Raw genomic sequence first — 72,089 nt, 5'->3', positions numbered from 1 at the left:
AGCGGAGAAATTGCTCCAGGGCTTGGTTGGAACGCTCAGCGGCACCATTAGATTGCGGATAGTAGGCTGAGGAGAAGGAGAGGTGAACACCCAACTGACCACAAAAGGCATGCCAGAATCTAAAGACAAACTGGCTCCCGCGGTCTGAGACAATCTCGTTAGGCAAACCGTGTAAATGGAAGACCTCCCTGGAAAACACCGAGGCCTTCTGAGGGTCCATGAAGAACCCTTCAGCAGAAATGATATAGCCTAAGAAAGCAACCTGAGACAAGTGAAATTTACATTTCTCAAGCTTACAGAAAAGCCCATTCCTACGTAACCGTTGAAGCGCCTGTCTGACATCCAGGTAGTGTGATTCAATGGAGTCCGAATAAACCAAGATGTCATCCAAATAGACCACCACACATTGCTGCAACATATCATGAAATACATCATTAATGAACTCCTGGAAGACAGCGGGTGCATTGCACAAGCCAAAAGGCATGACCAGATATTCATAATGACCGGTTCTGGTGTTAAACGAGGTCTTCCACTCGTCACTCTCCTTGATCCTTACGAGGTTATATGCTGCCCTTAGGTCAAGCTTGGTAAAGATCGTTGCTCCCTTGAGGCGGTAATCAACGGAATCGGGTATGCATTCTTGACAGTGATGCGATTGAGACCCTTATAGTCAATGCAAGGTCTTAACTCGGCTCCCTTTTTCTTTAAGAAGAAAAAGCCAGCACCCGCTGGAGAAGTGGACTTGCGAATGTGTCCCTGGAAAAGCGCGTCCGCAACGTACTCCTCCATCACCTTATTTTCTGCAATGGAAAGAGGATAAACCCTGCCACGAGGGGGAATGGTATTAGGTTGCAGATCTACAGCACAATCATAGGGACGATGAGGATGAAGGGCACCAGCGCGCATCTTGTCAATAACATCCAGATATTCAAGATATTCAGGAGGCAACACAGAATCCAAGGAAGTACAAAGTACCTTAACATGCCCCTTTATGAAAACAGCACCACACTGTGGAGACCAAGAGAGGATCTCAGCTGACTGCCAAAGGTTGGATTGTGCCGCTGAAGCCAAGGGAACCCCAAAACAAGGGAACCCCAAAACCATGGAGTAGCGCTGGGACAAAATAACCTGAAAACAGGCAGATTCCCTGTGAACAGCGCCAATTGCCATATCGACTGGAACAGTCTCGTGGGTAACCTGCGCCGGTCGCAGAGGTCTCCCATCAACGGCCTCGATGGCCAGTGAAGTAACACGAGGATGCAGGGGTATGGAATTTGCAGCAACAAATGTACTGTCAATAAAATAACCGCCAGCACCAGGGTCCACCAATGCTTGAGTAACCGCTGTGCCCCCTGTCCAGGAGAGGACAACTGTGATCAACGGTTTATCTTTACTGGAAGCCGGGGACAAGGAAATTCCACCCAAGATCTGCCCCCGACAGGACATTAGGTGCGAGCGTTTCCCAGACGGGTCGGGCATGACTTCAGGAAATGCCCACTGAAACCTCAATACAGGCACCGGCCCTCCCTCCTCCTAAAGGCCCGCTCAGCCTCAGAAAGGCGAGTAAATCCCAGCTACATAGGTTCACTGCCAAACGCACAATCCTCAGGAGCCGTCGGAGATGAGGGAGAAATGGGTGGGAAAAAAACGTAGGAGCCAATCTGGTAGGAGGCCTCCACAAGCGCTCCTTAAACGAAGTCCCCTCCATGAGCCTGGCATCGATCAAAATCAGGAAGGAAACGAGAGCCTCAAGCTCATCAGGGAGATCCTTAGCCGCAACCTCGTCCTTCAAAGCATCAGAGAGACCATGCGTGAAGACCACCAGTGCCTCATTGTTCCAACCCACCTCTGCAGCCAGGGTACGGAAATCAATGGCAAATTCAGCTATGGTTTGTATGCGCTGTTGAATGGACAAGAGCTGCTTTGCAGCAGAGGCAGAACGAGCAGGTACATCGAATACCCTGCGAAAGGAGGCAACAAAACTCGGGTAATCGCGTAACACAGGTTTATCGTTCTCCCATAAGGGATTCGCCAAGGCCTTGTCCGAGAGCAACAAAATCAGGAAGCTCACTTTGGACCGGTCAGAAAGAAACGCCTGAGGGACCATCTCAAAATATATGCACACTTGGTTTAGGAAGCCACAACACTGACTCGGTTCACACCCATATCGCTGCGGCAGGTGGGCTGAACCAGTCATCACTCTGGAAACAGGGACCTCAGCTGCAACTGCAGGAGCAGGAGGGCCAATGGGAGCAGCAGCAGATAGTCGTCCAAGCCGGAATCAGGACCAAAGCGGGTAGTCGTCCAAGTCGGGGTCAGGTCCAAAGCGGGTACGTCTGCCAGTGCGGGGTCGAGAGCCAAAGGAAACGCCAGGCTGGATCATACACAGGAACTGACAAGGAGCTCAGACTGCCAGAGATGCACCTTGGAGAACAAACGCTATGGCAATGAACTTATCACCGCCACTTCTGTGAGAAGGTCTGACAGACGTCCTTCTCTACCTCTTGCATGATGTTCTTTGTTTTGGTTTCACTTTCTCATCTCATTTCCTTCTCCCAGGTGTCACCTATTTAGACTAATCCTCTTTCCTTTATATTCCCTCCCAAACTGCCTCACTTTGCGGTTTATACTACTTCCTGGATTGAAGTGTTCACTGCTGGAGGCTTCTGCTGCTGCTTGTTCAGATAAGTCCTTTTATGTATTGTGTTTCCTTGCTGGCTTGATTCTAGGTGACCCTGACTCCCTCCGTATGAAGTGCAGGGAGCCGGTGGTCGTGTCACCTCACTATTTTCAGGTGTCACACAGTCTTAGGTACGGGGGCATACAATTGTCTACCTTTGAGACCCTTGTATGCGCTTAGCAGTCAGGGTGAGTTCTTAGGGTTTTATAGGGGTCACCTATATGCTCCTTAGTTTGGGATTAAGCCAGTCGGACATTTATTCATAACTTCCAGCTATCTGCAATCTCATCCGTGACAGAACCTGAAGCCTGAGCAGACTGATGAAGTCAGGTGTTGCTACGTAATCACTGTGCGACGCCCAGGCAGCAGGCAAGTGATGATGCACTCAGAGGTTATAAGAGACTGCAGTCTGCACATGTCCAAAATGGTGCCGCCATTTTTTTTGTTTCATAAATGCTGTTATTGTGTAAAACTTAAATTAATAAACAAAAGTATACATACTAGGTATCGGGGCGTCCGTGAGAACCTGCTGTATAAAAATATCACATGATCTAATCCCTCGGATGAACACCGTAAAAAAAATTAAATAAAAACTGTGCCAAAAAAGCCATTTTGTCACCTTACATCACAAAAAGTGTAATACCAAGTGATCAAAAAGGCATATGCATTCTAAAATAGTACCAATCAAACTGTCATCTCATATGGAAAAAAATGAGCCCCTACATAAGACAGTCACCCAAAAAATTAAAATAAACTATGGCTTTCAGAATATGGAAACACTAAAAAAATATTTTTTTTCAAAAATGCTTTTGTCACGGCTGTTTGTGAGCAACAAGAGCAAACACAGTAAAAAGAGCTACTGACCGGACCCAAACTAGGGAAGATAAAGGGTGACCCCTGTCAGACCCTCAAAGCTCTCCCTATGCTGCTAAAGCACATGCCTGGATCCAAATGGTGGAATGAGGCATGCCCGCGTACCTGAGACTGATGACCACTGTAACCCCTACAATAGTGGAAGGGGCACGGCCACCGATGCCCTGCTCAGAATATGGAGGGAACCGTGGCCACCTCAGATCCAGTCAGGAAATCACCAGGTACACAACAAAGTCTGCACACTTAGCTGATGGAGCTGTAGCCGCAGAGAAGACGGATCCAAGGGCCGCTGGCAATATCCGGAGTGCTTGCAGCAACAGAACACAGGTCCAGAGAACTAATAGCTTAAGAAGTGAAGATACTCAAGGCAGAGCTACAACTGAAAAGAGAAGTATAATCCACGCCCTGCAATAGGAGGAGGGGTGATTTAAAGGCAGGGAAATCAAACGCAGGAGGAACAGCTGGGAGTAAAGACCTCATCACAGGGGCGGAGAAACAGAGCAGTGAGAACTCCTCTAAGCTCTAAGTGACATCATCACAGGGGTGGAGCCACAGAGCTGTGAGAACGTCTCAAAGCTCTGGTAGTGACAGTACCCCCCCTCTACGGGTGGACTCCGGACACCCAGGACCCACCTTCTCAGGATGAGCCCTATGAAATGCCCGGATGAGGCGAGTGGCTTTAATGTCCGACACCGGAACCCACATCCTCTCCTCAGGACCATAACCCTTCCAATGAACGAGGTACTGAAGAGAACCGCGGACAATGCGAGAGTCCACAATTCTGCAAACCTCAAACTCCAGATTGCCATCAACCAAAATCGGAGGAGGAGGCAAAGAGGAGGGTACCGTGGGCTGGACATATGGTTTTAAGAGAGATCTGTGAAATACATTATGTATCTTCCAAATCCGTGGAAGATCAAGACGGAAGGCAACAGGATTGATGACTGACAAAATTTTATAAGGCCCAATAAACTTGGGACCCAATTTCCAGGAGGGAACCTTCAGTTTAATATTTCTTGTAGACAACCACACCAGATCACCCACATTCAGGTCCGGACCAGGCACACGTCTCTTATCAGCCACACGCTTATACTTCTCACTCATCTTTCTAAGATTACTCTGAATCTTTTGCCAAATGGTAGACAAAGACGAGGAAAATCTCTCCTCCTCAGGTAAACCAGAAAGAGCCCCTCCCGAGAATGTCCCAAACTGCGGATGGAACCCATATGCACCAAAGAATGGTGACTTATCAGAAGATTCCTGACGACGGTTGTTCAAAGCAAACTCAGCAAGAGGGAGAAATGAACACCAATCCTCCTGGTTCTCTGTCACAAAACAGCGCAAATATGTCTCCAGATTCTGATTGAGGCGCTCAGTCTGACCATTCGACTGCGGGTGAAAAGCAGAAGAGAAGGACAGCCGAACCCCCAGGCGAGAACAGAAAGCCTTACAGAACCTGGACACAAACTGCGTGCCTCTATCGGAAACAATATCAGAGGGAATGCCGTGCAATTTAACAATATGGTCGACAAAAGCTTGCGCCAACGTTTTAGCATTGGGTAAACCAGGGAAAGGTACGAAATGAGCCATCTTGCTAAAACGGTCCACGACCACCAGGATCACCGACTTCCCCGAGGAACGAGGAAGATCCGTGATAAAGTCCATGGACAGGTGTGTCCAAGGACGGGAAGGTATGGGTAACGGGAGAAGGGAACCTGAAGGTCGTGAACGAGGGACCTTAGCGCGAGCACACGTCTCACAAGCAGCCACAAAACCCTCCACCGACTTACGAAGAGCCGGCCACCAAAATCTCTGAGCAATGAGATTTACCGTGGCTCTACTCCCGGGGTGACCAGCAAGAACCGTATCATGATGTTCCTTGAAGAGTTTGTGACGTAGCTCAGGAGGCACGAACAACTTCCCAGAAGGACAACGGGCCGGTGCCTCAGTCTGGGCAGCCTGGACCTCGGCCTCCAAATCGGAATATAGAACAGAAACAACTACCCCCTCCGCCAAAATGGGACCCGGGTCCTCGGAGTTTCCTCCTCCCGGAAAACAGCGAGAGAGAGCATCAGCCTTCACATTTTTGATCCCAGGGCGGAATGTAACGACAAAATTGAATCTGGAGAAGAACAGAGACCATCTGGCCTGTCTCGGATTCATACGCCTGGCCGACTCCAAGTATGCCAGATTCTTATGGTCGGTAAAAACGGTGATAGGGTGCCTGGCCCCCTCCAACCAATGGCGCCATTCCTCGAAAGCCAACTTGATGGCCAACAACTCCCTATCTCCCACGTCATAGTTTCTCTCTGCCGGGGAGAGTTTTTTAGCGAAAAAGGCACAGGGTCGCCATTTGGCAGGAGAAGGGCCCTGGGACAAAACTGCACCCACACCCACCTCGGAAGCATACACCTCAACAATAAAAGGTAAGGAAACATCGGGATGCACCAAGACGGGAGCAGACGCAAAACTCTCTTTAATCTTAGAAAAGGCTGCAAGCGCCTCCTCCGACCAAGAGGAAAAATCCGCCCCCTTTTTTGTCATGTCAGTAAGGGGTTTGACAACAGAGGAATAATTCAAAATGAACTTTCTGTAGTAGTTCGCAAAACCCAGAAAGCGCATCAATGCCTTCTGATTCTCAGGAAGCTCCCACTCCAGCACAGCACGGACCTTCTCCGGATCCATGCGAAAACCAGAAGCAGAGAGGAGAAAACCCAGAAATTGAATCTCCGATACCATAAAAAGACATTTCTCCAGCTTGGCGTACAATTTATTTTCCCGCAGAATCTGCAGAACCTGAAAAAGATGATCCTGATGGGTCTGAACATCAGGGGAAAAAATCAAAATATCATCAAGATACACCAATACAAATTTCCCCATTAAATGGTAGAAAATACTGTTAACAAAATGCTGAAAGACAGCCGGAGCATTCATCAGGCCGAAAGGCATAACAAGATTCTCGAAATGCCCGTTAGGGGTATTAAAGGCCGTTTTTCATTCATCCCCCTCTCTGACCCTGACCAGGTTGTACGCGCCTCTCAAATCCAATTTGGAAAATACCTTGGCCCCAACAATTTGGTTGAAGAGGTCCGGGATCAGAGGAAGGGGATAGGGATCGCGAATCGTTATACGGTTCAGCTCCCTAAAATCTAGGCAAGGTCTCAGAGAGCCATCTTTTTTTTTAACAAAAAAAAAACCCGCGGCAACAGGTGACTTTGAGGGACGAATATGCCCCTTATCGAGACTCTCGGAGATATAGGTTCGCATTGCGATTCTTTCCGGTTGTGAGAGATTGTAGAGGCGTGCTTTTGGCAGCTTGGCGCCGGAAATGAGGTTAATGGGACAGTCAAACTCCCGGTGAGGAGGTAGCTCCTGAACACCGCTCTCGGAAAACACGTCCGAGAAATCAGAGAGAAATGATGGCACAGTTTTAGTAGACACCTCTGCAAAAGTTGCTGTGAGACAATTCTCTCTACAAAAGTCACTCCACTCATTTATTTGCCTTCCTTGCCAATCAATAGTGGGGTTATGTCTAGTGAGCCAGGGTAACCCCAAAACTAGAGGAGAAGGCAATCCGTTAAGGACAAAACAAGATATATCCTCCACATGAGTGTCACCTACAGCTAGCCGGATATTGTGAACAATGCCCTTCAGAGATCTCTGCGAGAGTGGAGCAGAGTCAATAGCAAAAACAGGTATATCCTTTTCCAATGTGCAAACCTGAAAACCATGCATGGCTACAAATTGAGTGTCAATAAGATTGACGGCCGCTCCACTATCGACAAAAATCTCACAAGAAATGACTTTGCTCTCTAGCGCCACCCTGGCAGACAGGAGAAAACGGGAACTGCAGGTCAGAGGAAAAGCATCAATTCCTACATCAACTTTGCCCAAAGTAGCAGGTGAAGCAGAACTTGATGATTTACCTTTTTAGGTTTTTCTCTTATTATCTCTTAGTACAGTTCAAGAATCTCCTAGACGGACAAACATTAGCCAAATGACCTATGCCCCCACAACAAAAACACACCATTCTCTGAGGACTAAATCCTCCTTTATCTGGGGCTAGTCGACCTAGCTGCATGGGCTCCTCTTCAGAGGGGAGCGAGACAGGATGAGGCCCCTGCACACTGAATGAGTCTGCACCATTGCCCCTAGACTGACAATGGCTGGACAGAGAGGTCTCGTTTCTTTCTCTTAGACGTCTGTCAAGGCGTACGGCCAATGACATGGCAGACTCTAAGGACGTTGGTCTCTCATGGAAAGCAAACGCATCTTTCAATCTCTCTGAGAGACCATGACAGAACTGACTCCGGAGTGCAGCATCATTCCAACCTGAATCAGCTGCCCATCTCCGAAATTCAGAACAATAAAGCTCTGCAGACAGTTTGCTCTGGCATAAAACACGTAAGTTAGATTCGGCCAGAGCAACACGATCCGGGTCATCATATATCTGCCCCAGGGCCACAAAAAATCTTTCCACGGATCGAAGGGAGGGATCCCCTGCTGGCAGCGAAAAAGCCCAAGTCTGTGCATTACCCCTGAGCAGGGAGATGACAATCCTCACCCTCTGTTCCTCATTACCAGAGCAATGGGGACACAAGCAAAAATGGAGTTTGCATGCCTCTCTGAAGCGAACAAAATTCTCACTGCCCCCGGAGAACGTTTCCGGAAGTGAGACCTTTGGCTCGCAACAGACTCCATGGGCCGGAGCAGAGCCCAATGCTTGAAGCTGAGTCATAGATTGACGGAGATCCGCTACTTCCAAAGAAAGACCCTGCATGCGGTCAACCAGGCCAGAAAGCGGATCCATGTCAAAAAGGACGGTTTTGGTGGATTATAATGTCACGGCTGTTTGTGAGCAACAAGAGCAAACACAGTAAAAAGAGCTACTGACCGGACCCAAACTAGGGAAGATAAAGGGTGACCCCTGTCAGGCCCTCAAAGCTCTCCCTATGCTGCTAAAGCACATGCCCGGATCCAAATGGTGGAACGAGGCATGCCCGCGTACCTGAGACTGATGACCACTGTAACCCCTACAATAGTGGAAGGGGCACGGCCACCGGTGCCCTGCTCAGTATATGGAGGGAACTGTGGCCACCTCAGATCCAGTCAGAAAATAACCCGGTACACAACAATGTCTGCACACTTAGCTGAAGGAACTGCAGCCGCAGAGAAGACGGATCCAAGGACAGCTGGCAATATCCGGAGAGCTTGCTGCAGCAGAACACAGGTCCAGTACACTGATAGCTTACAAGTGAAGATACTCAAGCAAGAGCTACAACTGAAATGAGAAATATAATCCACGCCCTACAATAAGAGGAGGGGTGATTTAAAGGCAAGGAAATCAAACGCAGGAGGAACAGCTGGGAGTAAAGACCTCATCACAGGGGCGGAGAAACAGAGCAGTGAGAACTCCTCCAAGCTCTAAGTGACATCATCACAGGGGTGGAGCCACAGAGCTGTGAGAACGTCTCAAAGCTCTGGTAGTGACAGCTTTATTATGTAAAACTGAAACAAACAACCAAGAAAGTAGTCATATTTTATAATGTTGCGTCCGTAACAACCTGCTCTGTAAAAATACCACATGATCTAACCTGTCTTGCCTCACAAAAAGTGTAATATAGAGCAACCAAAAATCATATGTACCCCAAAATAGTACCAATAAAACTGCCACCATATCCCGTAGTTTCCAAAATGGGGTCATTTTTTGGGAGTTTCTACACTAGCGGTGCATCAGGGGGTCTTCAAATGGGACATGGCAAGTTAAAATCATATGGCGTTCCTTTCCTTTGCGCCCTGCTGTGTGCCCGTATGGGGTGTTTCTGTAAACTACAGAATCAGGGTAATATATATTAAGTTGTGTTTTGCTGTTAACCCTTTCTTTATTAAAATGAAAAATCTGCCAAAAAAGTGAAATTCTGAAATTTCATCTCCATTTACCTTTAATTCTTGTGGCACACCTAAAGGGTAAACACAGTTTGTAAAGTCAGTTTTAAATACCGTGAGGGGTGTAGTTTCTAAAATGGGGCATTTCATGGGTGGTTTCTATTATGTAAGCCCCGCAAAGTGACTTCACATCTAAACTGTTCCTTAAAAATTGGGTTTTGGAAATTTTCTTTAAAATTTTAAAATTTGCTTCTAAACTTCTAAGCCTTCTAACGTCCAAAAAAAAAGAAAATCTCATTTTCTCATTTACAAAATGATTCAAACATGAAGTAGACATATGGGAAATGTAAAGTAATAACTATTTTAGGAGGTATCACTATCTGTTTTAAAAGCAGAGAAATGTAAATTTAGAAAATTGAGAATTTTTCTAAATTTTTGGTAAATTTGGTATTTTTTTAAGTACAATACGTGACGAGATAACAGTCTCAGAATGACTTGAATAAGTAAAAGCGTTTTATAGTTATCACCACATAAAGTGACACATGTCAGATTTGCATAAAAATGGCCTGGTCCTTAAGGTGAAAAATGGCAGGGTCCTGTGTTTAGGCAGCAATTGCGCATCTCACTAGTGCACCACCAATCTACATGTAACCCCCCAATCAACACATCCTGAGTACGCAGAACAGTGTATGTGCCAGCCAAATAATAAACTCTGTACTGTACAAAAAGTCCTGGGAACAAAAGTTAGCCTTATGCTAAATTTTCCTCTGAAGGTTTTGATCTGTGCAGTGTAGGGAGCATTTTCACTCAGAGCAAATTGCAGATTTACAGGCTGAACAACATGAAGAAGATAGGAGTCATCCACAGAATCACTGAATAAAGCTTACAAATTACTGTATATCCATGTGTAAGATACACCTATACCCATAGAAGCTGCCAACTATTGTAACTAAGCGTAGCAGTCTGCAGGGTTGGCGTGAGGTGGAGAGGATGGGAGTTATGGTGGAGACAGGATGGTGGTAGTAGTTCTCGCTATGGCAATCCCTCTGCAGCTTTTCCTGTACCATTGCACAGTGAAGGGAGGGCGCACCCTTGTTCCCTCAGGGCACACTTGGATTTGGGGGACTCTCCTGTATGATGGTGGTTTGGGGTGCCATGATGCTGGTGGGTGTTGGGGTGCAAGGAAGGGTCCTCCTAAAATGCAATACAATGTAATACTGTGGCAATGCAGACTCTGTCCCCTAAGGCTAGTTTCACATTAGCAGCAGGGGAGTCCGGCAGGCTGTTCCAGCGGGTGAACAGCCTGTCGGATCCGTCCTGCCGCTAGTTCACGTGTGCCCCCGGACCGCCACTCCATCCCCATTGAGTTCCGACGGCAGCACGGCAGCGCACGGCGAGAGGAAGACGGACTAAAAGTAATGCATGTCATTGTTTTAATCCGGCTGCCTCTTGCTGTGCGCTGCCGTGCTGCCGCCGGAACTCTGCCCCCGCCCTATTATAGTCAATGGGGACGGATCCAACAGGCTGTTCACCCACCGGAACAGCCTGCCGGACTCCCCTGCCACTAATGTGAAAGTGCCCTAAGTAGTCGGGAAAATTTCCCCAGGGGTGCTTTCTGCTACTTCCTCTCTCCTTACTGTCTCAGCTCCAACTAATTATATCAGCTAATCTAAGCCACCCCTTATGGAGAGAGTGATGAAGCCCCACCTAGCTACTATTTGTCCCAGGGACAGTTTGACCCTTTTGTGTTCTATAGACAGGAAAAATACAATACTATAATTCCCACACATTTTTAACCCCATTAGCAGTGGAAAGTTAATTTGAATCACTTACTAATGTATTGTGATTGCCCATATTGCTTCCTTTGCTGGCTTGATTCATTTTTCCACCACATACCCTGCTCATTTCCAGGAGTTATGACCACCCTGTAATCCAGAAGTGGTGGCCGTGCTTACACACTATAGGAAAAGACACCAACCTCTCTGGTGGGTAGGACTGCGGGAGTGCACTTAGAGCGTTGCTTTTTCCTACAGTGTACAAGTATGGCCACTGCTGCTGGACTGCAGGTGGTACAAGCAGTGTATAATGTTATGGTAAAATGAATCAAGCTGGCAAAGCAGGCAATATAGACAATAACAATACAATAGTAAGTGCCTTGTATCAACTTTGTATATATGATGAATGCCATTTGCTAAAGTTAGACAAATTCTTTCACAGAAGCCATCCACGGCACCTCTTGCCACAAAGATTTTTCAATGATCTAAAAAACAGAGACCGCATGCATGTACACATCACATGACGATTCTTCCTTAACCTGTAAATAAAGTGGTAGCATATCCACAAAATGCAAGACAATAATAGCATAAGGGACAATTGACAAGGGCTGGTAGTGAAATTTCCAGGTGACATGGGGGCAACGGTCTCATAAGGGCTCAGTCCATGACATAGTCCATCATAAAGTCCATAAAAGTGTAATAGATATAGCAGTGCAACAGCTGGGCCTGAAGCAGCACAGTCCTGGATCTACAGTTCAACTTGGAATGCAGAACATAATTTTCTTAATGGCCCAAAGTCGCACAGGAAACAATCACACGGGGGCTTAAGGATAAGTCCATCCAAGGGCATGATTTGTTTGTGTTGCAAAACATTCTCAGAGCTTCAACACATGAGAGTCTCTCTCTGGGCAAACATTTTAAACATTACAAAAAATATAGTCACAGAGGGCTTTCTTGGGTGAAAGTCTTCCTCTGGATACATGCTTGTAACGTTGCAATTCTCAGGCCAGTGATAACCTGAGAAGGAGGGGAAACTGGGCACAACTGGGGAGACTCAAGGTGGTATGGGGAACTGCCCCCCACAGACATAAATATACAGTGAATCTCTCACCCTTAGGCCTCATGCACACGACCGTATTTTGTTTCCGTGTCCGTTCCGTTTTTTTTGCGGATAGGATGCGGACCCATTCATTTCAATGGGTCCGCAAAAAACGCGGACAGCACACCGTGTGCTGTCCGCATCAGTATGTCCGCTCCGTTGCTCCGCAAAAAAAATAGTGCATGTCCTATTTTTTTCTAGTTTGCGGACAAGGAAAGGCATTATTAGAATTGATCCGCAAAAAAAAAAACGGATCCGCCAAAAAAAATGGAACGTCATCCGTTTTTTGGGGGGACCGCAAAACACATACGGTCGTGTGCATGAGGCCTTACAGTGTGGCTCCAAAGGGCTCCACTGCAAGCAGATAAGCAGCTAGCAGATGCTCAGAGTTGCACAATGTGCTGTCCACTGCAGCACCTCCTTTCAGGCTGTTCTCAGAAGATGCCAGGTGTAGGGCAGCAGAGGATGTTCCAGAATTCCCACTGCCTATATTAGCCGTGGGTGTGGGTGGAGACGCCGGGTCACAGGCTTCAGATGCTTCATCCAGGCTGCCATTCTTCTACTGCAGGTGATGACAAGCAGCTGAGGATGGGTGTGGGTCAGCAGCTCGCTGGGAGGGCTCTGTAGCAGCTTCTTTAGGTAGTGGTGTCTTAATATGGTCCATAGTGGTTATTGCAAAACCTCGGGCACCATGGGGGGTAGCGCTGTGTTGGTGTCAAAGAAAGTTTTAGCAACTAATGGTGGCTTGGTGGTGAGTCCTGTGGTAGCTGCCACAGGCAAGGACTCCACCTGCTCTGGGAGGAACATACCTTTAGACAGTTGATTGCTGCTTCCTCCTTGGCTACTGCAACCATGGTCAGCCGTGGCTATGCTTCTAAACAAAGCCTACTGCTTCCACGACAAGACATCAGTATTGCTTGGATCCATATATTTTATATGGCTGCTCGGATCAAGAGTTCCTGGAGATATGCAGTTACACTGCAGAGTCAGTGCCATAAGGGGGGGTGAAGACCTGCCCACTAGGTTCTCAGGGTGGCACTTACCTTCCCACTCTTGGCAGGGCAGTAGAAACATTGGGCAGCATAATGTAAAGTCTACAGTGGTGCAGCAATAATTCCTTTCCCTTATTTTAAAGGGGTGGTCATTTCTTTTTCCCGCTGTTAGTAGGGAGGTTCGCAGCAATAATGGTGCAGCTGAAAATTTTGCAGGTAATTTCTCATGGGCTGGTCAGCAGCAATATGGGACAGCAAGCAGGGTGGTGTAGCGTGCCTGCAGCAATCTTCAGCACTCTCAGCACAATAAAGTTTCTTTTCAGCCACACACATAATCAGTTCACAAGTAGGCACTGAGGAATGATCCTGTTCATGATGTCATAACGGTCTGCAGAGGATGGCATGAGGTGGAGAGGATGGGGGTGGTGGTGGAGGCCAGATGGTGGTAGTAGTCCCTCTCCAGATGTCCCCTGGGCTGATGCACAGGGAAGGAAAGGCACACCCTTGGTCCCATGGGGGCATATCCTGAATTTGATGGTGGTTCTGGGGGCCCTTAATGTTGGTGCATGCAACGATTAGGGAAAGTTCAGCAACAAACAACAGTTCTTTACTGACAAAGAAGTTCAATACAGCATAGCCTTTATCATGCATGGACTGGCTGATCTTACACAGGTTGCAGTTTCCACAGTTCTGTAGGCTGCAAAGATGATAGACAAGCCAAATACTCCCTGAGTCACTCTCAGCCTCTCTGTCTCTTGACAGACTAAGGTATGTTCCTTTGACAGGTTGCTCTACCTTTGGAATAAATCCTCATTGGCTTCCTCGGAGGCAGGTGGTATAAGGTTCTGTCTGCCAGGCCGGTTGAATAATTTCTCTGCTTCCTTTCTCATCATCACTGTCTCAGCTCCAACAGATTACATCAACCAATCTAGGCTAGCAATGGATTATCCAAGGCCAATTAACCCCTTTGCAGCCAGGAAACATACAATTGCATGAATCCCACAAATTATTAACCCTTTCAGCAGAACACCTCGTAAGTAGTGAGATCTTCTTACCATTTGAACTGACCACAAAGAAAAACATCTGACTAATAATTCATGTCTTGGTGGTTTAGCAATTTTTACAAAACTGCAACCGAAACTAACATGTTTTTCACATCACCAAAAGCAAAATAGATGAAGCATTAAAAATAAAACAAAAAAACAGAAGCTCAAAATGTATTCTCATGTTATATTTAATGTGTTTAAATGAAGAAAATGAACTTACCATGGAGATTACAACAATCCATCCCTTCATCCACTATAATTTACTGCACCGATTCCATGTTCATGTGTGTAATCAAGAGTAATTTCAAATGAAATGAGAAACAAGAAATATATCCTCATTTATTTACTGATCAAATGATCCTACATTAACCCCTTAATGACCTTGCCATTTTTCACCTTAAAGGGAACCTGTCACCTCCCAAAACCCTCCCAAGCCGCCAGCAGTACCTGTGTGTAGCCAGCAGCGTGTTTCTGATGATGCCTTTCTTCCTGAAGGCAGATGCAGCAAAAGTACTGAAAACGTTGTTTTATCCCCTGTCTGACGCGCTTCTCCACACAGCGGCCTCCTTGCTTCAAGTCACGGTAACTACGCCCCCTTCCCTGCCCGTTCGCTGTGACTGACAGAGCTTATGCAGAGAGTTTGGCTGCCTTTGCCGAACAGCCGGCTGTCAGTCACAGCGAAGAGGCAGGGAAGGAAACAAAAAATAGCTGTTTTGGCACCGTTTTATTTTTTGTTATTTACAACGTTCATCTGACAGGTTAGATCATGTGGTATTTTTATAGAGCAGGTTGTTACAGACGCGACAATACCAAAAATGACTACTTTTACACAATAACAGTATTTTTTTAACAAAAAAAATCTAGTTTTAGTGTCTCCATATTCTGAGAGCTATAGTTTTTTATTTTTTGGGCGACTATCTTAGGTAGGATCTCATTTTTTGCAGGATGAGATGACAGTTTTATTGGTATGATTTTGGGATGCGTATGACTTTTTGATCGCTTGGTATTACACTTCTTGTGGTGTAAGGCTTTTTTGACACGGTTTTTATTTTTAATTTTTACGGTATTCGCCTGAGGGGTTAGGTCATGTGGTATTTTTATAGATCAGGTTGTTACGGACGCGGCGATACCTAATATGTCTACTTTTTTTTTATTTTGTTTTACATTTAACACAATAGAGGCATTTTTGAAACCAAAAAAATCATGTTTTAGTGTCTCCATAGTCTGAGAACCATAGTTTTTTTTATTTTTTAGGAGATTGTCTTAGGTAGGGGCTCATTTTATGCGGGGAGAGATGACAATTTGATTGGTACTATTTTAGGGTATATACTACTTTTTGATCACTTGGTATTATACTTTTTGTGATGAAAGGTGACAGAAAATTGCTTTTTTTAGCCCAGTTTTTATAAAAAGAATTTTATGGTGTTGACCGGACGAGGTGGATCATGTGATTTTTTTTTTATAGAGCCGGTTGTTATGCAGGCGGTGATACCTAATATGTCTAATTTTATATGTCTCTTTTTCTGGAAAAGGGGCTTTTCTTTTTATTGAAACTTTAATTTTTTTTATTGTTAAAAACACTTTTATTTTACTTTTAATATTTTTTTATTTTTGTCCCACTCTGGGACTTCAACATTACAGGGTCTGATCCCTGTTTCAATGCAGCACAATACATCTTTATTGTACTGCATTGACTATCAGTGTATTACACAGTGTGATACACTGATAGTTTGCCTATGAGAGTCAGCCTGGGGGCTGGGCCTCATAGGCCTCCGTACATGCCAGGCCCCAAGGCCTTGGAATGGCTTGGGGCTGACCCGATGGCTAAGGAGAGGGAGCACGAATCTCCCATACGCCACAGTCAGCGCTGACTGCGGCATATGAGGGGTAAATCCACCGGCTTCGGCGTTATTACCAATGCTGGTGGATGCAGGGATCCATGCTGCTGATTGCCAGACCGCTCATGGGGGGGGGGGGAGGAAGGTCCGCAGGACGAGAATTATCGTCCTGGGGCACAAAGTACTGGCCATTTAGTACCGGCCACCTGGGTCCTTAAGGTGTTAAATGTCTACAAATGTTTCTGTTAAATCATTGAATGACTGAGGCTTTTCTTTAAAGAGCAGCCGTCCCCTCTCCTCACATGTCTGTTTTAGCAACTACTTGCACCCCCAATGTAATAACAATTCTGGAGCATCTACCATTATGGCTCTATGTTGTGCCTTTCCTTTATTATTCCTGCTAGAAGTTATGAATAAATTGCTAGCAGCTTGTAATGAAGGTCCAGCTGGGTGTTACAAGTTGAGGGTGTGTCCCTGCACAGTCTTACACTATCCAATCAGTGCTGCCAGTGTCAGACTGTGTAGGGACACACCCTCAACTGGTAATACTCAGCTGGACTGTCATTGCAACCTGCAATTCAATCATAAGTTCTAGCAGGAATAACAGAAGAAGACATTGACTTGCTGGGCGGATTTTGACATCTGCAGCATGCCAACTGTTGTGGCGTTTTTCTTGTACAGATTTCACCCTTTTCAATAGAAGGGTGAGGCTAGAAGCAGATCTGCTTGCAGGATTTTCAGCCAAAGCCAGAGGTAGATTTGAAAGGAATCAGAAATATAAAGGAAGGACTTATACTTCTCTTTCCTAGTGAATCCACTTCTGGCTTTGGCTGAAAATCCTGCAGAAAAGTCTGCCTCAAATCCTCGGCCAAAAAACTCCACATCAAATCCTCACCAAAGGTCGCATAAAAAATTAGATAGATAGATAGTATAGATTACACATTTAGGTCCCTTTCACATAGGCGAGTATTCCGCGCGGGTGCAATGCGTGAGGTGAACGCATTGAACCCGCACTGAATTCGGACCCATTCACTTCAATAGGGCTGTTCAGATGAGCGGTGATTTTCACGCATCACTTGTGCGTTGCGTGAAAATCGCAGCATCTTCTATATTCCCCATAGAAATGAATGGGGATGCGTGAAAATCGCAAGCATCCGCAGGCACGTGCGAATGCGGTGCGATTTTCACGCATGGTTGCTAGGAGATGATGTTAGTCAATTTACTGTATTATTTTCCCTTATAGCATGGTTATAATGGAAAATAATAGCATTCTTAATACAGAATGCTTACTAAAATGTGGCTTTAGGGGTTAAATTTTTTTTTTTAAATGTACTCACCTCATCCACTTGTTCGCGCAGTCGGCATCTTCTACTTTCTTCTTCTTTCAGGACCTGCCAATGGACCTTTGATGACGTAATCGCTCTCACCACGTGGTGAGCGCGATTACGTCATCAAAGGTCCTTTGGCAGGTCCTGAAAGAAGAAGATGCCGGCTGCGCGAACAGCAGGATGAGGTGAGTTAATTTTTTTTATTTTTTAACCCCTAAAGCCACATTTTAGTAAGCATTCTGTATTAAGAATGCTATTATTTTCCATTATAACCATGCTATAAGGGAAAATAATAAAATCTGCAGAAGACCTAACCCAAACCCGAACTTCAGTGAAGAAGTCCGGGTTCGGGTCTGGGTACCACAGTCAGTTTTTTATCACACGCGTGCTAAACGCATTGCCCCCCCCCCCCCCCCCCCCCCCGCGATAAAAACTGAACATCGGAACGCAATCACAGTCAAAACTGACTGCAATTGCATACCTACTCGCACGATTTTCTCTGATTGACCTAATCCGGACACACTCGTCTGCAAGGGGCCTTAAGGAGCACAAGATTCCGGTAGAAGCTACATTTTTATAAGATGAGGAGTGACCACTTATCTTGCCTATCGTTCCAGTTGAACGCTCACTAGTTCTGTCCTACTACTGGACTTCGCTGCTCTTCCCCCGCAGCGTCTGAGTCATTACCAGCCCTGTCGATTCTTACACTAGCCTCTCCTGTCATTGCATCAGAATTTATAAATAGCTAAGCATACTCATATGCATTTAACCTCCATTGCAACAGTGACATCATATATTTAATTTCAGAACTCGTGTAATAGGGACTTTACCTCTTCAATCAGTATTTCAGGGAGGCAGGGGGGGGGGGAGGAATTGTGCCGATTCTGATCTCCAGCACGTTGTGAACTGATCTGTGTATCTACAATAAAATAAAATAAAGGCATTCACATCAATAAAAGCAGTAATATAGATAGAATACATAATACATTCTCTGATTCACTCAGCTTTAATGATCCTAAAGCTGGGATCAGACTTTGCACTTTGTTGCAGCACAAAACCGGGTTGTGGTTCCAAGAAATGATCCTAAAACGGTGTCTGCACAAAACTACAATGCCAGTTCCAGCGCTGTACTTTTCCAGTTGAAATTATATTGGGAAAAGGTATAAAAATCATAACAAATAAATCAGGCTGCCAGAAAATACGTTTTCAAACGTAACATGTGAATGAGATTTCGGAAAACCACAGGCATCGATGCAATGTGTAGGTTCTGGGGTGCAAACAAAATCTTAGCCAAAGTACAAGGACTACATTTAGCCGGGGTGCCAACGATGAGATCTAGTGATAGTTTTTATAGTTTTTTTTAAGACGTAGCAAACTGCAGCGCAGGACAGCAGATGGACAAGCTCTGCTCACCTCTGTGCTATTCTTTTGACTTTTAATAGGGTTCCATTGAGAGTCATTTCATTGAGGGTCATTAGGTTTTCATTGAGGTTTCTGTTGTTTTGTTTTGATGGCAGGGATAGTGCAGAAGTAGAACAATGGTATAAATCCCTTTGTGAATTCCCCCTTTATCACAAAATCCTATTTCCATGCCCTAATAGAGCATCTAGCCATCATACAGTCAGAAGTGAACCAGCGCATACATTACAGGGATGGTGTTTATTCCAATAGTCGCATGTAATATGATGTTTCAGCTACTAGAATAATGCAGAAAAAGCCTGCGGTACAGATTTTACATCTGCAGCATGTCAATTTAGGCTGGGTTCACACGGGCGTTGCGGGTGACATGCGGGAAAAGAAGCGGGTATGTTGCAGGAAAATGCGCACTTTTTCCCCGCAATGGCAAAGCGTTCTAATGCGTTTTGCATGCGCGTGAGAAAAATTGGCATGTTTGTTACCCAGACCCGAACCCGGACTTCTTCACAGAAGTTCTGGTTTGGGTTAGGTGTTGTGTAGATTTTATTATTTTCCCTTATAGCATGGTTATAAAGGAAAATAATAGCATTCTGAATACAGAATGCTTAGTAAAATGTCCATTGAGGGGTTAAAAATAATAAACAAATTTAACTCATCCCATCCACTTGGTCGCGTAGCGGATCTCCTCTTCTTTCTTCTTCAGGACCTGGCAAAAGGACCTTTGATGATGTCACTGCGCTCATCACATGATCCAGCACCATGGTGATGGACCATGTGATGAGCGCAGTGACATCACCAAAGGTCTTTCTCCTCCCAGACCATCAAAGAAGAAGAAAGAAGACAAGCCGGGCTGCATGAACGAGTGGATGAGGTGAGTTTAATTTATTATTATTTTTTAACCCCTCCAGCGCTATTGTACTATGCAGTCTGTATTCAGAATGCTATCATTTTCCCTTATAACCATGTTATAAGAGAAAATAATAAAGATCGGGTCCCCATCCCGATCGTCTCCTAGCAACCGTGCGTGAAAATCGCATCGCATCCTCACTTGCTTGCGGATGCTTGCGATTTTCGCGCAGCCCCATTCACTTCTATGGGGCCTGCGTTGACGTGAAAAACGCACAATATAGAGCTTGCTGCGATTTTCACGCAACATGCAAGTGATGCGTGAAAATCACCGCTCATGTGCACAGCCCCATAGAAATGAATGGGTCCGGATTCAGTGCTGGTGCAATGCGTTCACCTCACACATTGCCCCCGCGCGGAATACTCGCCTGTGTGAAAGGGGCCTAAGGGTCACAACTTTTACTCTTTGCAATGCATAAAATGCAGCAAATCCACTGCAAAATGTGCAACAAACACTTGGGTAACACTGAGGGTCTGTTGCAGATTCGTCAAGGAAATTCTACTGTGGGAAATCAAACTGTACCTTTGTAAGGCAATCAGTCACTTAGAAATCAGCAACTTCATATCCCGCCCTGACATGTAGGCTGCCACTCTGTTTCTTTACACTATTTCACTGCAGTATGTAATAGGTTAAAGGGGTTATTCAGGAATTTGATATTAATGGCCTAGCTTTAAGATATGTCATAGATATCAGATGGACATGACTCCTACTCCCAGCCCCCCCCCCCCCCATCCGCTGTTTAAGGGGGCCACAGAGGCTTCAGTGAGTTCTGCCGTCTCTTCACAGATCACCAAGCACAGCGCCGTACATTGTATAGTGGCTGTGCTTGGTATTGCAGCTCTACCCCATTCACTTCAATGTGACTGAGCTGCGCCTAGGCCACGTGACTGATGTACAATGACGTTACTGGCCTACAATGTGGCCTAAGGATAGGTCTACACTACGACATTTGTCGCGAGACAAAAAGTCGCACGACAGATAGGGCGCAACAGTTGTCGCGCGACATTTTGTTGCACCAATGTCGCGCGACAATTTTTATAATGGCAGTCTATGGTGTCGCACTGCAACATGCGACATGTTGCGACTGCGACGCGACAGTCGCAGAAAAATCCATCTTGAATGGATTTTCTGCGACTGTTGCGTCGCAGTCGCAGCATGTCGCATGTTGCAGTGCGACACCATAGACTGCCATTATAAAAATTGTCACGCGACATTGGTGCAACAAAATGTCGCGCGACAAATGTCGTCGTGTAGACCTAGCCTAAGAGCTCACTGAGCGTTGTGGCCTCTTACAGCTGCACGGCAGGGGTGCTGAGAGTCGACCCCCCCCCTCAATCAACTATTTATGACCCATCCTAAGGAATCTGCTTAACGGGGTATGTCATCAATGTCAGGTAGGGTTGGGTCCCAGTGAATGGAGAGGTGGCCGTGCATGCACGGTGCACTCATCTTCACTTCGGAGAGCCCCATTCTGGAGATAGGCATGGGTCTCGGGGGTAGGACCCACACTTATCTGACATTGATTTCATATCCTAGCAATAATTTCCCCCTTAAGAAGCCCCCAGAAGTTGCAGAGGCTAAGTTAATGGACCTAGGGATTCCATATCACATCCAAGTGGCAGGTGAGTGCAGTTGTTACATGTAATGCTACTGTCTGTTGCTCCAGGGACCCCCACATAGCACATACTTTACACTAAGGCCTCATGCACACGACCGTTGTGTGCATCCGTGGCCGTTGTGCCGTTTTCCGTTTTTTTTCACGGACCCATTGCCTTTCAATGGGTCCGTGGAAAAATCGGAAAATGCACCGTTTGGCAGCCGCATCCGTGAGCCGTGTTTCCTGGCCGTGAAAAAAATATGACCTGTCCTATTTTTTTCACGGCCAACGGTTCACGGGCCCATTCAAGTCAATGGGTCCGTGAAAGAACACGGATGCACACAAGATTGGCATCCGTGTCCGTGATCCGTGGCACCCCCCTCCCTCCCTCCCTCTATTGTTTTAATACATTGGGGCCAGTGTGCGCGCGCCCCCCCAACCCCCCCCCCCTCCCTCCCTCTATTGTTTTAATACATTGGGGCCAGTGTGCGCACCCCCCCAACCCCCCCCCCTCCCTCCCTCTATTGTAATAATAGCATTGGGGCCAGTGTGCGCACACACACCCCCCCCCCCCCCTCCCGATCATCGGTGGCAGCGGAGTAGAAGATTTTCATACTTACCTGGCTGCTGGCTGCTGCGATGTCTGCGTCCGGCCGGGAGCTCCTCCTACTGGTAAGTGACAGCAATGCGCCGCACAGACCTGTCACTTACCAGTAGGAGGAGCTCCCGGCCGGACACAGAGATCGCAGCAGCCAGCAGCCACGTAAGTATGAATCTTCTACTCCGCTGCCACCGATGATCGGGGGGGGGGGGGGGCACACTGGCCCCAATGCTATTATTACAATAGAGGGAGGGAGGGAGGGGGGTGCGCACACTGGCCACTAACGAGTTAACAACAGGGGAGGGGGTCTGCCCCCTGCTGCCTGGCAGCACCTGCCAGGCAGCAGGGGACAGTCATGTACACAGTTTTTTTGTATATTCTAACCTGAAGCGTCTCCATCACCATGGGAACGCCTCTGTGTTAGAATATACTGTCGGAAATGAGTTTCACGATGTAGCTCATATCCGACAGTATATTCTAATAGAGGCGTTCCCATGGTGATGGGGACGCTACAAGTTAAAATATACCATCGGATTGGAGAAAACTCCAATCCGATGGTATAACAGAACTCCAGACTTTACATTGAAAGTCAATGGGGACGGATCCGTTTGAAATGGCACCATATTGTGTCAACATCAAACGGATCCGTCCCCATTGACTTGCATTGTAATTCAGGACGGATCCGTTTGGCTCCGCACGGCCAGGCGGACACCAAAATGACTTTTTTTTCATGTCCGTGGATCCTCCAAAAATCAAGGAAGACCCACGGACGGAAAAACGGTCACGGATCACGGACCCACGGACCCCGTTTTTGCGGGCCGTGAAAAAAAACTGTCGTGTGCATGAGGCCTTATTTTGTATCCATGTCCATTCTGTTTTATTTTGCGGATAGGATGCGGACCCATTCATTTCAATAGGTCCACAAAAAATGCGGACAACACACCTTGTGCTATCCGCATCCGTATGTCCGTTCCGTAGCCCCGCAAAAAATAAATAAATAGAACATGTCCTATTCTTGTCAGTTTTGCGGACAAGGATAGGCATAAATAGGCATAAAGAAGCTGCCTCCGACCCTCCTGGTGCATCCCTGCACCTCCTTTTATAAAAGAGGTATGGGGCCATTATTTGTGTGTGTATATATACAGTAGTGTGTATGTTTGTGTACCCTTATATGCCTGCATGGTAATCAATGTATGCCGTGTATGTGCATACGTGAGTATACCTGTATAGAGTCAGTGTGACTGTGTGTTCATGTATGTAGTACATGTATTTATGTTTATTATTTTGCAATGTTTTTTTTTTTCATTATCTTTATGACTGAGGAGCCAGATTATTGTGATATACCATATGTAGTTACTGTGGTATTTATCTCAGTATAAAAATGAATAAATAAAAAACTTAGTGTTAAGAAAAGTGTCCGCCAGTTAAATAGGTGATATTTAATCTCAGTGCCTAGTGTAGAATGAGATGTAAATATCTCCCTGCTCTCCCTATTCTTCAGAGCGGCTATTCTCAGCATTACAGCATTGCCCCATTCAAGTGAGTGGCCCCTTCAAACAAGTGACTCTCCAGACAGTCAGAGTCTGACCAATCTTATTGGAAAGCTGGATAACCCTTTTACTCCACGGCCATGTGAAAAGATACAGGGGATTTGTATGGATCTAGTGCCCTGTGAACGTATATTACGAAATGAATCTGCACTTCTCAATTCAGTTGAAATTGGGATAATAGGTGGACATTCGCTTTAAGCTACTTTTTGGCTAGTTTACTTAATATTTGAATCGGCCCCCTCCCATTCCTCAGCCAGCTGTACCTGTTGAGAAATCCATACTCACCTGCTGTTCGCCTCTCCACATGAACAGGGGTCTCATGTGCCTCTGCCACCCATGAATGGCCTCAGCAGTGACATGTCCCCAAGCGGTACTTGACCTAGCAGTGACAGGCTGCTTGGGGACATGTCATCACTGAGACCATTCATTGACTGCAGCAAGGAAGTTGAGCGGCAGGGACCATACGTCCAGTAAAGAGAGCCAGGGAGCCATAATGGATCAGCAAGGAGCAGGTAAATGTGGCTTTCTCCAAAGGTAAAGCTGGATGAGGTGGGGGCAAATTTAAAGGGCATCTGTCAGCAGTTTTGTACCTATGACACTGGCTGACCTGTTACATGTGCGCTTGGCAGCTGAAGGCGTCTGTGTTGGTCCCATGATCGTATGTGTCCACATTGCTGAGAAAAATTATGTTTTCATATATGCAAATGAGCCTCTAGGAGCAACGGGGGCGTTACCATTACACCTAGAAGCTCAGCTCTCTCTGCAACTGCTCTCCACTTTGATTGACTTTAGAAGAAGTCAGGGCCATGCGTGATCATGTTTACACTGCCTGGCCCTGTCAATCAAAGTGCAGAGGGAGAGGCATTTTTTGAGAAGGCTAAGCCTGTAGGAGTAAGGCCTCATGCGCAAGAACATATTTTCTTTCCGTGTCCGTTCAGGTTTTTTTTTCCGGGACCGTATATGGAACCATTCATTTCAATGTGTCCGCAAAAAAAACTGAAGTTACTCTGTGTGCATTCCATTTCCATATGTCCGTATTTCTGTTCCGCAAAAAAATAGAACATGTCCTATTATTGTCCGCATTACAGAAAAAGATAGTACTGTTCTCTCAGGGGCCAGCTGTTCCATTCCGCAAAATACGGAATGCACACAGACGTCATCCATATTTTTTGCGGATCTTTTTTCTGCGGACCGCAAAATACAGACGGTCGTGTGCATGAGGCCTAATGGTAACGCCCCTGCTACTCCTAGAAGCTAATTTGCATATATTAAAACATAATTTTTCTCAGCAATGCGGGCACATATGAACATGGGACCAACACAGTCTTCAACTGCTAATTGCACATGTAACAGGTCAGCCAGTTTCATAGGTACAAATCTGCTGACAGATGCCCTTTATGTTGGACAGCCCCTTTAAAGGGAACCTGTCATGTGGATATTTGATTATAATCGAACTAATTATATACAATCATTAACAACTAAAAAGTACCTTAGATGTATTCACTTACTGGTGTAACAGATGGTTACCTCATAATATGCACACAAAGATGCCGCATGCCACATGCGAGCTGATTTGAGTCCAGCGTGATGTCATTGAGTCCAGCGTTTATTTAATTAACAGCTATAGCCACTCCCCTGCCCACCTGCTGCTGATTCATATGGAAAATAACTGTCATTCAGCAGCAGGTGGGCGGGGAGAGTCAGGAGCTCATGAATATTCATGACTCATCATTATCAGCTGGAGCTTTTCAATACAAGATGTTGGCAGATTGACTGGGTCAATTAAAGAAAGTGACCCAGCATTGTGCTAAGCAAATCAGTCACTTATTTATGTTGTCCTTAGTTAGGACACCATAAAACTGGTGACAGGTTCCCTTTAAGCTAAAAAGTTGTTGTTTTTTTTTTTTTTGGCATATTGTCCTGTGTCTTAGTTGTCAACTCTATACATGAAAGCGTATTAAAAAATGGTCTAAATCTTGGCTGGGGCAGAAAAAAAAAAAAGCAGGACAACCCCCTTTGGAGAGAGCTCAGAGAAGAGCTACTAAATTAGTATATGGATAGCAAGATAAAACTTACCAGGAAAGATTAAAGGACCTTAACATGCATAGCTTGGAAGAAAGAAGAGACCGAGGGGATATGATAGAAACTGCTAAATACATAAAGGGAATCAACAAGGTAAAAGAGGAGAGCATATTTAAAAGAAGAAAAACTGCTACAAGAGGACATAGTTTTAAATTAAATGGGCAAAGGTTTAAAAGTAATATCAGGAAGTATTACTTTACTGAGAGAGTAGTGGATGCATGGAATAGCCTTCCTGCAGAAGTGGCAGCTGCAAATACAGTGAAGGAGTTTAAGCATGCATGGGATAGGCATAAGGCCATCCTTCATATAAGATAGGGCCAGGGACTATTCATAGTACTTAGTATATTGGGCAGACTAGATGGGCCAAATGGTTCTTATCTGCCGACACATTCTATGTTTCTATTGTTTCTAAGTGGGAAAAGGAACAAACATTGATTACTTGTATGAAAATAACTCAAGTACCATACCTCTAAGGTAAATAACCTAAAACAATATAGAAATAAAATAGATATATAAACAGACATATAGATATAACATATATTTATGTAGTAAAATATATGTACATCGTTTCCCTAAATGTAAATAGCATGTGCAATGTTTGTTATATGATATGGACAGGCAGATAGGTAGTGCCTAGTTTGCCTATTTGGTAAATGGCATCTACCTATGTAAATGTCAAGTGCCTTCTTTATAGATAGTTAAATAGGCAGATAAAAATATGTTTTAAATTGACATGCTGTACACAGATTTTCTCCAAAACTGATTATATCATCTTTGTTATGGACAAATAATAGTAAACAAATGATAATAAAAACTTTTCAGTTTATTTTTTGTCACTTTATTTTGGCTATAAAGGGCACACTTTTATACAGCTTGCATGTCATGTAGTAATACAGTAATTCATAATAGGATATTTATGTCCTTAATATACATAATACAATTAAATAGAATACATATAACACTCAGGTTTGTTATTATACCAGGAAGGAAGGCAGAAAATAAAAATAAAAAAATCAGCACACCTTTTCCTCTCACTATTTACTTGCTGCCTTTTGCAAGAGTGACTAATATTACCTCCTTAATTCAAAGCACTACACATTGGAAATAAATTGATTTATAGAATCCTTATACATTTGTATTGTATAATTTAATATTTAGCTAGTTAAAAATATAATAATTTTTTTTATTTTATTTTTTATAAATGTTTTAGGGACAAACCTTTATCGCCAAGAAAAATCAATAAAGAGAATATATTTCGATAAAGAGAATATCAACAAAGAGAAAAATCAGAAAAGAGAAAATATATATATCAATAAAGAGAATATCAACAAAGTGAAAAATCAATAAAGAGAATATATATATAAATCTGTATACATGCTTTATAAATTTTCAGGTCCATTTTATATATAGATATTAAAAATAATTCTGATAATTATGAAACAAAAGGGTTTAATTTGTGTTTCAAAATATTAGTATATTTCTTCATTTGTAATGGAGATTACAATACTGAATATTTAAACAAAACAGAAGTTAATGAACATTATATCAGTATAGTAAAGTATAATGGAAATAATGAATATAGTGTTTTTTAATGAATATTGAATGTTTTTGCTGCATTTTCTTACTGTTGATTTGAATTTGATTTTATTTAGAAGAATGTTTTATTGCTATTATCTGTCATTTTATATACTTATATGTTGAAAAAATATATTTTATTAAGTGAAAAGGTTAAAATTGTTCATTGAACTGTATCTTTCTGATATTGCAGACAAATAATAATTTAAAAAATATATTTTTAAATAAACACTAAATGTATGACTATTACAGCACTTTTAGAACAAAATGGATAAAATGTAGTAAGAATACATGAGCTTGTTAGCTGCACAATAGACCTGCATTTCTTTGCAGTCAGCACAAAGCTTTTTGTTGAGATGTCTGGTCACTTTGTCTTGTCTTGTCATTGCCACTTGTTAAACACAAATTGTATTAATGCCCAGAACACAGAAATCAATGCAGAAGCAGAGCACTTCACCTCTAGTATAAGAACAAATATGTTAGATACACAAATAATAGACAATGGAAATGTGATCATTAACCAATCCCTATACTTCATTTTATAAACTCAGAGAGCAAAATGAAAAACTTTCAATTATTATCTAAGTATATTTAGTTTATTTGATTCAGTTGTAATGCAACTTTTATTAGATACATTTTCCTGGGTAAAAATAAATCAGAGTAATTTATAATATCACATATTCTGGTACATTTGTAATTATAGCAAAGAATAAATATTTGCAATATTTTGGCAATTCAATTATTATCATTGTTATCACAACTATTCACATTAATAAGTGTGATAATTTTTCAGATGTATAGATAGATTAGATGGAAGATAGATAAATAGATAGAAAACATAATAACTTTATGAATAATATATAATTAAAACTACTGCTAATTACTGAATATATAAAAAATAAATACATAATAAAATACAAATGTTCTGTATTAATATATGGTGAACTATGTTATCTTATATTTTGACATTAATATTATTTTACACACTTAATTATTATTATACCTATTACACAGGCACATTATATTATGTGTTACATTATTTAATGACTTTTAGAATTTAGTAACAAATAATAAAAGCATTATAAAACAAGTAATATAACTAATTGGCATCAGCAAATAAATATATGAAAATGAGGATTTTAAAAGCTGGAATGCTTTGCCTTTTCTTCACTTTTCATAGAGATCTACCTTAAATAGGTGGAAGAGATCAAATAAAACAGACTAGCCTGATAATAAAATAATAAAACACGGTCATTTTATTCTATGTGTCACAGTACAATGTTATTCATTGTTTTTTCTAATTTTATTTATTTTTGAACATTAACATTTTGCAGATTCGCCCTGTAATTTAAGTGAAAGTTTTTGGGGGAGAAAAAACATATCCAAAACATTTTTCCTATCGATTTTTAAAATGTTTGTTCTTTTAGAATGATGATCCTAGGGAAACTTAAAGACAATTAACAGATATCTGCTTATATCCATCTCTCCACCTTAGGTTCTCCTCGTTATAATGGGGAATAAGCATTTAGATTTCACAGGTGCTACAAAATACTTTTTCTTTTTGGAATCTTGATTTCATTCTAACGATGTGTATGTACCTCTACATTTATTTATACATTGTATAGATTTAGTTTGGTGTGATGTATACATTTTATATGTAAGTATGGTATTTGCATGGTGTTAGTTCACATTTTTACCTCCACATTACTGCTTTCAGTGCCCTCTTACTGTGCAGAAGACTTGGCAGAAGACTGCAAACCTCTCTTTCCTCCTTCTTCTCCCACAGAGATCCGGAAAATCCAGGCAGTATAGAAGAAGAGGAGCTTGTGAACCAGCAGTGGTGCTTGGTGGATTGCAGTGCCCCATCACCCACAGCTCCTGCACAGAAATGGAGAAGTCTGCCACTCCTGATCCAGGATATGTGCATGAGCTCATCTGATAGATATGTCAGGCTGCATCAGACTATTTACTGACTCATTTCTAGAAGCCAGTGCATGCTATGAGTCTGTGTGAATCATAATCGATAAGGTTTGTCAGTCATGTCTGTAGATGGAGAAGATAAGAAGGAGCCTTATGGAAGGAGTACACACAGATCATTGCCAGGTGTATTCCTTACTGCAAAAAAATAAAAATAAAAAAAAAGATGTACAAATACTGTCAAATAAACAGATTTATAGAAGTAAACCATGTTGATACATGGAGGATTCATTTCCTGGAAAAAATAATATTCGTCCTAATAGAATTTAGAACTTATAGCAAGACAAATAAGAAGAAAGAAACATAATAATAGTCCTAATAGAATTTATAGTAAGACAAATACAAATAATAATAGTCATAATAAAAGAGATAATAAGTCTGTATAATGCGGATGTTATAATAACAGTATAATAAGGGATGCATGCAGGCAATTGTTCTCTGTAACATGGGGCACTAGATTTCCCAACATGAGCTGTGCTCTGAGTATGGCTGCCATTCCCTTGCCAAGTCCTCAGACAATATGAGCATTTATACAAGTGAGAAGCATTATTGTGCTGCCAGTCATGAATAGTCCATTACTCTCCAATGCAGATGACTGAGAAATGCAGCCTGACAATCCAAGTGTCACATTCTGCCTGCAGCCACATCCCAGTCTGCAGACTATAGGTTGCAGGAGGCTGCTGATCATAATAATAATGCCACAGGGTCCACAGCCTAAATTGTGCTTTTATATCATAGGAGAGAGGATGACCCTGGGTTATGCCCTAATGTATGCAATGCAGTGGAGGGCTGAGGATTGAGAATTTGCATGATCCCTGCTTAGGAGCTTAGAGAACAGGAGGCATAGTCCTCCTGGTTCATATTATGTAAGGTTATAATGACAGGAGTGGGGTTAGATCCTCTGCATGTGCTGAGGTCCAGGTGCTGGATGCATGTGATGGGATGAAAACCTGCAGGTTGTGCGCACAGCTCTGATGGCCGCTGTAAGTGATTGTATCTGTCACATGGAGACACTGAGCGGGTGTGCTGCGTGTCTTGTATGTAGGGATTGTTTCTTTACACATTGTTAGGGCTCATGCACACGACCGTATGTATTTTGCAGTCCGCAAAAAACGGATCCGCAAAAAATACGGATGACGTCCGTGTGCATTCCGTATTTTGTGGAAACGGAACAGCTGGCCTCTAATAGAACAAAACTTTCCTTGTCTGTAATGCAGACAATAATAGGACATGTTCTATTTTCTTGCGGAAAGGAAATACGGAAACGGAATGCACACGGAGTAACATCAGGTTTTTTTTGCGGACCCATTGAAATGAATGGTTTCGCATACGGTCTGCAAAAAAACAAACGGAACGGACACAGAAAGAAAATACGTTTGTGTGCAAGAGCCCTTACACTCTTAGGCCTCCTGCACACGACCGTTTATTTTTCCCCCCGTTTACTGGCCGTTTTTTGCGTTCCGTATACGGTCTGTATACGGAACCATTCATTTCAATGGTTCCGCAAAAAAAACGGAATGTACTCTGTATGCATTCCTTTTCCGTTTTTCCGTTTTCTGTTCCGTTTAGGGTCCATTCACACGTCCGTAATTTGGGTCCGCATTCGTTCCGCAATTTGCGGACCCATTCACTTTCAATGGGGCTGGAAAGGATGCAAATCCACATTTCCTGGATCCGCATCCGCATTTTCGGGATCCGCATCCGTTTTTCGGGATCCGCAATTTTGTTCCTGAAAAAAATAGAACATGTCCTATTCTTGTCCGCAATTGCAGACCAGAAAAGGCATTTTCTATATATAGTATCTGTGATGTGCAGTCCGCAAATTGCGGATCGCACATTGCAGGTGTCCGTGTTGCGGATCCGCAAAACACTTACGGACGTGTGAATGGACCCCTAAAGATGGAACATGCACTATTATTGCCCGCAAATCACATTCCATGGCTCCATTCAAGTCAATGGGTCCGCAAAAAACGGAACATATACGGAAATGCATCCTTATGTCTTCCGTTTCCGTTCCGTTTTTTGCGGAACCATCTATTGAAAATGTTATGCCCAGCCCAATTTTTTCTATGTAATTACTGTATACTGTATATGGCATACGGAAAAATGGAACAGAAAAACAGAACAGAAACGGAAACACAATGAAAAAAAAACCCGGAACAACGGATCCGTGAAAAACAGACCGCAAAACACTGAAAAAGCCATACGGTCGTGTGCAGAAGGCCTTATCCTGTCTGCCTGATTGCAGGGGGAGTGAATAGGGAAAGTAGAGAGGAATGAAGGAGTGTGGGAATGGGAGCACTGGAAAAGTAAAGAGAAGGACTGGGAGGGAGAGAAGGAGGGATAGTGGAGGGGAAGACTGGGCTGAGGGTGCAAACTCTAGAGGAGACAGTGGTAAAGAGGAAGATGAAAGAGGAGAGAGAACTGAAAGAAAAGAATGGAAATTAATAAATGAAGGAATGATAAATATGATGTAAGAAGAGAGGGCAGAAAGAATGAGAATGAAATAATGATAATAGATAGATATGATAGAGCAAAATAGAGATAGATAGATAGATAATAGATTAAATAGATAGATATGATAGAGCAAAATAGAGATAGATAGATAGATAGATAGATAGATAGATAGATAGATAGATAGATAGATGTCTAGTAGATATAATGAAAGAATGAAGGATAAAATGAGAATAAAAGGAATGGCTGAAAATGAAAGAATGTCAGATAGATGGAACGGGTAAGAATGAGGGTAGACATAGGGAGAATGAAAGAATAAAACATAGAAGGAATGACTGACAATAAGAGGATACAATTAGGAAATGAATCAGTGAGAATGAGAGGGACACTATAAGGGAGATAAAAAATGAGAATGGAGTATAAAATGAGTGAGAATGAAATAATGTTGAAGGGAGAGAAAGAAAGAAATAGGCAGAAAGAATAAGAAAGAGAGAACAAGAGAGTGAACCAAAGCATGAAAGGTACTTAGAAATAGAATGACAATGAATTAAAGCCAATGGGTGGAGAGAATAAGAGAGAGACGGGGAGGAGATGAGGTGGAAAGGGATTACCAGGCAGTGATAGGGAAAGTGAGAGACGGGGAATCAGACAAGCTTTGTGAGAATGAGAGGGAGAAAGTGATTGAGAGTGTTGAGCTCGCGCTTGTAGGGCGCTCCAGCTACTGGCTCTTGTATACACACAGCACATCTGTCACAAAGAGGGAGGAGTAAGGGTATGACCACAAGCCGCGGCCACGTCGCGATTGCAGCACAGCCATTCTGTGGTCGAGTACCACGGGACGAAGCTTGCCCTTGCTAACTAATGAGGACTGCACTGCATAGCTGGTCTGCATGGTTAATGGCAGCACGACATTGAAGGTGCTGCGCGGCCATTAACAATGCAGACCAACTATACAGTGCAGTCTCATTAGTTTAACAAGGACTCGACTGCAGCGCGACCACGTCACAACCGCAACACGGCTGCGCCGTGCGATCGTATCCTAAAGGTTTCCTTCTTTTGTATTTTTACAGATTAATCTTAATTCACCGACATCTGGTCCAAGCCCGGCTCGGGGCAGCACTAGGGAAGTCCCCAGGTTGGACTCTTCTCCAGCAACCATGAATAGCTTCCTTGTCAGCAGACTCCAGGCTCTGTTACAACAGCCTGGATTGTTTCCGTCCCCACAGCAACACTGGGCATTTTCATTTTGCACTGCCAGTTCATTATCAGAAAACGCCTGCAGAGGGCGGAAGGCTCTGTGAGGGGAACTGTGGCTTATGCAATGAAATCCAAACAACACTGGACTACAATGATGAGCCTTGTGGAGGGGAGACGCAGGGAATCAGGCCCCTTTTGGATGTCATGTCTGATCTTTTTACCATGCGGCCTATTTTTCTTCTCCATTTTTATTGCAGTTGACAATATTATTATTATTTATAACTGCAGATACAAGCGTGGCCGGCCAGTGCTGGCCTAGATTTACTAATGTGTCAAAGCCTACATTCTGTCTAAAAAGGGCGCAACATGGCACCACTAGGGTTTATGACTTATTCAAAAAAAAAAGTGGGGCCTTGCTGGGAAGGGGTGTGGTCTGAAATGCGCCATTTTGTGCCAAAATTACACTGCAATTCTGGCATACAATTCTGCAAGCCAAGCGATAGTTGGTATAGAGTTAGACAATAGTGTCTCTCACTGTCATCCAGTCTGAGCCCCTGTGATAAAGGTGGTGCAAGGTCTAGGGACCACAGTGTGAAATATGGAAGGCGTGCTGCAGCAGATGATAGCGATTTACAGGCGGCACCGAGCAGTTGGTCCACAATGAGAAGCTTATTGCTAGGCATTATGAGATGATAACCCCCCCCCCCCCATCACATTAGTAACCAGCATCCACTACACACAATGGAAGGAGAAGTAGTTCAGACGCAGACTGCGGCACCGGAGGCACAGGGAACAGCTAATCGGTGGAGGTGCGGGGTGTTGGACCCTAGCCGATAAGATATGGATGGCATATTTGGAAGATAGGTCAACATAAGAGGACTGGAAAACCCCTTTTAGGCTTTGTTACATCTTCGTTTCGGACATCCAGCAGCCTGATCCTGCGCAAATGCCAACTGTCGACCGGACGAAAAACCATTGCATGCAATGTTTTTTGGTACGCAAAAAATGCAGGATATCGGCCCGGGTCACTGCCATACCCCATTAGGGAATGGCCTGCCGGATCTCCAGAGATGTGAACAAGGCCTTAGACCTCTCGCACACGACCGTATGGCTTTTTCTGTATTTTGCGGTCCGTTTTTTTACAGATCCGTTGTTCAGTTCTTTGTTTCTGTTCCGTTTCCATGCTGTAGTTTCGAAAAAAAATCTCCGTATGGTTTCAGTATGCCATCCATTGTTTGAGGATCGCAAACAGAAACATAACATTTTTATCATTAATGTAATGTACAGTAATGTGTTTTAACAGTATACACATGGCAAAGTGGGCATGGATCCGCAAAAAACGGATGGCATACAAATGCGTTCCGTAATGCATTCTGTATTTTATTTGGACCCTTTGACTTGAAAAGATCCACGGATCGTTATTTGCGAGCAATAATGGGACAAATTCTATCTTTCAGCGGAACGGAAATACGGATACGGAATGCATATGGAGTACAAACGTAATCCGCAAAAACGGACCGGAAACGGAAGAACAAAAACGTTTGTGTGCAAGAGGCCTAACACAAACTATTTTAGCAACGGGTTGCTTCACATAGACAAGAAGGGGTTCGCAAAGGTATTTGTTTATTTTTTACAAAATATGTGTCAAACAACCCCAGAGTTAGGGCTCGTTCACACAAACGTGTGCTGCCCGTTGCCGTATTACGGACCGCATTTGCAGATCCGCAATACACGGGCACCATTCCGTGGCCATTCCGCATCACAGATGCGGACCCATTCATTTGAATGGGTCTGCAAATCCAAAGATGCGGAACGAAAGAACGGAACGCTACGGAACACTACACAGTGCTTTCTGGTGTTCCGTTCCGTGCTTCCACACCGCAAAAAGAACTTGCTCTATCTTTTTGCGAAATGGAAGTGGATGGGTCTGTGATCCCCATGAGCCTGCCCCACGGACGGTGCCCGTGCATTGCGGTCCACAGCACGGGCTTCACACGTTCATGTGAAATAGCGCTTAAGGTGGATCTGGTCGCTCTCCTGACTGTCTGTTTTAGTAAATACTTGTATTCCCCATGATATAACGATTCTGAAGCATCTTCTCTTGTAAGCTACTTTCACACTAGCGTTAAACTTTTCCGGCACTGAGTTCTGTCCTAGGGGCTCAATACTGGAAAAGAACTGATCAGGCATATCCCCATGCATTCTGAGTGGAGAGCGATCCGTTCAGGACGCATCAGGATGTCTTCAGTTCAGTCACTGTTACGATATTTGGCCGCAATGCTGGATCCGGCATTATTTTCCATTGAAATGCATTAATGCCGGATCCAGCATTGAGTGTTCCGGCAAAACGGATCCGGCTTTCCGGTCTGCGCATGTGCAGACCTTTAAAAATGCAAAAAAAATATAAAATATCGGATCCGTTTTTCGGGATGACACCGGACAGACGGATCTGGTGTTTCAATGCATTTGTTAGACGGATCAGCATCTGGATCCATCTACAAATGCTATCCGTTTGCGTCAGGATTGCCGGATCCGGCAGGCAGTTCTGGCGACGAAGCTGCCTGCCGGATCTTCACAACGCAAGTGTGAATGTACCCTAAGGGCTTGTTCACACTAACATTTTTTGCGTTCCGTATATGGACCGTATATGGAGCCATTCATTTCAATGGTTCCGGAAAAAAAAACGGAATGTACTCCGTATGCATTCTGCTTCCGTATTTCCGTTCCGTTCAAAGATAGAACATGTCCTATTATTGCCCGCAAATCACGTTCCGTGGCTCCATTCAAGTCAATGGGTCCGCAAAAAAAGAACGGAACACATATGGCATGTACTCCGTATGTCTTCCGTATCTGTTCCGTTTTTGCAGAACCATCTATTGAAAATTTTATGCCCAGCCCAATTTTTCCTATGTAATTACTGTATACTGAAACGAGGATCATTCATGCTGAGGTTCTGTTCTTTCATTGTCAGAAGAGTTTTCTCTCTCCTAATGAATAGATGGATGGAGAGTAGTCAGAAGATGAGCAATCGCTCCGCAGTTATGTTATGTATATGGCTGTCTTTGGCTACCTGCACTCGTTGCGGATTACCTGTGATTTTCGCACTGAAAAAACGCAGCATAATACAGTACCAGCAAAGTGAATGAAATCTGACGAATCTCATGCACGCGTTGAGCATTTTTTACAGCTATGCCACATGTCAATAGTTTGTGTGATTCTGCCCCTTATATAGTCTGGCTTTCTCCATAGACTTTAATAAGGTTGTTAACATAAACAGAAAATTCATACCAAAATGCGCAACAAAAACCGCACATAAAAATAATGAAAACCACAATAGTGCGGATTTATGTGCGTTTTTTTAATGCTGTTTTGGTGCAGATTTCGTGTGGATTTTCTGCATACAGATTTGCACCATGTGCAGGTAGCCTTTAGCTGTCATTCTTGACCCTCCTGGTCTATGGCCTGCATACAGCTAATGGGCCCCCAAACCGCCAGGAAACACGTCTTACCAATAATATCACCTAGTGTTACACGAAACAACGTCAAGGTGATTGCATCTGTCGTGTACAGTCCACATATCCTATTGTGTGATCGACGCCTGGGGTCATTTGTAACATGGCTACATTTTACAGTAACCTCCAGTCTCAGAATGAGCGACTGACGATCCAGCGGTATCAGCAAGAAACATGAACATTTTCCCAGTCAGGTCTTGTCATTGCAAAACATATAAATAAATACATAAATACATAAATAAATAATATATAATGTATCCGCTCTGTGCCTCCGCTCCGTATCTTGAGCATTGCGGACCCATTCAAGTCAATGGGTCCGCATCCGTGATATGGAGTGCACAGGGCCAGTGCCTGTATGCCCGTATTTTTCAGACCCGGGGCCACAATACGGGCATGGGGCACACGCGGTCGTGTACATGAGCCCTAACACTGGGTCTTTCCTGGGCTCCTCAATCAGTTGCCCCAGTCTCTATATGAGTCCCCTATACGTCTTAGGGCTCATGCACACGGCCGTAGTTTCTGTCTGATTCCAATCTCCATTGTTTGTGGATCCATTCATTTCAATAGGCCCCGAAAAATAGATAGAACATGCCCTTTTCTTGTCCGTTTTGCGGACACGGATATGACATTTCTACAGAAGTTAAAAACGAAATGGTGGAATGCACTCGGCCAGGATCTGACTTTTACAGATCCGCCATTTGGTGTCTATAAAGCGCTTACGGCCGTGTGCATGAGCCCTAAGGCCGAGACTTAGTAACACCCAGTTATCATTTTTTTCCTACATTTCCTAGAGGAATAACAGAGGAATGACACAACACAGAGTAAAGAAAAGATTCTCCAGAATATTCTTATTCTTATGGGTATTTACTAAAACAGACATGTCAGGAGAGCTAAATAGTACTCATTAAGGGCCCATTCACATGTCCATAGTGTATTGCAGATCTGCAATACACCCGGCCGGCACCCCCATAGAAGTGCCTACTCTTGTCCGCAATTGCGGACAAGAATAGGACATGCTCTATTTTCTTGCGGAGCTGCGAACCAGAAGATCGGGGGCGCGCTCCGGAAATGCGGATGTGGAGAGCACATAGAGTGATCTCCGCATCTCTTCCGGCCCCATAGAGAATGAATGGGTCCGCACCCCTTCCGCACAATTGCAGAACGGGGGCAGACAACACTTGCGGACGTGTGAATGGAGCCGTAGAGTACTTTAAACGTGGGATTGATAGGGAAAATCAATAGGTTTCAAGCAGGATGTCTGAACATGGTGCCAAAAAGCAGTTTGGGTGCCGGCAGCTGGGGATCCAGCTCTTGTTCTAGAACCATTTATGAATCTCCCAGGACAAGCCGTGTACAACGTTCAACGGGGCCTAAAAAGGTAAACTTATGAGCCTCCTAGTGATCACTTAAAGGTTTTTTTTTTAATAGATTTATTTAAATAAAACTTAAAGGAGTTGTTCAGGATTAGTAAAACGTGGCTGCTATCTTCCAGAAACAGCGCCACCCCTGGTTTATGGGTTACGTCAGGTAATGCAGCTTGCTTCTGTTGGACTCAATGTGGCAGAGCTGTAATACCACACACAACCTGTGAATAGGGGCAATGCTGTTTTTGGGAGAAAGCAGCCATGTTTTCCTGGTCCTGCACAACCCCAATAAAAATTGCATATGATTTCTACAACTTTCTGATATAGAAAAGTCTACCTCTTTGAGAAGATCACCTCTGATCTCAGATCCTCCGCTCAGCCATACATTATGCATACTGGCCATCTTCTTCTGCATAGAAGACCACATTTTACCACAATTTCTGGTGGTTGACTCACAGAAGTTTCACTTTGTGTTTCAGTCCCTTACAAACTGCAAGATCTCTGCTTGCTGTCAAAGAATGGGAACATTTTTATTAATGTCAAAACCTGTACAGCCATATTACAGAGAGGTGGATCCCATTGTATCCAGTCTAGGCAATCCTCTGTGAGCTGACCACAACATCACAATCTTCTCAGGTAAATATAGGAGCATGGATTACAGGCTGTACAGATTAATGTCTAGACTGGATACAATTTTATCCAATACTCAGTATTAGGTTTGTACAGATTTTCTGTATCTGGATGTGAGCAAAACTGTTACCATTCACTGACAGCAAACAGAGATTTTGAAAATGGTGATGAATTGAGACAAATTTATACATGAAAGTTGCAGAACATTTCATTTTCTAATGGCTAAGCACTTGCTTCACAAAATCAGAAAACTCTTCTAAAAGGCCATTTGAAAACCTGAGATGATGGTCGATAACCCCACTATCTCAGGGGCCCCAGAAGCTGAGATATGTGGAGTTATTTGTTAGGGTCCTTGTACAGCTGTAGCCACCAAAACCGTTTCAGTGTGACTATGGAGGACCACCGCCATCTGTTCAGCGTGACTATGGAGGACCACCACCATCTGTTCAGCGTGACTATGGAGGACCACCACCATCTGTTCAGCGTGACTATGGAGGACCACCACCATCTGTTCAGCGTGACTATGGAGGACGACTACCATCTGTTCAGCGTGACTATGGAGGACCACCAACATCTGTTCAGCGTGACTATGAAGGACCACCACCATCTGTTCAGCGTGACTATGAAGGACCACCACCATCTGTTCAGCGTGACTATGAAGGACCACCACCATCTGTTCAGCGTGACTATGGAGGACCCCCACCATCTGTTCAGCGTGACTATGGAGGACCACCACCATCCGTTCAGCGTGACTATGGACGACCACCAGCATCCGTTCAGCGTGACTATGGAGGACTACCACCATCTGTTCAGCGTGACTATGGAGGACCACCAGCATCTGTTCAGCGTGACTATGGAGGACCACCACCATCTGTTCAGCGTGACTATGGAGGACCACTACCATCTGTTCAGCGTGACTATGGAGGACGGGACGACTACCATCTGTTCAGCGTGACTATGGAGGACCACCAACATCTGTTCAGTGTGACTATGAAGGACCACCACCATATGTTCAGAGTGACTATGGAGGACCTCCACCATCTGTTCCGCGTGACTATGGAGGACCACCAACATCTGTTCAGCGTGACTATGAAGGACCACCACCATCTGTTCAGCGTGACTATGAAGGACCACCACCATCTGTTCAGCGTGACTATGAAGGACCACCACCATCTGTTCAGCGTGACTATGGAGGACCCACGCCATCTGTTCAGCGTGACTATGGAGGACCACCACCATCCGTTCAGCGTGACTATGGAGGACTACCAGCATCCGTTCAGGGTGACTATGGAGGACTACCACCATCTGTTCAGCGTGACTATGGAGGACCACCAACATCTGTTCAGCGTGACTATGGAGGACCACCAACATCTGTTCAGCGTGACTATGAAGGACAACCACCATCTGTTCAGAGTGACTATGGAGGACCACCATCATCTGTTCAGCTTTACTATGGAGGACCACCACCATTTGTTCAGAGTGACTATGGAGGACCACCACCATCTGTTCAGCTTGACTATGGAGGACCACCACCATCTGTGACATGGAAATCAGCTCCCAGATTGTTTAGTGGGGTCTGATGCATTTTCTAATGGATTATAATTGTTTTACTGATGTTATTTAATTATTTTATATCCAAAAGATCTTGTTACATCACCCGAAACATCTTCACCTGTATAAGTAAATGACTACCTAGAGCACTACTAGTTCCTGACTACCTAGAGCACTACTAGTTCCTGACTACCTAGAGCACTACTAGTTCCTGACTACCTAGAGCACTACTAGTTCCTGACTACCAGAGCACTACTAGTTCCTGACTACCCGGAGCACTACTAGTTCCTGACTACCCAGTGCACTACTAGTTCCTGACTACCCAGAGCACTACTAGTTCCTGACTACCTAGAGCACTACTAGTTCCTTACTACCTAGAACACTACTAGTTCCTGACTACCTAGAGCACTACTAGTTCCTGACTACCTAGAGCACTACTAGTTCCTGACTACCTAGAGCACTACTAGTTCCTGACTACCCGGAGCACTACTAGTTCCTGACTACCCGGAGCACTACTAGTTCCTGACTACCCAGAGCACTACTAGTTCCTGACTACCCAGAGCACTACTAGTTCCTGACTACCTAGAGCACTACTAGTTCCTTACTACCTAGAACACTACTAGTTCCTGACTACCTAGAGCACTACTACTTATTTATGACTACCCAGAGAAGTATTAGTTCATGACAACCTCAAGCACTACTAATTCATGACTAACTAGATAACTATTAGTCCCCGATTACCTAGAGCACTACTGATTCATCACACCCTAGAGCGCTACTAATTCTTGAATACCTAGACAACTATTAGTTTCTAATTAATGACTACTTAGGTTACTATTAGTTCATGACTACCTAGAGCACTACCAGTTTATGACAAACTAGAACACTAGTAGTTAATTAGGACTACCTAGAGGACTGCTAGCTTATGACTACCCAGTGCACTTCTAATTCATGAATACCCGAAGCACAACTACTTCATGACTACAAAGACAACTACAAGCTCATAACCACCTAGAGTACTAGTAGTTTATGACTACCTAGAGTACTAGTAGTTTATGACTACCTAGAGTACTACTAGTTTATGACTACCTAGAGTACTAGTAGTTTATGACTACCTAGAGTACTAGTAGTTTATGACTACCTAGAGTACTACTAGTTTATGACTACCTAGAGTACTAGTAGTTTATGACCACCTAGAGTACTAGTAGTTTATGACTACCTAGAGTACTAGTAGTTTATGACTACCTAGAGTACTACTAGTTTATGACTACCTAGAGTACTACTAGTTTATGACTACCTAGAGTACTACTAGTTTATGACTACCTAGAGCACTACTAGTTTGACTACCTAGATCACCATTTATGTTTTCCTAGGTAGAGCACTATTAGTTTAGGACTATAGCGCGTGTTCTTAAAATCTATAAGACATTTTGGGGAGTACTATGTAAAGGATCACAAATAAATAAATATAAAGAGCTGTCCCCCCTCCTGACATGTCAGGTTTAATAACTTCCGTACTTGCACCCCCTGTAATAATTTTGCAGCATCTATTCTATTACTCCTTATAGATACATTTTCCAACTGGGCGTGACCGTTCCTTTGTCCCTGCACAGCCTCCCTCTGGTAGCCCTGATTGGACACTGTCAGAAACTGCAAGGACACACCCTCCACTGGTAACACCCAGTTGGCAATTTATTCAGAAACTGCTAGTAGGAATAATAAAGGAACACAGGACGCTCCATGGGAAGTGCAGCCATGTCAGGACAGGCCCTCTAAGGAGGGTACAAGCTCCTATGCCGTCCATGGCAGAGGGACCATCCCTAAACCAGGTCACTCCTGCGGGTGACTACCTCTGGAGCAGCCATGTTTCTAGGCTGCCAATCGCCGTTGGCAGCAGCACGGTGGGCGTGGCTTTCTAGCCTTCCCTGTGCGACAATTTGTATACATATCTACAGACAGAAGTGCAGAAGTCGGAGCGGGAGCTGCAGCTTGTAACACACATTTTCCACAAGCAATGAGACATTTTGTAAGCAAATATTTAATATTTTTCACATTCAGTAACGTAGAGGCAGAAGGCGGCAGCTCCCGCACAGCCCCGCACCTCACTCGTCCCGTACGGCACTAGTGACAGCAGCGGGCAGGCGGGGAGTGGGCGGGGCGTGGGCGGGGCCGGCTATGCCCGGGCACTTGACTCGTGTGATCCTCGGCTGGGGGAGGAGGCGGCGGCTCGCAGTCAGCGCCGTGTGTTGTGTTGTGGCCACGCCCCTTCTCTCCGCGATGTTGACGCAATGTATAAATAGTGGAACAAAGACAACTTCCTAGAAGCTTTGCCTGGTGTGCACGGCGGCCGGCGGCGAGCTGCGTCTGCTGCCCGGAGAGAGGACAGACTGGGGCACTGGATGTTACCATTGGACAGCCCGCAGCCGGCTCCCTATCATTGGGCTTCCCCCCAGTAAGTGTCATCCCGCCGCCACTCTCTGCTCTGTTATTACTGTGTACAGAGCTAAGCTGCCGCAGTCCGCTGTGTGCACGGGCTGAGAGCGGAGCCGGGCTCCGGTCCCTGTGCTCTCCATCCCGGTCCCCGGGGAACGGCACCTTTATAATAGGTGCTGTTGCAGCCGGTTTAACGGGCTCCCCCCCCCCTTCTTCATCTCTGCCGGCAGCCGAGGGGTTAATATCCACTTGTCTTCCCCCAGCTCGCAAGCCCATTGGACGAGGCGCTGCTACTGGGGACATGACGTCACCTGCCCGGCGCTTCTCAATGAATTGTCTTGTATTGATGGGTTCTAGTGGGATGAGGTCTGCACTGCAGGTAGGTGGCCCGGCGTGTGCAGGGGCAACAGAGCCCGGAGGGAACGGTAGGTGAAGGGATGCGGGACTGACCGGGGCACGGACGGGAGCGTTGTGTTTACAGTTACAACAGGCGTATTGTGACGTCACCTGATTGACAGGTCGCCCTGCCAGAGGGAAAAGTCGCTGGCGGCTGACAACGGGCTAATTTAAGCAAGGGGTGACGTCATCGCCTCCTTGACAACAGTAGAGGCAGCGCTGCCCCCCCCCCCCCCCCCCCTTATCTGAGACCCAGAAGTGACAGCCTGAGGGACAATGCTTCCTGGAGAGACAATAACCATTAAAAGCAGCAGAAACTGCCCACAACTCCTCCATTCCTGGCCGCCGGGATGGGTTCTCACACAGTTCTGTTATGTGTGTGTTCAGTGTGCGGTATCTCCACAGACATCGCGTAATCCGCATGCACTTGGGGGACATACCTGTATCTGGATGCCCCCACCCTTTTTATTTTTACTATGGGGATCCTAGTTATTATTTACATTAACTGTTCATAGAAGGCAATATTTAAAGATCTTTTGGCAGTGGTGTGCAGTTCAAGATGAAATGCGAAATGTTGTCCTTTTGTATCAGTCCGCACCGAGATAAGACTCCTATATAAATGGGTTTAGTGCTGAGGGGGAAGAGGTGATCTGCTAGAATAATGGTAGTTTGTGGAATTAGGATAACAGTATGCCCGTGGCTCTATTATTCTTTTTAAAGCTCTAGATCAGGGTGCCCCACCTGCGGCCCTCGATACCATTCTGTGTGGCCCCCAGGCGTCGTACCAGACATGTATGTCTGTCGTGCGGCTGCTCACGTGTATCTTTCATGTATTCTCTCATTAGATGAGGGTCCTGGAAGTGTAACCAGACATTTCTGGTATGTACTGTAGGTGCGATGTGCCCGTAAATAATGTATGTCAGTTGCTAAAATCCTTTTAAATGTTGTTTTTGGCCCTTGGGATTGGTTTAGTCTGACAATGGTCACCAACCAGAAAAGGTTGTGCAAAGATGGCCACAGACCAGTGTAATGTCTCCAAAAAATGGGAGCAGGTCGTCGCTATCGAGGTTGCCAACTGACTTTTCCTGTGTTCGTGAAAAATGTTTCTGTGAAATATATATATTCCTCCTTCCGTGTGTGTGTGGGGTTTTTTATTTTTATGAAAGAACGGATGCGGATATACAATTGGATCCGCAAAAAATGGAACAGAAATCTGGGAAAGACATACTGACGTGTGATTAGACCCTAAGGCCTCATGCACATGACCGTATATATTTTGGGGTCCGCAAAAAATACAGATGATGTCCGTGTCCATTCTGTATTTTACAGAACAGCTGGCCCCTAATAGAACAGAACTATACTTGTCTGTAATGCGGACAATAATAGGACATGTTCAATTTTTTTTGCGGAATGGAAATATTGAAACGGAATGCACACAGAGTAACTTCCGTGTTTTTTTTCGGACCCATTAAAATCAATGGTTCTGTAAAAAAAGGAACGGACACAGAAAGAAAATGCAGTCGTGTGCAGGAGGCCTAAATGCTGGTAATGAGTTTTGATCAGTACACTGAGCTATAGACATGTATTACTTATCTTTATCATTCATTATGGTTTTCCAGTTATCAATAAATATTTTTGGATGTCTGTGATTTTGGGATAAGTTGTCCAGAAAAAAGAAATTTCAGTTGGCAACCCCGGTCACCATCCACACAGACAGAGGCCGACGCATTTCCGTATGTCCGTGCAATAGAACAGTGTGAGTAATTCCGATCAATAGCATGGCGCTCACCATGATTCTTCCTTTTAAGCTACATTCACTTGACCTTATGTATTTTGCAGTCCGCAAAAAATACGGATGATGTCCATGTGACATCCGTGTTGGTGTGTGTATTTTTATTTTTTTGTAACAATGCCTATCCTTATCCACAAAACAGACAAGAATAGGACATGCTCTATATTTTTTGCAAGTACTACTGCAGTTTCATGCCCTCGCCGCACTTTCTCGAGGCCCTTATGGGAGCTGGCGCCATGGGCGTAGGGATCACCATAGCAGCCATAGAAATGGCTATGGGGCCCTACACCACTGGGGGCCCGGGCTGCCTGCTGAGGATTATTATCATTTTTTAAATTCATGTGGTATAGCTACAGGGGTCGCAGGCCCTTTCAGGACAGACAGAGAAAGCGCTATCTGCAGGGCCTGTAGGCTGTGGGCGGTGCGATAGGGGGCGGATGGTGGCAGACAGGCGTACCTGAAGTGAGGAGAGGGAGTGGTCCCGCTCCCAGTCTGGGCGGCAGTCCTACTGGCCGGAAGTGAAAGAGGCGGAGCGTACAGCAAAGCTGCGTGCTGCTGGGCCTAGCAGCACTGCTGGAGTGTGGGCGCGCAGACGTTCAAGTGGCTGTGAGGTAAGGGCTGGCTGACTCTGGGACTGGTAAAATTTACTTTGGAGTCCTGGACCATTATATCTTGCGAGGAGGGGGAGCAGGACCCTGGAGGTCTGGACCATTATATTTAGGGGGAAGCAGGACCCTGGAGGTCTAGACCAATATATTGAGGGGGGAGCCGCAGGATCTCCAAGGTCTAAACCATTAAATTGTGGGGGGGAGCAGGACACTTGATGTCTGGACCATTATAGCTGGGGGACTGGCAGTGGGAGATTTAGGATGGGTGTGGGGGTGGGAGGTCTTGGAGGGGTGTGGGGACACAACACCGAACTTCAGTGAAGAAGCCCGGGTTCGGGTCTGGGTACCAGTCAGTTTTTTATCACACGCGTGAAAAACGCATTGCACCTGCGTGATAAAAACTGAACAACACAATCGCAGTCAAAAGTGACTGAAATTGCGTGCGCACTTGCCCGGGTTTGCCGCAATGCACACGTGACTCATCCGGAGCAAATCCGGGACGCCCGTGTGAAAGAGGCTTTAGTGTAATGTGTGACAATCTGAGTCCCTCACCCCCCCCTACTCTCTCTGGCCGCAGTGAATGGTTATATAAAGTTATCCCCTCTCCACTGGGACCCCCGATGATCACAAGAACCCCATGGAGCCCCCCCCCAGAAATAAACGGAGCAGCCTGTTGGGAATGTGTGCGGCTGCTCCATTGATTTCTATGGGAGTTCCGGAAATGGCAGAGTATAGCGGTAGGACCCCCACCAATCTAATAACTATCCCCCCTCCATAACTTTATATAACTGGAACACCCTTTTTAGCAAAGCGGTTTGCTGTGCTAAAAGTCCAAAGAAAGTGAGACAGGACGGAGAATACATGGAGTGACTTGAAAAATGATAACCTTTTTTGTTTGTTTTAAATGACATCAAATATTAACATATAGGAAGTTAATAGGCCATAAATAACTTTGGTGTCCCTTTCAGATCAGCTTCTGGGGAAGTTGTCCCGGTTGTTTAGGCTTCATGCACACGACCGTGTCCAAACTATAATTTTTCTTCTCAAAAATGGATTTGCAAAATACAAATGCCTTCTGTCTTTTTCTCGCTCCCATCAGTAGAAGGGACTAGTGTCGTCCGCCATGTGGACCAGAACACGACGCCATGTTCAGACCTGAGCGTTCGGGATGTCGCGCTCTGTATGCGCGATTCTACGGGTGTCTGACATACGCGTCGGGCGTTTTACAGCACGATCGTACGCGCTGTAAAACGCTCAGGTGTGAACCATTCCCATAGGGAATCATTGGTTCTTGCCTGTTGAACGTTTTACAGCACGTAGGAACGCGCTGTAAAACGCTCAGGTGTGAACCCAGCCTAACAGAATGGAAAAACAGATCCGCATAAACACTACTGTGTGCACAGCTCCATAATGAATAGGTCCGTGTGCAGTCTGCAAATTATGCAGATGGTCATGAGCGCCAATACGGTATTGTTTCTGCTGCACATGTCATGTGATGGCGGCTTAAATAAAACTATAAAAATTACAGAATTGTTTGTGGTGCCGCTCCGCTCCCCCATTGACTTTCATGAGATGTGACTTAAAATATCCCCATCTGAAACGTTATAGGCAGAACCTGAAGAAATTTGGAGGGGTGTTCTTGTAGGGTGCTTTTGTGCCCCTCTGTGCGGTGATGTCCTACATGGATGCCTTGTCCAATGGCTGCTATGAGATGTGGATCTATAGATGAAAAGTGTGTAAATTAGTCCTTACAGAGCAATGGGGGGGGGGGGGGGGGGATAATTATCAATTATACATGAAATCATGATTATTATAATTTTTTTTTAATAAGGCCTCATGCACACATGTATTTTGTGTCCGTTCCCTTTTTTTTTGCAGATAGGATGCGGACTCTTCTATTTCAATGGGTCCGCAAAAAAATGCGGACAGCACAGTGTGCTAGCCGCATCAGTATGTCTGTTCCGTAGCCCCGCAAAAAAATAGAACGTGTCCTATTGTCTGTTTTTTAGGCATTGTTCCAATGGATCTGCAAAAAATGCAGATGCGCAGTTTGCAGACCGCAAACAGTCGTGTGCATGTAGCCTAAAATTTTTTTTTTGACAATCCCTTTAAAGGGAAACTGGCACCTATGATCCTTGTTGCTTAAATGGAGTAATGTAGTTCATCAGCGCACCATGGCCACTATAGGAGAACCCAAACTTTGCAACCTGTCTAACGGGACCCCTACCCAAATTCTCCTTTTGAGTTCCCAGGACAAAATGTAGAAAAAGTGGAACTTTTGAGACCTCTCATATCTACCAAGGAGTTGTACCCCACTTCCTGCTCTACAGATCTGTAGGTCCCTACTATATGACTTTGGGTGAGGTCACCCTAGTAATGATTTGGGCCAAAAAAGAAAGTTGTGTTTGCGCTAAAACAATACTGGGTACTGTCACTGTGGGTAGCCCAAGGGTTAAAATGGCAATTTCCTGCCGGTGGAGCAGATTTCTATATAATCCACTGAGGGTGAATGTGATGGCTTGTAAAATGACCAGGGTGCAGTGTGCGAACGCAGCTCAATTGTTTCTGCAGGCCCGTGTGCTCGCTCCAGTGTAAAAATCACACATCATATTAGCTGGATAGACTTCATTGGCAGGTAGCCTCCTACAGATGTACCTGTACCGCTTCCTATGGGGAGCCACAAACACAGGTGCATACGGTATGAAATGGGGACTCGTAAAAGTAGGCAATTAAAAGTTATTGCGCTGATTCCATCTGTGTCATCGCTGAAGACTTATTAAATATAGCAGCAATGTCGCTGATTTCACAATGTCCTGGAAATATGGACACGCAGTATAGCAAACTGGTCTAGCGGGAGCCGTATCGAATGATTTCCTCACTCCTACCTCCAGCAACAGTAAAATCGAAGGGCTAAAAAGAAAATCTAGGATTTGTTTCTATGGCAAAATTTGCCGGGCAACTCAAAAGCGGCGATTGCCCAAAAGGAGGCTTTGAAAACGAACGTGCCGTGTTACGTACTTACCTCCCACCAATCTGTAACCTGTTGTGGGACTTATTGCACTCGCACCTATTCTAGGCATTCGTTCCTCCATATGTACGGTCAGTTATGGCTCTGTTCACACCTTGTATGCCCATAGAGATGGCTGTTTGCATCTGAATAAAGGATTTGGGCTTTTGTGAGTTAAACTTAGGCCAAAAAGTGTTTTCTGGATACTTTACGTACGGAAAATCATTGGCTGCTACACTTTAAAATATAAATGGAATAGATCACTCAAATAAATCGGTCTATTTTGACTGAAAATATCAGTTGGATCTAGGGGTGGGCGATATGGCCTAAAATCTATATTGCAATATAATTTTAAGCATGTGCGATATATATCGCAATATATTGTTTTCTATATTGGGGGGTTTAAACTTTTTTTTTTTTTTTTTTACTTTAAAAACTATTAGCCTCCTTAGGGCTAGAACCCTTGTCATATTCACCCTAATAGAGCTCTATTACGGTGAATAGGACTTTACACTCTCCCTGCTGCCCTGTGCTTTGTGCACACAACAGCAGGGAGCGGATCCCCCTTCCCTAAACGGTGCCCTCCACGGATCCCCCTCCCCGACGCTCACAGGAGTACATTTATAAACTAATCAGTAACTTTAACTTTAATCATTGCTGATCTCTTTACTTGGATACCTTATTATGTCTTAGCTTAACAGCAGGCAGTGCGGGCGGGCGGCACTCACTCACTGACGTCATGCGCCTGCGCCGCCTAGTGGGAGGAGCAGGCGCAGGACGTGAGTGAGCGCCGCCCGCCCGCACTGCCTGCTGTTACCGGAGCTAAGACATAGTAAGGTATCCAGTAAAGAGATCAGCAATGATTAAAGTTACTGATTAGTTTATAAATGTACTCCTGTGAGGGGCGTGGCCCTGTATATTCTAACCCCCAGGCAAGCGTCCCTGTCGCCATGGGAACACCTGGGGGTTAGAATATACAATCGGATTTGAGTTTTCACAATCTCACTGAGATCGTGAAAACTCAATGATTTACTGTCAGTTCCTCCCCTCCTCTTTCTCCTCCTCTGTTCTCATTGGTGGTCAGCGGCAGCCGCACACAGTGGGGAGGGGGGGACTCCCTCCTTCTCCACTGTGCCAGCTCAGGAGAACATGGTGCGCACAGAGCGCGATCATATCTCGGTCCGGCAATATAGACGATATGCACAAAATCCATATCGTGGCACAAATTTATATTGCATATCGCCTATATCTGCATATCGCCTGTATCGCCCACCCCTAGTTGGATCCCTTGAAAAAGTTTATACCGTATTGTGCAAAATAGGCTGTAAAGTAAGAATGTTTTTAAAAATTGAAATGTTAATACCAGTAGTTTATTTTTCAGTTAACAAAATGCAAAGTGAAAAAACTTAATCTAAGGCTACTTTCACACTAGCGTTTTTGCGGGATCCGGCACGCTTCAGCAAAAAACTCTTCCGTTACTGATGCATTTTGGAGCATTCCATTCTGTTCAGTTTTGTCCCCCATTGACAATGAATAGGGACAAAACTAAAGCATTTTTTTCCTTTATTGAGACCCTATGACGGATCTCAATACCGGAAAATATTAATGCTAGTGTGAAAGTAGCCTTAAAGAGGACCTTTCACCAGAAAAAAGTAGCTAAACTGACTTTATAGACGTGTAGAGCGGCGCCCAGGGATCCCCCTGCACTTACTGTTATCCCCGGGCGCCGCTCCGTTCTCCGGTTATAGCCTCCGGTATGTTCCTAGTTAGGCTCCATCCAGGGAAACCTGCTGGCGTCTTTCTCCTATGCTGTAGCGCTGGCCAATCGCAGCGCTCAGCTCATAGCCTGGCTATGAGCTGAGCGCTGCGATTGGCCAGCGCTACAGCATAGGAGAAAGGCTCCACCCAGGGGAACCTGCCGGCGTCTAACTAGGAACATACCGGAGGCTATAACCGGAGAACGGAGCGGCGCCCGGGGATAACAGTAAGTGCAGGGGGATCCCTGGGCGCCGCTCTACACATCTATAAAGTCAGTTTAGCTACTTTTTTTTTCTGGTGAAAGGTCCTCTTTAATCTAGTCGATTTGGTGTGACCGACCTTTGACTTAAAAACCTCATCCGCTCTTCTAGGTAGATGTGTACACAGTTGTTGAAGGAACTCAACAGGGAGGTTGTTCCGGACACCTTGGAGAACTAACCACAGATCTTCTGTGGATGTAGGTTTGCTAAAAATCCTTTTGTCTCTTTATGTAATCTCAGACAGACTCGATGATGAGATCAGGGTTCTGTGGGTTCCATACCTTGTTAAGGGCTCTTTCACATCTGCGTTATTGTCTTCCGGCATAGAGTTCCGTCGTCGGGGCTCTATGCCGGAAGAATACTGATCAGGATTATCCTAATGAATTCTGAATGGACAGTCCGTCCTTCAGGATGCATCAGGATGTCTTCCGTTCCGGAACGTTTTTTGGCCGCAGCAAATAGCGCAGCATGCTGCGCTTTTTGCTCCAGCCAAAAATCCGGAACACTTGCCGCAAGGCCGGATCCGGAATGAATGCCCATTGAAAGGCATTGATCCGGATCCGGCCTTAAGCTAAACGTCGTTTCGGCGCATTGCCGGATGCGACGTTTAGCTTTTTCTCAATGGTTACCATGGCTGCCGGGACGCTAAAGTCCTGGCAGCCATGGTAAAGTGTAGTGGGGAGCGGGGAGCAGCATACTTACCATCCGTGCGGCTCCCGGGGCGCTCCAGAGTGACGTCAGGGCCCCCCACGCACATGGATGACGTGATCGCATGGCACGTCATCCATGCGCATGGGGCGCTCTGACGTCATTCTGGAGCACCCCGGGAGCCGCACGGACTGTAAGTATACCGCTCCCCGCTCCTACTATGGCAACCAGGACTTTAATAGCGTCCTGGCTGCCATAGTAACACTGAAAGCATTTTGAAGACGGATCAGTCTTCAAATGCTTTCAGTACACTTGCGTTTTTCCGGATCCGGCATGTAATTCCGGCAAGTGGAGTACACGCCGGATCCAGACAACGCAAGTGTGAAAGAGGCTTAAGATAGTTCTTAACCTGTTATGGACACAGGGCGTACCTGTATGCCCTGTGTATTTCCGATCACTGGCGGGAGGTGATCGGAACAGAGTGCCTGCAATGCATTTCATTGTAATGCATTGCAGAGGTGATCAGACCCCCAAAAGCACATCAGAAATAACATCAGAAATAAAGTAAAGAAAAAAAAGTTAGTGTTTTTAATAAAATAAAGTAATAAAATGAATAAAGTAAAAAAAAGCCCCCTTTCCCCTTATTTAATAATAAAAAAAAACACACAAATATTAGGTATCGCTGCGTCCATAATGACTGGTAATTGGTTCTGAAATGGAAACCAATATCAGTGCAGCACATTTTACTGTCCCAGCAGAACAAAATGCAACCCCAGCAGAACCAAATACCACAGTGCAGCACAATTTAGTGTTCCAGCAGAAGTCCTGCTGAGCTAGTAGTTTGTGTTGCCCTCTGGTATTTGGTTCTTATGGGGCAGTACATTGTGCTGGACCCTGGTATTCAGTTCTGCCAGGACAGTATATTGTGCTGGACTTTGGTTCTTCTGATGCAACATATGTGAAGGTATCCTTAGGGCTCATGCACGTGGCTGTTGCCTGGCCGTGCCCATATTGCGGCCTGCAAGCTGCAGGTCTGAAATACACGGGCACTGGCCGTGTGTACCCCGCATCACGGGTGCTGACCCATTCACTTGAATGGGTCCGGAAGGACGGTGCAGGACGGAGGCACGGAACCCCGCAGAAGCACTACGGAGTGCTTCCGTGGGGTTTCTCTCCGTGCCTCCGCACAGCAAAAAAAATAACATGTTCTATCTTGTGTGAAGGACGGATCACAGAACCATTTAAGTTGACTGGATCTGTCGAGGCAGCCGCACGGATGGTGCCCATGCATTGGGGACTGCAAATTGCAGCCATGTCAATGAGCCCCTAGGTTTGAGTCCAGAGGCAGAAAAATTCAGTTGCAGATCTTGCCATAAGGCTACATGCACACGAATGTAAGGGCTCCGTGCTGCGGACCGCAAATTGTGGTCCGCAATGCACGGGCACAGACCGCGGGGCAGCCGCTTGCGGATCGCGGACCCATTCACTTGAATGGGGTCCGCGATCCGCATCCAACGATCCGCACCGCAAAAAAGTAGTGCATGCGCTACTTTTTCTGCGGTGCAGCGGCACGGCCACAAACACTACAGAAGCACTCCGTAGGACCACATTTGGGGGTTTCACTTGCTGCTAATTGTTTCAAAGTATTTTAAGATGTATTAATTAGAATATTTTTATTGAATACATGTTATTTATCTGGATTGGAGGTTAATTCCGTTTTAGGCATTGTTACATTGGATCCACAAAAAAAGGATGCAAAACACATACGGTCATGTGCATGTAGCCTAAGGCTCCATTCACACGTCCGTGATGTGTTGCGGACCCGCAAATTGCTTGTCAGCAACACACCAGCCCGGCACCCCCATAGAAATGCCTATTCTTGTCCGCAAGCTGCGGACAAGAATAGGACATGTTCTATCTTTTGTGGAGCTGCGGACCCGAAGATCGGGACCGCGCTCCGCAATTGCGAATGCAGACAGCACACTGTGTGCTGTCCGCATCCATTCCATCCCCATAGAGAATGAATGGGTCCGCACCTGTTCCGCAAAATTGCGGAAGGGATGCGGACACACTCTGTGGACGTGCGAATGGAGCCCAAGTCTGAGTTTACACATCAGTTATTGTGAGCAAAAACGCAGACCAGGTGCGTATCTTTCCATTATACCTGATATGAGTAGGCTTTACTACTGGTAACTGATGAAAATAACTGAAGTGTGAACTCTGCCTAAGGGCTCATGCACACGACCATATGTATTTTGCGGTCCGCAAAAAATACAGATGACGTCCGTGTGCATTCCGTATTTTGCAGAACGGAAAAGCTGGCTCCCTAATAGAACAGTCCTTGTCTGTAATGCGGACAATAATAGGAAATGTTCTGTTTTATTTTATTTTTTGCGGAACAGAAATACGGAAACAGAATGCACATGGCGTAACTTCCGTGTTTGTTTTGTATTTTATTTTGCTGACCCATTGATATAAATGGTTCCGCAAAAAAAAAGGAATGGACACTGAAAGAAAATACGTTTGTGTGCATGAGCCCTAAGCGATACAAACTATAAGCCTCAGAATGGTGAAAACAAAAATCCTCTGTTCCGATGTTTTTCTGATCTCTATTTCCCAGTTATTCTTGACAGGCAGAAAAATCCGCTCAGTCTGATTGGCTGGGTGCAGGATCCGATTTCTTTTTGTATCGCCCAGACATTTTTTATTTTTTTTGCGAGGGGTGGAAGGTGTCAGGTTTTTCTTTCCTGTATTCTAGGTCAAAGATACATTCTCCTCTTAGTATACTTTGTATCACCCGACCAGTTTTCTGGCCTTAAAAGTCACGAAACCATATATATATATTTTTTTTTTATTCCATTGCAGCTTTTCTAGTTAATTGCCATTTTTAGTTTTCCCTCACCAGTTTCTGAAAAGGCAGTGGTGCCATCAGCTCCAGCACGTACGCCAGAAACGGGCATAAATAATGACTGGAATCTACGGCAGCTACGAGCTGCCATAGATTTCAGTGTGGTGCATGGACTGCCGGAGGAGGCATTTAATTTATGACGAAGTCTGTGCCTGGTCATAAATGAGATGCCACCTCTGGTGACACAGGCCCAGCGTTCGCTGGTCTTGATAAATCAGGGCCTGAAGCTGTACTGTGCGCTTATTGGTTTGCATCATTCCAGCCCCAGAACTGCTGTGTTTTATATCTACACTAGATCCGGTTTCTGTAAACTGAACTGTATGTTCTCCGGTCTTCTATAATTGTAGATAGATTTATTTATTTCTCCAAGTAGTGTGTGAAGGAAGTTGGTGTTTTCCAACCACAATCAAGTAAAGGGATATAAAGCAAGTGTCGCCTCTGTCTTCTGCACCACCATGGCCGTAGGTTCGGAGTGCTGACAGTAGTTTCCACATCTTCAGTGGTGAGACAATGTGTACGTGCATGCCTAAAGCATTTCTGCCCTGATATGCTGAAAATATCGAAATGTCCTAAAAAAGAAATAAAAAAAATTGCAGTCATCATGCACTGATCCCAGTGTTTCTTTTTTGGCACGCTACACCGCTACATGACCATGGCAGCCAATCAAGGCCCCCTATGGGGATGTCATGCTTTGCAGCAGTGATTGACTCCCAAGATCACATGTTGTGAGGGCATTCCGTATAGTTTGCTGTAAATCATGGATGCAATAGAATGAGAGGTGCTGGCTCTTGTCTAAATAAGGGTACTTTATCACTTGTGTTTTTCTTTTCCGGCACGGAGTTCCGTCCTAGGGGCTCTATACCGGAAAAGAACTGATCAATTTCATCCCGATGCATTCTGAATGGAGAGTAATCCGTTCACAGTTCAGTCTTTTTGACTGATCAGGCAAAAGCTAAAACCGCAGCATGCTACGGCCCAAAAATGAAGACTTGCCTGAATGCCGGATCTGGCATTTTTTCCATAGGAATGTATTAGTGCCAGATCCAGCTCCGTCCTTCCGGTCTGCGCAGACCAGTAAAAATGTGAGAATAATCGAAACTGATCCGTTCTTGCAATGCATTTGTAAGATGGATCAGGATCCTGATCAGTCTTAAAATGCAATAAGTTGGCATACGTTTTGCCGGATCCGGCAGGCAGTTCCGGCGATGGATTCCTCTGCCGCAAGTGAGAGTAGCCTTAGCCATGCTTATAAAACAAAGTCCTGAGAGGTTTTTGTTATGCTGTTTCTATCATGGCTATCTTTTTCATCACTTTCCTTTCCATGTACACTGCCCCCCCCTCCCCAGGTGCTGCTGCAAATCTGTGCTGCCAGGGGTGGCTGTGAATAGAATCGATCTCCTTCCCCCTCTGGCAGTTGACAGTATGGTCTCCTCTTAATTCCTCTGTAGAATGAGCCTTCTCAGCCATATTTTCATGGTATTACAGAAGCTTTGTTCCTTTCCTGACTAACTGGGCAGAACTCTCCTGTTGGCTCTGTGGTGGACTCAACCAGAAAGTACACTTTGAGCACCAGGTGGCTTGGTTAACCAGGAGGAGGAAGAAGAATGAGAGCAGTAGGTGATAGGTGAGTTGCGTTTAACTTGTGTACTTTTATACCATTCTGTGCCTTAAAAAAAAAAAGTAATCGTCCAGACAACAGCCTTTAATGTTATGCTCTATAAAATGAATGATATTCAAAAGTGGGACAACCCCTTTAATGATGCGTGTCTTTCGAAATCCTTAGGCTGGGTTCACACGGGTGTTGCGGATTGGGTCCGGATGCGTTCAGTGAAACTCGCACTATTTTGCAAGCAAGTTCAGTCAGTTTTGTCTGCGACTGTGTTCAGTTTTTTCCGCGCGGGTGCAATGCGTTTTGATGCGCGTGATAAAAAACTGAATGTTTACAAACAACATCTCTTAGCAACCATCAGTGAAAAACGCATCACACCCGCACTTGCTTGCGGATGCAATGCGTTTTTCACGCAGCCCCATTCACTTCTATTGGGCCAGGGCTGCGTGAAAAATGCAGAATATAGAATATGCTGCGATTTTCACGCAACGCAGAACTGATGCGTGAAAAACAACGCTCATGTACACAGACCCATTGAAATGAATGGGTCAGGATTCAGTGCGGGTGATATGCGTTCACGTCACTCATTGCACCCGTGCGGAAATCACGCTTGTGTGAAAGGGACCTTAGGCTAGTTTCACACGGGCATTGCAGGAAAATGTGTGGGTGCGTTGCAGGAACACTCGAGATTTTTACGCAACCCCATTCATTTCTATGGGGCCTGCGTTGCGTGAAAAACGCACAAAATAGAGGTTGCTGCAATTTTCACGCAACTCATAAGTGATGCGTGAAAATCACCGCTCATGTGCACAGCCCCATAGAAATTAATGGATCGGGATTCAGTGCGGGTGCAATGCGTTCGACGTGCGCATTGCACCCGTGCGGAATACTGTAAAACCAGCCTAAGGCCTCTTTCACACGGGCGAGTTTATATATTTTTTTAACCCCTCCAGCTCTATTTTACTATGCATTCTGTATTCGGAATGTATTATTTTTCCTTATAACATGGTTATAAGGGAAAATAATAGCAATCTACAGAACCCCGAACTTCTGTGAAGAAGTTCAGGTTTGGGTACCAAACATGCGTGATTTTTCTCACGCACGTGCAAAAGGCATTACAATGTTTTGCACTCGTGCGGAAAAATCGCGTGTGTTCCCGCAACGCACCCGCCTCTTATCTGGGCCAAAAAGCGAGCGAGTATTCCGCGCGGGTGCGATGCGCACTGAATCCTGACCCATTCATTTCTATGGGGCAGTTCACATGAGCGGTGATTTTCACGCATCACTTATGCGTTGCGTGAAAATCGCAGCATGCTCCTCTTTGTGTGTTGCGGTGCGATAATCCACGCAACGCAGGCCCCATAGAAGTGAATGGGGTTGCGTGAAAATTGCAAGCATCCGCAAGCAAGTGCGGATGTGGTGCGATTTTCACGCATGGGTTCTAGGTGACAGTCTATTCACTGTATTATTTTCCCTTATAACATGGTTATAAGGGAAAATAGCATTCTGACTACAGAATGCATAGTATAATGGTGCTGGAAGGGTTAAAAAAATAAAGTTACTCTCCTTATCCTCTTGTTCGCGTAGTTCCCGGTCTGTTCTTTGCTAGCTGTGGGCTTGGGCTAAAGGACCTGTGGTGATGTCAGATCAATGCTCCATCACCATGGTGATGGACCATGTGATTGGAGCATGTGATCTGACATCACCACAGGTCATTCAGCCCACAGCTAGCAAAGAACAGACCGGGAACTACGCGAACAAGAGGAGAAGGTGAGTTAACTTTTTTTATTTTTTTTTAACCCTTCCAGCACTATTATAATATGCATTCTGTAGTCAGAATGCATATTATTTTCCCTTATAACCATGTTATAAGGGAAATAAATACAATCTTCAGAACATCAATCCCAAGCCTGAACTTCTGTGAAGAAGTTCGGGTTTGGGTACCAAACATGCGCGATTTTTCTCACGCGAGTGCAAAACGCATTACAATGTTTTGCACTCGCGCGGAAAAATTGCGCATTTTCCCGCAACGCACCCGCCTCTTATCCGGGCAAAAAACATGACGCCCGTGTGAAAGAGGCCTTAGAGTTCAATGCTCGAATAGTATTTTCTCCATTGATATTCTTCTCAAAACCTAATATGGACTTTAGAAAATGGTTGCCGAAGTCTTGCTCTGCTTCCAGCCCCCAGACTCTGTCCCTCCCTCAGCATCTGATACCACGATGAGGTTTTCATCTATGGTGACATGACATCCACCTCTATTGTAGGACATGACAACTTAATGGCACAAAGGCTTAGGGAGAACCCAAGAGCTCTGGAGGTTGGGAACAGATTTCCAGTGGTAACTATTGCCGCATGAAGAAACGATTGACTAGAATTCATAATAACCTACAATTATTGAAACAAGTTATCGTTTTTATGATTTTATTATGGGTAAGAATCGACAGCTTGGCATGGAGCTGTGGTTTTAGCTGGTCCTGTGTAGCCGCCCTAGTTGATTACTGTCAGATGTTCCTCTTTTGTATGGAGCAGTATGTGAGGAAACGGCATTAGTAAGCATTGACAAGTGGCCCCTGGGGATCCGCAGTATTAATCAGCGATTCCGTGTTTCCACTGCGATTTCTCGCTGCCAATACAGTTGTAGAGTTAAGTCCTGGTTTATGTTACATGTACAGGTCTATCCCCATTCACGATGCATATCTAGTGTCATATGACATTACTGCCGATGATATCTGAGAAAACACAGTAAACTGAGTGCTGAACTCTGAGAAGGTCAGAAAATCCGAGATTAGGTTCAGTTCACGTGTCGCCCAATTCATGACCTTCCACAAATGACTGTTCCCAAGAGAGGAGGTGATTTAATGGATAGGGCAGGCCAGGGCTGTATTCTGGAGTCTGCCTAGCAATGCTTTTATATATTTTTTTTTTTTTCTGGGGTAATAAAATTCAACTTGTAATATGGCGCCGAGTGTAAATAAACTGCCATCACCACTGCAAGCAGCACAGCCCTAGTAATTGCAGGCAGCACCTAAACTCAAAGGATTTGGATAGGTCATCTGTTTGGACATCATCCACCAACCCCATAACCTGGCACCCCAGCGAACAACTATTTCGGGCTGCCATGACACCAGACACTATACGGTGTATGGATGTGAAGGCAGAAGGCTCCATACACTGTACAGGGCATGTCGGGGACTGCAGCTCAGCTCACATTCAAGTGAAACGGCAGATCGGTGAGGATGATGGGTGTAGGAGCCTTACCAATCGAAGGTCCCATGCACATGACTGTATCCGTTTATATGGTCCACAAATCGTGGATCCACAAAATACAGATGCGGTCCCCTTGTACGTCCGCATTTTTTTAAATTCATTTTCCAGTGGGTCCGCATTTTGTGGAAAAGTAGAAGTCCTGTTCTTTCTATGGACATACAGATGCGGAAAGCACAGGCTCATTCATGTGCTTTCCGCATCCATATGTCCGTTCCGTAAAAAGGCAGACCTTGTCCGCAAAATGTGGACCACTCGCCCATTGAAAACAATCGGTCCACAAATAAAATGTGGACGGCACACGGGCGCATCTTTATTTTGCGAATTTGACTTGTAGACCACAAAACAGATTGATTTGCGTGCATGAGGCTAAAAATTTATAATCCATCCTGAGGTCAGCAATATCTGTAGCCCAGAGACCCCCTTTACCGTTGCCATTCTTAGTGCCCAACATCCTTCTAACACTCAAAAGGATAACATTCTTCATAATCCTAACCTCTCACGCCTGTGTTCAGGACTCTCCTGTGCTGTACCAGTTCTCTGGTACACACCACTCCAGACAATGAGACTCCCACAGTTTTAGAGTACCCTCAAATCTCACACTTGACCCCAATCTGAACATGGGGTGGATTTCTTTGATTCAAATCTGCTTGTACAGGGTGGCCCACAACAAAGTAACCCACCTCCAATAGCTCCAAATCAAACTGCCTAAGGGCTCATGCACACGACAGTATTTTGCGTTCAGTATACTGGACGTTTTTTGAGCTCAGTATATGGAACATATACTGAACCATTCATTTCAATGGTTCAGCAAAAAATACTGAAGTGTCTCAGTGTGCATTCCGTTTCAGTATTTCAGTATTTCCGTGCCGTGAAAAGATAGAACATGTCCTATTCTTGTCCGCAAATCACGGTGCTTGGCTCCATTCAAGTCAATGGGTCCGCAAAAAATACGGAACACATACGGAAATGCATCCGTATGTCCTCTGTATCCGTTCCGTTTTTGCTGAACCATCTATTGAAAATGTTATGCTCAGCCCAATTTTTTCTATGTAATTACTGTATACTGTATATGGCATACGGAAAAACGGAAAGGAAACGGAAACACAATGGAAACAAAAAACGGAACAACGGATCCGTAAAAAACGGACCGCAAAACACTGAAAAAGCAATACTGTCGTGTGCATGAGGCCTAATAGTAAGCCTGTCCTAGTTGTCCAAAGCTGGACGTGGTGGCTGACTGATTGCTGACAGATATTTGGACCCATTGCTGGACTTCATGATGGATGAAGCTTGGTTTCATTTATCAGGTATCGTAAATTCCCAGAATACGAGATACTGACCCGCTGAAAATCCATATTTGTCTTGCGAAACACCACTTCCCAACCAGATAATTGGCGGGTCCATATCTGCCTGTGGATGGGGGGGATAAGTTGTCTTAATGAGAACCCCTTTAAAGGTTTTTTTTCTGGGGTTTTCATATTGATGGTCTGTCCTCAGGATAGGTCATCAATATGAGATCGGTGAGATCCAACTCCTGGCATCCCCTGTTGTCCGCTGCATGAAGAGGCCGGCGGCGCTTGGGCCTCCTCCTAGGACATGTAACATCACATTCCTTGGTCACATGGCCTGGGGCAGCTCGGTCACATTCAACTGAATAGGGCTGAGCTGCTATCATATGGACAGTGCTGTGGTTGGGGAGTTGCGAGAAGGTGAGTGCCACCTCTTCCTCACAGCTGATCGTTGGGTGCATTCACATCTTTCATCAGACTGAAAGATGTCTGATTATTGGCAGGACCTCTGTATAATCAGTAGAACTGAATGAGGGAGGAATGTACGGGCGTTTAGTTTACATCGGGCAGTGTAATGGGCTGATCCTTCACAAATATTGGCCTATTACACTGCCAATACGAGTGCTCGTCCTGACCAAACATCGGGCAGTGTAATAGGCTTCTTAGTCTCGAGGGGAAATGCAGATATGCCATTATCTAGGCAGCATGGTTCCTCATTGGTAAGTTACGATATGCTGGGATTGTGGGATCAAACCCAACCAAATACAACCTCTGCATAGGGTTTCTATTTCTCCCTGTGTAACATTCCAAAAACATGTGGAGAGGGACTGATGAGTGGTGACCACTTCTGTAGAATATGTTGGTGCTATATAAATTAATATAGATACATTTGAAGAAGAAAAAATAGATCCTGACCAGATGAATGGCCTCATGTGGACAAATCTTTCTACATGAAAAGGCCAACCTGGGCCAGAGAGCGGACACAAGCCGTGTGATGGCTGAACGCTGTCCGCTTACTTTGAGGTAATGCAGGAGTTGGGTTACTCGCAGATTAACTGCCTCTCAGAGAACCAAAGTGCGGGATTACTGAGCAGTAATCAAACCCCGATGGGCCTTGTTGACATTACAGCCACACGTGAGCTTTTAAGACTTTTTTTTTTTTTTTTTCTTTTTTTTTAAGATTTGGGCTTGTCAACATAGAACAGGCACAAATCACTCCACAAAACGTCCCCGGAGATGTGGGAGAGGTCTTCAGTTACTGGAGCATGGTGAGGTAGTGGCAGACGGCTCTGCTAAGTGTCTGTAAGCATGCTAATAGACAAGCGCCTGATGGCCTCGCATTGTCACCAGCACTCCTACATGGCTTTGTCTAACGGTTCTCCTTTTTAAGATTTCCGACAGGTATAAGGTTCTAGATCAGTGGTTTTATTTTTTATTTTTTTTGTCTTTTAAACCACCTTAGATAGATCATGCTTCAAATTGAAAAATTGCCAGGAAATTGGTAAAATTGCAGTGTTTGTATGGCATTTTATGATTTTCCTATTGGCCAGCGTGTAACATATAATTTATATTTTTTTTTTAAGGAAAAAAATGGCCACAAACAAATGCTTTTGTTAAAGAACAAAGCCTAAATGTGGTGGTGTCACCCATAGGTTTCTGAGATCATATACACCAAATCAAATAATTGCCCTCCCCACTAATAACTAACAAATACTAGTATTAAATAGCTTTATTTGTACAAAGTAGTAAATATTTAACAATTATGACAGCGGCATACATGTATAAAGGAGGGTACAACGGTACTGTAGTTGGGGTACTTTCACACTAGCGTTTTTCTTTTTCGGCAGAGTTCCGTCACAGGGGCTCTATACCGGAAAAGAACTGATCAGGCATATCCCCATGCATTCTGAATGGAGAGTAATCCGTTCAGGATGCATCAGGATGTCTTCAGTTCAGTCGTTTTGACTGATCAGGCAAAAGAGAAAACCGTAGCATGCTACGGTTTTATCTCCGGCGAAAAAAAACTGAAGACATGCCTGAATGCCGGATCCAGCATTTTTTCCCCATAGGAATGTATTAGGCTGGGTTCACACCTGAGCGTTGCGCAAACGCGCGTTTTAATTGCGCATCTTTATGCTCGTTTTTGTAATAGTAAACGCGCGTTTGACGCGCGTTTGTGTGATTGACTGCAGTGTCCTATGGCCACAAACGCGCGTCAAAATGCCCCAAAGTCGCTCATGTACTTTTTTGAGCGTCGGGCGTTTTACAGCGCGATCGTACGCGCTGTAAAACGCCCAGGTGTGAACCATTCCCATAGGGAATCATTGGTTTCTCCTTGTTGAGCGTTTTACAGCGCGTAGGAACGTGCTGTAAAACGCTCAGGTGTGAACCCAGCCTTAGTGCCGGATCTGGCATTCAAAATGCCGCTTTAAAAAAAAATGAAAAAAATAAATACCGGATCCGTTTTGCCTGACACCAGAAAAACTGATCCGGTATTGCAATGCATTTTTCTGACTAATCAGGATCCTGATCAGTCTGAAAAATGCCTGATCAGTAAGAAAAATGACATGCGTTTGCATACAGTTTTCCTGATCAGGCAGGCAGTTCAGGCAACGGAACTGCCTGCCGGAATCCTCTGCCGCAAGTGTGAAAGTAGCCTTGTGTAGCTGTATTGGGCTTAATCAATCTTGCTGAAACAGCCAAATCTATCAAGGGATCTCATACATATATAAAGTGCATAGTGCTATATAGGATAAATATAAATGTCCCAAAACAAATGATGGAAGGTAGGGGTAGCAAGATGAAAACATAGAAAAGATCACATGTTATGCAAACAAAGCATAGCCCCAAAATGACAGTGTTAGGGCTCATGCACACAGCTTTTTTTTTTTTTTGCGTTCCGTATTCAGAACCACTCATTTCAATGGGTCCGCAAAAGATGCAGACAGCACTCTGTGCTGTCCGTATCCGTTGCGCCATTCCGTGGCCAGCAAAAAAAATTATGAGCCATGTCCTATTGTCTGTTTTGCGGACAGGAATAGGCATTTCTATAATGGGCCTCCTGTTCTGTTTCGCAAATTGCGGAAGGCACACGGGCAGCATATGTTTTTGCGGACCGCAAAAAACAGCAGTCGTGTGCATGAGCCCTAAAACAGACAAAAGGGCCTCCAGCCCCGATGTATGTTTCGCTTGCCAGCTTCCTCTGAGGAAGCTGGCAAGCGAAATGTACGTCAGGGCTGGAGGCACTTTGGTCTGTATTACACTGTCATTTTGGGGCTATGCTTTGTTTGCATAACATGTGATCTTTTCTATATAATTTTATTTTTATTTTTTATTTTATTTTTTTCATCTAGCTACCCCTACCTTCTATCATTTGTTTTGGGACATCTCGAGTTATCCAATATAGCACTATGCACTTTATATGTACCATTATATATGTATGAGATCCCTTGATAGATTTGGATGTTTCAGATTGATTAAGCCCAATACAGCTACATAACTACAGTACCATTGTACCCTCCTTTTTTGTATATGTATGCCACTGTCATAATTGGTTTTATATATTTAGGGTACTTTCAAACTAGCGTTTTTCTTTTCCGGTGTTGAGTTCTGTCACAGGAGCTCAATACCGGAAAAAAATGATCAGATTTGGAATGGAGATCAATCCGTTAAGGATGCATCAGGATGTCTTCAGTTCAGTCCCTCTTATGTTTTTTGGCCAGAGAAAATACCGCAGCATGCTGCAGTTTTCTCTCCGGCCAAAAATCCTGATCACTTGTCGGATCCGGCATTAAGACCGGTTTTCCGATCTGCGCATGGGCAGACCTATAAATGCAAAAAAATAAACAGTGGATCCGTTTTTCTGGATGACACCAGATAGACTGATCTGGTATTTCAATGCATTTGACTGATCCGGATCCGTCTGAAAAAATGCCATCAGTTTGCGTCCGGATTGTCGGATCCGGCAGGCAGTGTCTGCAATGGAACTGCCTGCCGCAATCCTCTGCCGCAAGTGTGAAAGTACCCTTACTATTAAAAAATGCTAATTAACTTGCTACCAGCAAGTAGGGCGGCTACTTGCTGGTAGCACCTGCATCCTCCGATCCTAAAGACACCCCCTCCACATGTTGATTGACAGGGCCAGGGAACGGGATCGTTCTATGCTGGCCCTGTCTGCTATCAAGATCTCGCGCCTGCGCCGTAACGGTATTCAGTCGGCGCAGGCGTGAGATTTTGAATGCAAACAGGGCCAGTAGAGAACAATCCCGTTCCTTGGCCCTGTCAATCAACATGAGGGGGCATCTTTCGGATCGGAGGATGCAGGTGCTACCAGCAAGTAGCCGCCCTACTTGCTGGTAGTAAGGTAATTTGCATATTTTAAAAGCACGCTTTTAACACAATCTACTGGACCAAAATGATTAATTAGATCATGTAGGGATAAATCGCAGTATAGGGATTAGAAGTAAACAAAACAAAAAAAACTGTTTAGTGGGGTGAGAGAAGCCCTTTAATACTATTTGTTAGTGGGGAGGGCAATTATTTAAGTCTGGTCCCCACATGATCCCACAGTCAGCAGGTTGCTAGTGGGATTTAAATATTTTTTTGGGGGAGATGGTTTTCTGGGATATTGCATAGAAGTCAATGGGAAATCAATGCAGGACAAACAAATTATTTTAAATGTAGATTTTTAAACGAAGTATGTGGGGGGGGGGGGGGGGGGGTCTGGCATTTTCCCATAAACTTCTCTACAAGAAATGTCACGCTCTAGTGTGGGAGGGAAAAAAACCCACACCGAACATAAAAGGGAAAAGGAAATCGAGCCTGAAAACTAGGGAAGGAAAATTGACACCTCCTAGTGAAAACCCTAATCAAAGCCCTGACTTCAAACCAGTATGAACAGACCCCAGAGGTAGGTGAGTACATGCACAGGAATACCTAATGTCCTATCTAACCCTAACAGACCCTGATACTAATGACAGGAATGAGACATCCTGTTCCTCCAAAAGGAAGGGTGAACGGGAGTCTCCCTAAGGCCTAATACAATACAAATGGCAAAGAAATGCAACACACAAAGCCAAAATACAAAGGGAAAGGTAACACTTAAAGGGGTTGTCAGGGCTCAGAGCTGAACACGAACATGCCCTTATTTTCACCCAGGCAACCCCCCTGAGGCTAGCATTGTAGTATCTCATGCTCTAATGCGCTCCCTTGCCCTGTGCTAAATCGCGCAGGGCAAGGTCTCTTGTTTTCAAACTTTCGCCCTGCAGTGTGTTCAGTGACTTCACCGGCTCTGATGGGTGGGCTTTAGTGCTGCCCTAGCCGTTTTACTGGCTGGGACAGCACTAAAGCCCACCCATCAGAGCCGGTGACGTCACCAGGCTTCCTGGCAGCCCCATGAAGAGCCCCGGTGGATCTCCAAAAAATGCTGTTGCCCTGCGCGATTTAGTGCAGGGCAAAGGAGGCTGCCAGGGTGAAAATGGAGGTATGTCCGGGTTCAGCTCTGAACCTGGACAACCCCTTTTAACTTCATAGAAGCTATGGCAGCACCAGCAACTCAGCCGAGATCCAAACACCAGCTATCCACAGGTCCAACTGAAGCTATAAACCGCACAGCATTGTGGGAGAGAACTATAAATAGGAAGAGTTAAATGAACACAATAGCAACACCTGGAGGTTAAGGGTTGTGGCCAGTATCAGAAACAACCCAGACGCCTATTGATCCACAAGGTAAAGGTGCGATTTTTCACGCATGGTTGCTAGGAGACTATCGGGATGGAGACCCGATCATTACTATTTTCCCTTATAACATGGTTATAAGGGAAAATGGCATTAATACAGAATGCATAGTACAATAGGGCTGGAGGGGTTAAAAAATAATAATTTTTAACTCCCCTTAATCCACTTGTTCACGCAGCCCGGCTTCTCTTCTGTCTTCATCTTTGCTGTGCACAGGAAAAGGACCTGTGGCGACGTCACTACGCTCATCACATGGTCCGTCACATGACCCATCCCCATGGTAACATATCATGTGATGAGCGCAGTGACGTCATCAAAGGTCCTTTTCCTCAAATAAGACGGAAGAGAAGCCAGGCAGCGCAAACAAGTGGATTAAGGTGAGTTTAATCATCTTTAAAAAAATATTTTTTTTTTAACCCCCTCCAGCCCTATTGTACTATGCATTCTGTATTAAGAATGCTATTTTCCCTTATAACCATGTTATAAGGGAAAATAATAAAATCTACACAACACCTTACCCAAACTTCTGTGTACCAAACATACCGATTTTTATTTATTTATTTTTCACGCGCGTGCAAAACGCATTACAATGTTTTGAACTCGCGCTGAAAAATCGCATTTTCCCACCACGCACCCGCATCTTATCTGGGCCAAAAACACGACGCCCGTGTGAAAGAGGCCTAATACTGGCATTTTTTGCACACTGTCATTATCGTCCTTAACTGCATTCTGCCTTACAAAAATATGGCTGCTTTCCTCCAGAAACAGAGCCACATCTGTCTTGTATTGCTGCTTGGCTCCATAAAAGTGAATAGGACTGAGCTGCAATACCACACACAACCTGCGGACTGGTGCGGTGCTGTTTTGGGAAGAAACCAGCCATGTTTTTTCAAATTGAGGACAATGCCTTTAGAATGGAACCAAAAGGAGAACGTAATACAGTCCTAAAGTTTAAAGAGCTTTAAATACATAGTCTATAAAAAGGTTGACTATTCACCAATGCATAATTGTAAAAAAATAAAAAAAATGCCCCTAAAGCAGCTGATGTGCAGGCAATATTCACAGTAAATGTTGCTACTGTGCTTCTATTCTCAGCTATAGACTTAGTAACTCCTTTATACAGATTTCTTTTTTTTTTTTTCCATGGTCTGCCCCATGATCGCTGATTTTGATGGCGCTACATTCAGGCTCCTCCAGCATGAAATGGTTGACTACAGAGAACAATCGACTGCATTCAACAGAACAGACTGCTGATAATACGGCTTTTGGGTTCAGTGTCCTGTGCACATTGACGAGGATGAATTATATTTTTCATGATGGCATTACAGAATGAAAAGACCCCTTTTGGTGTATTTACTATGCCATAAACACTAAATACAGTCTTGGTATTGTGGCTGCTTATTACGGTTTTATGACCTTCTTAGCACTGTAAATACTTCACAACTTGGGAGCAAAGCGCTGCGAAGTGAGATCTGAGATTCTGGGCTTCCCGAGTTAAGGGAAGTTCTGCGTGTAAAGCTGCTGGCTCAGCAGTCTGCCATAGAATCCTCTTTGTTTGGCATGGATGGTCTGCTATAATATTTTTGCTCTACTTACTTTCTTTTTTTGTGTTCTGTCATGTGCATCATGTTGTCGGAAAATGATATTCATTAGCAGGATTGACTTTTTTTTTTTTCTTCCTTTTTTCTTTAGAGAATTTATGAATTGTAGAGACATAAAGGCACGAACAGTGCTCGCTCTGTTTGCCTACTAGTATGGCATGAAAAGGCTGCAGGCAGGCTCGGAGAAGACTTGATAAATGGGAAGAAGGAAGCGTAATAGATTCCAAGTGAATGGTTTGGGATTCACATTCTGGATTTTTACACTGAATTTTAGCTACCCAATTGCTAGACTTTATTATAAAATATATATATTAGTAAAATGAGTGGGAAAGAATATAATGTGGCTGAATATTGCCACTGACAGTTACTGGAAAAAAACCTTCTACCACAACCAGCATCCCCAATAATGTCAGAGTAAGTGACCTATAATACCGCCAGACCATGGACACCTGTTACCAGCATGTAGTGACTCAATATGACGTGAATACAGTACAGTTATAACCATTTACACAGGGGTGATGCCCGCTCTGAGTGGATTAGTTCACTTTCTCGTTACTTCTCCCGGGCGCAACTTGTGTTGGTGTTCTGCAGACACATTTGACTCCTTACTTTTCCAGCGGACGCACACACTGTTCCCCATAGTATCCCTCCACTCAGCAATGGCAGCCCTGTTTTATACCCCCTAAACACGAATGCCTTAATTTGTGGCCACAGTTTCTGTTTTGTTTAATCACACCCCCCTACGCAGTAACTATGTGTCGCCATCCCTCATTAATAATGCCCCCTCTGCACCTCTGACAAGAGAAAAAATACAGGGAGTGCAGAATTATTAGGCAAGTTGTATTTTTGAGGATTAATTTTATTATTGAACAACCATGTTCTCAATGAACCCAAAAAACTCCTTAATATCAAAGCTGAATATTTTTGGAAGTAGTTTTTAGTTTGTTTTTAGTTTTAGCTATTTTAGGGGGATATCTGTGTGTGCAGGTGACTATTACTGTACATAATTATTAGGCAACTTAACAAAAAACAAATATATACCCATTTCAATTATTTATTTTTACCAGTGAAACCAATATAACATCTCAACATTCACAAATATACATTTCTGACATTCAAAAACAAAAACAAATCAGTGACCAATATAGCCACCTTTCTTTGCAAGGACACTCAAAAGCCTGCCATCCATGGATTCTGTCAGTGTTTTGATCTGTTCACCATCAACATTGCGTGCAGCAGCAACCACAGCCTCCCAGACACTGTTCAGAGAGGTGTACTGTTTTCCCTCCTTGTAAATCTCACATTTGATGATGGACCACAGGTTCTCAATGGGGTTCAGATCAGGTGAACAAGGAGGCCATGTCATTAGATTTTCTTCTTTTATACCCTTTCTTGCCAGCCACGTTGTGGAGTACTTGGACGCGTGTGATGGAGCATTGTCCTGCATGAAAATCATGTTTTTCTTACCTTGCAGACTTCTTCCTGTACCGCTGCTTGAAGAAGGTGTCTTCGAGAAACTGGCAGTAGGACTGGGAGTTGAGCTTGACTCCATCCTCAACCCAAAAAGGCCCCACAAGCTCATCTTTGATGATACCAGCCCAAACCAGTACTCCACCTCCACCTTGCTGGCGTCTGAGTCGGACTGGAGCTCTCTGCCCTTTACCAATCCAGCCATCTGGCCCATCAAGACTCACTCTCATTTCATCAGTCCATAAAACCTTAGAAAAATCAGTCTTGAGATATTTCTTGGCCCAGTCTTGACGTTTCAGCTTGTGTCTTGTTCAGTGGTGGTCGTCTTTCAGCCTTTCTTACCTTGGCCATGTCTCTGAGTATTGCACACCTTGTGGTTTTGGGCACTCCACTGATGTTGCAGCTCTGAAATATGGCCAAACTGGTGGCAAGTGGCATCTTGGCAGCTGCACGCTTGACTTTTTTCTCAGTTCATGGGCAGTTATTTTGCGCCTTGGTTTTTCCACACGCTTCTTGCGACCCTGTTGACTATTTTGAATGAAACGCTTGATTGTTCGATGATCACGCTTCAGAAGCTTTGCAATGTTAAGAGTGCTGCATCCCTCTGCAAGATATCTCACTATTTTTGCCTTTTCTGAGCCTGTCAAGTCCTTCTTTTGACCCATTTTGCCAAAGGAAAGGAAGTTGCCTAATAATTATGCACACCTGATATAGGGTGTTGATGTCATTAGACCACACCCCTTCTCATTACAGAGATGCACATCACCTAATATGCTTAATTGGTAGTAGGCTTTCGAGCCTATACAGCTTGGAGTAAGACAACATGCATAAAGAGGATGATGTGGTCAAAATACTAATTTGCCTAATAATTCTGCACGTAGTGTATGCTGGTAATGGGACTAGGCAAAAATAAGTAGGGGATTATTCTGCAGTTCTAGTCGCAACCTGGCACAGGTGGTGCAATGCAGTGGCGTCATCATGAGGCTTGTGCCAATGAGGGTAAATTTAGGGGCAGGGAGCCAGTAGCACTCTGCTTCCTCAAGATAAAGTTGAGCACTATGAAGGAGCAGAGTTGCAACAGGCACTGGGGCCTGTGCCCCAAATACCTAGTGCAAGTGAAGTTCCAAATGCATGCCTCCAGGATTGGGCATACTGAACCTAATCATCCCCATCTTTCATTCCTACAGAAAGTTATTCCCAGTTTATGGAAATGTGCTAAGCCACTATTGTATGGCTGGATTAGGCAAATTATTGAGATGGTAATGGTCCTTGGCTTTAAAAAAATAAAATTGTGAATAAACTAATTTTGGCTGCAACTCGTGACCTGGCCAGAGCGATAGGTGAGTAGCGGCAAAGTTGTGGAGTTGTAAATTTCAACGTTCGCACATTATAGGATCCAGAAGATCATGGACTCTGAATATCGTATTCAGAATCCTTGCAGATGTAAAAGGACGGTAGTAAGTTCACCACACAGGACACTTTGTGTGTTCATTGATATTTCAGTTGCCTTACCAGAGATCTGAACAATGGTCGACAAGTCTATTGGAAAATATTCCCGTAACCAACTCCTACGCTTCTCCTGAAACCTTCCTTGCTGGTCTTACCACATCCTCTCATGACTCCATATTAAGTTATGACAAAAAGTCCCCAGTAATGACTTTAAATACCGCAGCTGACGTCCCCTATTTTTACCACTTAAAATTGTCCAGCTTTAAAGTAAGTCTTTGACGTCGGCATGAATTTATTTGCCTGTACAGTGCCAGTTGGTATTTCTTCACAAAAGATGGTTTTGAAATGGCTGTGTACGTGCCATCTTCCACACAGTTCCCATGTTCCATTACACCTAGCTGACTCACAGAACTGTGACGTGATGTGTGCCTCTTGATAATACAGAGCTTATATTTAAAAAAAAAAAAATTCTCATTGATATTTTCTGCCATGAGTCACAAATTTAAGAATAGTTGAAATTCCCCCTTGATAGAAGCTTGGTGGTGGTGAGTAGGTTGCTGTAAAGTAAATCATATTTAAAATGTTTAGTGGTGGCCTAGTGTCCGCTGACTATTGAAATATAAGAATAGGGAATTCTCAGCCTGAAGCATAGCATAAACTTGAGGAACATCCAGTCTTAAAGGGTTTGTCACAATTGGACATTTATGACATATCAGTTGGTCATGCCATGCGCAGCGACTCCTCCACTCATCACTATGGGACTTCTTGAAACAGCCAAGCACTAGCTCAGCCATTTTCGGAAGTCCCATAACTGAATGGGGAGAGACAAAAATTGGTGGCTTGCTTTCCATTCATGGCATGGCCTCATTCTTGAGATGGGAACAGGCAAGAGTCACCTGAAGGCTTATCACTAGATGGTTAATACCCGATGAAGGAACTGGTTTAGTCCCAAAACTCATTGTAAGATTGCCAATAAAGCTTGTCTACTGTACCGCTGTGGATTGAGGTAGCCTAGCACCACTATCAAGTCCCCATTCTTCCTTCCCACCCTCCTTGCCTGTATTCTGGACCATTCATGGGACCCAAGGGGATCATGAGCTGCACTTTGAGAATTGAGGTGAGCGGCCATTTGGCTGTTTCTATCCTCACTGTACATATGGTCCTGTCTATGAGGTGTTCTCATAGCGATATGCAATAAAGCAAGGGATATAGCATCAATGTCAGGTGCTGGTGCCACTACTAGGACCTGCCCTTAACTCCAGAACTGGGCCCCCAAACAAAATGACGAACACGCTGCACATGCACAGTTTGCTCACCATTCACCTCTATGGGAGTTTTGAAAATGGCCAGGCGAGCACTCTCTGCTACTTCAGAAGTCCCATAGTGAATGGAGAGCGTACCACGCATGCACGGCCACCATTCACTGCTATGAGAAATGGCCAAACCAGCGCTGGGCTATTTTTGGAACTCCCATAGCGGTGAATGGAGAGCGGCCACTCTTGTGCAGCACACATGCCTTTACTTCTGTACCGTTCTGGACATGTGCAGGTCCCACCTCTGGGACACACTCCTATTGGTCATTAATGGCATATCCTAGAGATGTGCTATCAATGTTTGAGATGAAAATACCCCTTTGAGGCAAGAAGTTGGACTTTAAAATGCATGTCCCGATCTTGCCACAGTTTCTAAACTGCCTATATAAACTACCTGTAGTGTTGTCATCTCCAACTTTTTGTCCTTGGTCCGATAAAAGTCTTGTATGGCCGAAACATTGTCCCTTTATGATGAGCTCCATAAATGTACATAATAGAGCCTATCCCTGAAAACATGCCAGAACATTGTTTGTCATTATGCTGTGTAGCTATAGCTTGGGTTGTGAAGGCATTATTTGGTATGTTCTGAACTCTCTGTTGAAATAGTATCCTG

The 72,089-nt window shown here is 44.6% G+C and overlaps 1 protein-coding gene and 1 long non-coding RNA gene across 2 annotated transcripts; both read left to right on the top strand.

Annotated features, from left to right (window-relative positions):
- Positions 1-37,649: 37,649 nt before the first annotated feature.
- Positions 37,650-39,959, top strand: LOC122931364 (basic salivary proline-rich protein 3-like). Its single transcript, XM_044285430.1, has 3 exons — positions 37,650-37,763; positions 38,746-39,330; positions 39,396-39,959. The coding sequence occupies exons 1-3, from the start codon at positions 37,650-37,652 to the stop codon at positions 39,957-39,959; spliced, it is 1,263 nt and encodes a 420-aa protein (XP_044141365.1).
- A 2,217-nt stretch (positions 39,960-42,176) lies between these two features.
- LOC122932300 lies at positions 42,177-66,991 on the top strand. The gene is made up of 3 exons (XR_006388295.1): positions 42,177-42,381; positions 42,626-42,741; positions 66,831-66,991. It is a non-coding gene; the product is annotated as an uncharacterized LOC122932300 (long non-coding RNA).
- The last annotated feature ends 5,098 nt before the right edge of the window (positions 66,992-72,089 follow it).

The sequence above is a fragment of the Bufo gargarizans genome, chromosome 3 (genome assembly GCF_014858855.1).
Source record: "Bufo gargarizans isolate SCDJY-AF-19 chromosome 3, ASM1485885v1, whole genome shotgun sequence".
Taxonomy (NCBI): domain Eukaryota; kingdom Metazoa; phylum Chordata; class Amphibia; order Anura; family Bufonidae; genus Bufo; species Bufo gargarizans.
This window is presented reverse-complemented; position numbering and strand designations above follow the sequence as displayed.

Excerpts from the sequence above, each read along its gene's own strand:
- LOC122931364 (XM_044285430.1), top strand. The coding sequence starts at position 37,650 with ATGGTGCCAAAAAGCAGTTTGGGTGCCGGCAGCTGGGGATCCAGCTCT. Across the intron at positions 37,764-38,745 it reads GTTCAACGGGGCCTAAAAAG|CCACCAAAACCGTTTCAGTG; the intron begins GTAAACTTATGA and ends GTACAGCTGTAG. Across the intron at positions 39,331-39,395 it reads ACGACTACCATCTGTTCAGC|AGTGACTATGGAGGACCTCC; the intron begins GTGACTATGGAG and ends CCATATGTTCAG.